This window comes from Manacus vitellinus, unplaced genomic scaffold, assembly GCF_001715985.3.
Source record: "Manacus vitellinus isolate BGI_N305 unplaced genomic scaffold, ASM171598v3 scaffold_1_pilon, whole genome shotgun sequence".
NCBI lineage: Eukaryota > Metazoa > Chordata > Aves > Passeriformes > Pipridae > Manacus > Manacus vitellinus.
Genome location: NW_021939396.1, coordinates 27717376 through 27789264, shown reverse-complemented (window position 1 = coordinate 27789264; position 71889 = coordinate 27717376). Strand labels below are relative to the sequence as shown.

General features: G+C 40.3%; 2 protein-coding genes and 2 long non-coding RNA genes across 5 annotated transcripts; 2 read left to right on the top strand and 2 right to left on the bottom strand.

Moving 5' to 3' along the window:
- Positions 1 to 38853: 38853 nt before the first annotated feature.
- LOC103755256 (myelin P2 protein) lies at positions 38854 to 41174 on the bottom strand. Its single transcript, XM_018074748.1, has 3 exons — positions 41016 to 41174; positions 39336 to 39508; positions 38854 to 39066 (listed from the first exon to the last, which is right to left on the bottom strand). The coding sequence occupies exons 1-3, from the start codon at positions 41086 to 41088 to the stop codon at positions 38854 to 38856; spliced, it is 459 nt and encodes a 152-aa protein (XP_017930237.1). The 5' UTR covers positions 41089 to 41174.
- A 5256-nt stretch (positions 41175 to 46430) lies between these two features.
- On the bottom strand, positions 46431 to 49815 carry LOC103755257 (fatty acid-binding protein, adipocyte). Its single transcript, XM_008921178.2, has 4 exons — positions 49675 to 49815; positions 48277 to 48449; positions 47956 to 48057; positions 46431 to 46663 (listed from the first exon to the last, which is right to left on the bottom strand). Exons 1-4 carry the CDS (start codon positions 49745 to 49747, stop codon positions 46613 to 46615), a joined length of 399 nt encoding a protein of 132 aa, XP_008919426.1. The 5' UTR covers positions 49748 to 49815; the 3' UTR covers positions 46431 to 46612.
- Positions 49019 to 51678, top strand: LOC108640802. Of its 2 annotated transcripts, none has more exons than XR_001921495.2 (3): positions 49019 to 49040; positions 50124 to 50294; positions 51215 to 51678. It is a non-coding gene; the product is annotated as an uncharacterized LOC108640802 (long non-coding RNA). The 2 variants fall into 2 exon arrangements; XR_001921497.1 differs by lacking the exon at positions 49019 to 49040 and adding an exon at positions 49965 to 50071 and having other exon boundaries at positions 50217 to 50294.
- A 1062-nt stretch (positions 51679 to 52740) lies between these two features.
- LOC115307402 lies at positions 52741 to 56307 on the top strand. Its single transcript, XR_003915726.1, has 3 exons — positions 52741 to 52813; positions 53192 to 53313; positions 55688 to 56307. It is a non-coding gene; the product is annotated as an uncharacterized LOC115307402 (long non-coding RNA).
- Positions 56308 to 71889: the final 15582 nt, after the last annotated feature.

The following is a 71889-nucleotide window of genomic DNA, read 5'->3' as shown; positions in this document are numbered from 1 at the left end:
TGCTGGAGATGAGCTTCAGCCCTGAGTCAGCACAGTGTGGCGTGATACTGGCTGTGCTGGAAGACGTGCAAAGCCTCCCTGCCTCACCAGGAGCCTTGTGAAAGGTTTTGGCTGAGAAAGCTCTCCTAACACCTACTCCCTCTGAGCTGATTCCACATTTCCACAACAGATGCAGCTGTCTCCCTTTTGGGGAAATCTTCTCTAGGGTGCCCTGAGAATGATAGACATGTGGTTTTGCCCAGCATTTACAGGGATTATGCCAAACCAACATGGGAAGACAGGAGGAAGATAGATGTGGGTATGTCCTTGTTCCAAACACATGTATTAAGGCACCTAGTGTGACAAATGAATGTTCTGGAAACACTAAAGACTATAAATACTGTATTCATCAAGGACTGTTGTGTGGCCTAACTTTTGTATTTTGTGAAGTAGTTTTCTCTGAATTGCTTAGCACATCTGCTTGGTGGATTATAGGATAAGTAGGCAAGGCAGAAGCAGCATAATTTTTACTGATGAGACCACAAGGGATTGAAACCAGCTACTCTTACAGTGGTGTGAACAAAGCTGTAATCTTCAGTTCCTTGCCCTTTACTGCCCTGAATGGGAGTATCTACGTCAGTATGGTTGATCCTTTCACAGCAGTGAAAGTGTATCCTGTGTAAGAGAGCAAAATTCTCCATCTAGCAAACCTGGTACAGTATTTGCTGATGGAAAGAGGACAGCTGCTGTCTGCTCATTGCTCCAAGGGGAATGTAATCTATGAAGGAAGAATATGCATCTGGGGATCTCAGCATTTCAAAAGACTTCAAAGTCAGGAGCTCTGAATGGTACCCTCTTAGGAAAGACATAATACTTCCTCATAGCACCTCTTTTTTCATCCTCTTCTTCTATCCCATAACACAGGGACAAGCCTATTTAGTATGACATATAAATAAACGTATGTGAAAATTCAACTCTTTTAGAAATTTCTTTTCTTCAGAAACCCAAGCAGCTGTTCAGACTAGTAATGAGTTATTGAACACTTCTTCCTTTTGTTCAGCATTTTACTGATTTTACTAAATGTGCTGCAACACCCCAGGCCTCTGACTATGTGAGATAGAAAAACGGGGTGATGATGATGGATTGGAAATGGAGTCCAGCCATAATGTCACCAGCCTACAGAATACAGTTTTCCATAGGAGCATGAAAGATGCTTTGTGAATGAATAGAAAAGCTGAGAAGGACTGGATGGGCACAAAAGCTGACTCTAAATATATATTCCAGTGCTGCCTACATGGCGAGATGTCATCACACAACATTATGGTCTTAAATGATTCCTCAAAACAACAAAGCCTGAAACTATTCATTTTCTGCATATTTCTCCCACATCAGTGGAAAATTTATATTGAGGCAGACAAATACCATTTAAACTAAAAATGTTAATACAAATATCTTTTATTTTTAGCTGCTTGAATGGTTAGGACACGCTTTAAGTGGTTACATCCACCCTATTTTTATGTGCTTAGACTCCTTTGTCTCCTCTCAGCATTCAAAGACCCACAATTTTTCTGGTATTTGTTTGCATGTTAGTGGTATAATTTGTACCATTTCTGGACTAAGTGTTGAAATTGTTTCTTGTTACTCCTAATGGGTGCACTGTCTTTTAATTAAAAACAAATGCAATGCAAACCACAATAATAAAATAAATTATAGACTAAGTTTCTAGCACCTGATCTTCATACAGCAGGCTGCACAAGCACACAGTCATTCACCTCATCTCCTCCTGTTGTTGCAACGTCCTACAGACTTTATGCAATACAACTCTTAAAACATCTTGTTTTGGCTGGCATTTTGACTGCCTCTGGGAAAATCCTAGGAAATGAGCCAGCTGCCATTTTCAGAGCAATGAGTTCAGTCCACTCCCAGATGTGACCCTATGATGGGAGGGACCATGGGTCCTTGTGGTGGAAGGCTGGTGGCAAAGGCTGGCTGGTTCTGCCAGACCAGTTTGTTTGGCACTACGGAGCAGTCCCCTTGTATAACTGTGGGAGTTTTAGGCAAGAGAGCAGGAAGAGCTGGTCCAGATTAACCAGTTTGTCAAACCAGATCTAGTTGATTGGTTTGAGATTTGACAACTCTGTAATAAGTAAATTAGTATTATACCCATTTTAGGCCACATTTAGGACCTTAATGATCTCAGGAACATTATAGATGGAGATGTTTCATGCTACTCTAGTGTTTAACCTATGCATATTTTATACTTTATGGTACATTTTAAGTACAAAAAAATTTAACCCAATCCCTATACTGCCTTTGTGAGACTTATTGCAATCAATCCCACTAAAACTGTCCTCATTTTTTACAACTCTCAGTCTGCAAGAAAAAATTCTAGCCATGCTACATATTTGGAAGTCCCGATATTTTTCTGCAAGTAATCTATATCACTCTGTAGTAATACTTAGCTGTTGTTTTGAGTAGTTCTTCTTTCAGTCCTTAGTGACATATTAAATTTTCATCATGGTCACTCTTTTATAGGTGGGGAAGTGGTTTTGGGAATATTAGTTACAGTGACATTCCCAGAAAGCTGGTTACAGTGCAATAACAGAAGGTAAGTTTTTATAGAGTTCTTAATTCACTAGTACCACTACTCCAGTTACAGCAGAACTTATGGGCTTGATGTTGAAGTTACAGGAGGAGTGACAGATACTATATGTTGTGCAAGTTAGATCAGAAATTATCTACTTTTTGGCTTGAGAAAATTAGAGTTTAAGAAAACCGCTATTGCAAACCCTGGGAAAAAGTATTTTTTGACAGAACTTGCGAAAGGTTCTTATTGCCTCTTGCAACAAAGCTGATAGTGCTCAAGAAGATGCAGCTTGTGTGTCTAAGCCCCTGCATCTAAACAGAAGTTGTAGGTGTAGGCCTGCAAGGAGGACAGCCCTGATGCAAAAAAAGACTGTCATCCAGGGCCGCAGGGTATAAAGACAAGAAGAAAGTCTTGTCTTGGAAATGATTGGTGAATTATTTTGCTTTACTGCTGATTGATCGACAGGGTTTTTGAGATTACTTAGGATTTTGAAACCTTAGCAGTAGTTCCCCAGAGATGGTTTAATGGACAGAACAGGAACATGGCATTATGCAGATGCCACCCTCTATTTTTAGAGAAGAAAAAGTTTCTTCTCTTCTCTACAATGTATTTAGAAGAATGTCACTTGAATGCGATCCTGCAGATCAGGAGAAATCCATTAATACATCTGATTGTCTGCAGTATAGTGGATTCTGTAAGAAATTCAAAACATCAGGCAAGTGCATGCCTACCATAGAGAAGAATATACAAGAAGTGTGCAAAATAGTTCTTCCAGTGTTTTTTGAGAACAGGTCAGCATAATATGAAAATGTAATTCTGAAAAACTATTATTTTGTCCACATTACAGGGTTGTGTTTATTACACTATTCATTTTTGTGCTGATCCTGTTAAAAAGCATGTAGGAAAAAAAAGCACTTTGTAATTTCCAGTGAGACAGCTGATGCAAAGCAGCAGATCCTGAGCTTTCCTGGTCTGAGAGCGATGGAGGCTAACAGCTGTCCTTGCTGTGTTGCCTGATATCTAAAATCTCTTCCAAAGTCACTTCATCTTGTGGATCACATGGAAGTTAGACCAACACAAAGCAAAATTTAAAAAATAGAACATAATCCTAGTGAATTAGAGAGGAGAGGGAAAGAATCGGCAGATGAATCCTGGAGTGATTTCTACCTAGATGTTTATAAAATCTCACCTTAATCCTAAAAGTTTAGGCTGAGAAACACTGAGAACATAGTTTTGTTCGGGTGAACTGATGTTTCCAGAGGTTTTGGTGATGAGTTTTACAGGTTTCATTTAATTACCCTCTGTCTGGGAAAGCAGCCATTGATTCGTGACTGATTGGAAATCCAGATGTAAAGTTGAGCCAGTTTTGCAGCTGGGCTCCAGTGAACGTAGTGAACAGTTTAGGGAAAGTACAAAGCGTTCCTGAGGGAACATTCTGAGAGGGAGGAGTGTAGACTGTCTCCCTTTTGACAAGAAAAAATATCACTAGCAGTTAAAAAAAAGTTAAATACAAGGAAATGTAGAATTGTTTCTGAAGGAGATTCGCCATGTTCTTTTTTTATAAAAAAAAGGCAAAAAGTTGTTTTTGTCTCAGGAAAGGAATGATTGAACACTCACTATAATGTTATTAGTTTACTTGCTTCTTCAAAGAGCTATAATCCATCCAGAAGGAGATATCCTTTTAGACATCCTGTGTGTAGAACTACTGTTACAACCTTGTCTGCTGAACGGCCAGCATGGCACTGAAGCAAAGAAAGAGCAAAAGGTGGCAGCCTGCTTCCTCTGCTGTTAACAGGCCAGGTCTGCCTCCTCAATACTCTTTTATAGCTATGTATACTTTTAATGTATATGAACAAAATACTCTCAAGTAACAGATAATGAAGATATTATAATAGTAGCCTTTTTAAATGTAAAAACCATTTTACTGCTTATTTTGGAGGATATCAATTTAGACTGATGTAATATTTTCTTGTCAATTTGTATCTTCTACTTCTAGAGGTTCTTCTTCAGTGATCGATTTCTTTAACCTTCATAGAAAATTGGGCCACACCTTTTGCTGAGCCTTTAATAAATTGCCAGAGACACACCCTGGGAGCTCCACTCTGTTCATATGGATTAGTTTAAAGATTGTGGGCTATGGTAATCTTATGCAAGAAACAGTCTAAAGCATTCTTTGCTGTGACCACAAACCTAACTTGGCACTCCTGGCTGTGCTGAGAGCAATGCAGAGGCTTGACTCTGCCTGTGTGGCTGAGGAGCCTCAGCTTGGGACAGTGTCCCACCACTCCTGATGGGACAGCAGAGGGCAACTATCTCCAAGCACTTCTGTTGCTTCATGGAGTGTGTGGAGCTGCTATAGGTGTGCACTGTCTATAGTGGCACTCGTGAAATAGTTTGGAACCATTGAGCCATCAGTACCAAAGCAAAAAATTAAGTTCTGTGGAGATGCAGATATGAACTGTATGATCTCCTTATCAAGCTATCATGCAAGTAAGTAACCCCAGTTTGTACTAGAAGCATTAAACATTTTATTTTGCCTGTCACACGAAGCTCTGTAATCAGAACAGCTATCGCCTCCTTTGGTATCCCTCCGGAGTAGAGATTGTTGCCCAAATACTGACCAGGCAAAACTTTCTCTCCTATGAGGCAACAAACAAGGTACAACCCAGAAGTTAATTGTGCTTATGAAAAATAGTTCCATCTATCTTAAGTTCCTCCTGCTTTTGTTTTGACCTATTAGCTAGCAAATCCTCACAGACTTGCACCGAAGGCAAATTTCTTCACCAACTACATCAACATGAGTCAAAGGGTGGACGGATGTCTCTGAACGGCTGACATCAAGGAGGAGGTCCCTAAGGTCCCTACTAAAACATAATAATTATGATAATTAGATGTCAGGGCTACTTTGCAAAATGCTGTTAAAATAAGGCAAGGTTTTATTGCAAGAAAAGGGATGAAGAGCCAGGAATAGTTGCTGTATTTTGTTAACAAAAAAGTCTTCCTTTCTGAGTTTAGCATTGTTGTATTTGGTAAGAAATCTAAAAATAATAATTACAATGGTAATAGAATTTAATTTATAATTACATATTGTTACTGTAGTAGCAGAGAAAATATTATGAATTGAGATTCACTACCAGTAAGAGCTGTCATAGGCATTAACCTTTGTAATTGATTTTAGTCATCTTTGACCTGGTTGTGAAAATCCTAGTCTTTTGCAATGCACTTGGAAATAGTAGGCTGGGCATGAGAATGCTGCTATAAGTTGATGATTATATTTTATCCTATCTCTTGTGACCCTTACCCTATTTAAAGCAAATATCAGATGACGTTTTCTGTTTTGTTTCATCAGCAGACTGGATGTTTTAATAAGACTTTAATAAGCAGCTTCATGTACCAGCTGCGATGCAGGAGGGTGGATCAAAATTATGTTGAAGGTGGAAATGTATTTCAAGTAGCTGCAGACACAGAAGTAGCCTCAGTGTGAGTCCAGCACAGCCACCGAGGATTCCTCTATGGGCAATAGACAAGGATCCCACTGAACCTAAGCAACCGTGTGCAAAAGAGATCAGTTGTCCCTTAGTGATTTTTGTTTGTCAGTTTTAGAAAGTGTACAAATGACTAGAGTATTTCTAGACAACTTCCACCAAGACTAAGAAAGTTAGGGTAAATTAATTCACTAGGTAAAGAATAAAGGTAAGCTGAGCTCTAAGGATGCTACCTCTGTATGGAGTATTTAAGTAGCAGTGCTACTTAAATGGCCTGTCAAAATGTCTCACAGATGAAAAGTAGTCTAAATCAAACCAAAGATTCAAATCAAGGAGAAACTGAGGAGAAGCCAAGAACTTGAAGCAGGCATAGCTCAGTCTTGGACAAGCCTTTGACAGGAGGCACATACTCCAAAAGAAGGTAACTAAATCATGCTACTTGTTAGTAACCAGAGTTTGATGACACTTGAATCAACGCGGTAAATGGGTATAAGGCCTAGTATGTTTGTGATATATATGTTCTTGTTACTTTTTTTCTTTGGTAAATGTACATCAGTCTTCACCTGTCTGATAAGGAGATAGCCTGGCTTTCATTTTTCGTGTGTTTTTTGTTTGTTTTTGTTTATTTTTTTTTATTTGGTTGTTCTTTTTTTTTCCCCATGGTTTTTTTTTGGTTTTTTTTTTTTTTTTTTTTTTTAAGATAACATGCTTCATGGATTAACACCGGTCTTCAGGAACTAAAAAGTGATTAATTTATCATGTATTTCCCTGGCATGCCCACGCAGTCCTGATTCCTGTGCTAGGACACCTATTAAGTTTCTTACCACTCTCTTACTTCAAATCAGGAGCATTTAATCCTTGGTGATGCTCTCATTCTGAGGAGCATTGTGTCTCTCCACATTTCATACCACCACACCCACTAGGCTTTCACTGAAGTCTTCTCAGGGTGATAATCCCTGTAGCACAGTACTGCTACAGCACTGGAGTTGCCTAATGGAGAATAGGGGGAAATCATTACGATTACACCACAGCTCCAAGCTATCTGGATCGTGCAAATCTGGAAAGCAAATGTTGAACTCAGGAAAACCTTCATGCCACCCATTGTTAAACGAAAGCCTGGGAGAAAAATGAACAAATGCATTGCATGTTTTTCTAAATATTGAACTGCTCAGAATAAATATTCTAAAAATGCTCTCATGGAACAGTGAATATAATAGATACATTTTTGTTGGGACACATTTATTAGGATGAGGAACTATCTGTTTCCTGATTACTTCCTCTCTTACCAGTACATATTAAATCTTTCCAAGCATGTGCCTTGTTGCTATTTGATCTGTTCATTGATGAGAAGTGATTTATATTTCATGTTTGCAGTGCTTGTGTAAAGGCTTACATTAATGAATCATGGAGAAGGAAATACCCCAGTTTGCTGGCAGAAGTGTCAGCTGAATGGAATAGTTTTGGGGCCCTTGGCAACACCTTGCTGAAGGCATTCCTGGTGTTGGACACAAACAAGGCAGATGAATCTTTGTTCAGAAGGAAATTATATAATACACCACGGTGGCCAGAATGCGTCATTCCTTGTCTTCATAATAAATTAAAATACAGAACTATTAATTTCCTAGGTAATGACAGACATACTGTTTTTTAAGTTTGCTCTTGATCTTGTAAATACATCAAAAGAAACCATTTGTCTTCTATATTTGATGTCTAGAATTTTTTCCTTGCACAGAAGTTTTTCTTTGAAGATTTCAGTAAGAACTGAGGACCCTGACATTTTCATCAACAAGGGATTTTTTGGGTGCTTTTGCTCTCAGCTAAAAGAATCTGGCCCCATGCTTCCTGCTGGGCACAGCACATCAAGCTGTATCTTCTGCAACTTTCCTGCTGACCATTGCTCCTACTTTTCAGTTGTGGTGCCTGTGAATCAGCACTTCAGGCATGTCACACTCAGCTCTCCCATCATTACCAAGATAAAAAAGTTCCACAGACTCCTTCAAGCTCACCTCAGCTACTCAGTAGTTCTTCCACTTCCTACCTCGTGTCCTGGTTTGCTCTTTACCTTCCACTCACAAGTTTTACCCTTCTTTTATGCCTCTTTGGAGGATGTTTCCATTTGTTCTACTCTGTGGCTGGAGGATCAGAAGCAAACAGCTAAAATGAGCTCCACGAGTCTCCTCTCTGTCCCTCTTAACTATTTTATACATTGTCCTATCTCTGTGATATTTTAGCTTGGTCTGACATGTTCTTCCTTGCCCTTTAGGTTCATAGCATGGCACGGAGGTATCTCTGTTCTATGCCAAAGTCTTTCTGACTTTTTCTCAATTTTTTCCTTAAAAGAAGATCCTAATCCATATCCTAGATTGGCTTCTGGCCTCTTCTCTTTTTTTCTATCCAGGGTGCTCTCTTAAACTGCAGGTATTTATGTTTTCCGCACTAGCTGATCATTTTCTCTAGTGAACAGAAATTCAATATATTCCAACATTCAATATGCATTAACATTTTCAATAACATTTTACCTCCCTCCAGGAATCACAAAGTGTCCGTGAAATGCAACTGTCTTGTACTGCACTGATGAGGTGCTGATCTGTAGATAGTGTGGGGGTGTTGCAATGAATAGCTCAAAAAATTTTTATTAAAAATTAGTTTGAAAGACAGTATTGTGAAAAGAAAATTTTCTTTTTGAGAGCTGCATTTGCTTTCAGGTAAAATTGCTTCATCTTTTTGCTTTGTTGCTTTTCTTGATCATGATTTTTTTTCCAAGTCCTATCATCCATCAAGTGTAACTGAGCTGATTCCAAAGATGAATTTCTTTTGTTCTACATTTCAGGATGAGGTTATAATTCTAAAATGTTGTTGCCAATAATTTTTCATGATAAATATTTTCTCTTCCAGATATAAAATTGGGTGATCCTGTTTATTCTCACTGAGATGGAAATTTGGAGGTATGGGCACTTTCTCTGCAGAGATCTTTAAGAACAAAACATGGAAGGTTTCAGAGGAAGAGATGGGCTAAGTGTTTGTTACTATTCCTGCTTGCCTACAATATCATTGTAAACTAAGAGTGAAAGTGGTTTCAGTCAACAAAGAAATTCAAAGAATTCAGAGCAGGCTGTTACCAGAGTAACTGATGACACCTCTGTCACCCTGAATCGAGACTACTTGGTGCATAAAATGTGCATCATCAGGCCCTTGCTCAATTTTTTCCTTTAGACTGCTGAGTGCTTTGAAGGTGCTCCAAAAAAACCACCAGGGGATGTAAGTGTCTACAGTGCAAATCCTTGTGCATAAATTGACCCTTACGCTTGTTCCAGCATTCCTGCTTTGATATCCGTTTGTCCTTACCTGCAGGGATGCTGCACCACTGCTGTTAAATTCAAATATACTAATCTCACTGTGCATCAGTGTTACTCAGAACTTCCTTCTGTCCTGAGAAAACATCCCAGCTGCCTTCAGAGTGCTTGCTGTAACTTTGAAGTTACAGTCGGTGAGAAGAGCCTTTTGGCAGGGAAATCCAACTATTTCTTTCCCCCCTACATCATGCACCTTCTGCAAATCAGCACAAGGCTGCTGAGGGCAGAGAAATGGTCTGTTCAAATCCAGGTAAATTCTTGTTCCTGAGGGCAACTAGAAATAGAGAAAGACATCTGAGCTTGTGTTTTATCTATCTATCTATATCTGTACTTCCTCAATCCCTCCCTACTATAAATACAGAAAATTAACTTATTAACATTTAAAAAAATACTTGATCATCTTCTCTTTCCCTGATTCCTGACTTTTCAGACAGCTTAAATTTTTCTAAAATTTAAAATCAAATCAGGCAGCTTCAGCTACCATAATGAATAGAAAATGTTTATAATGACTACTGGTCCCTGTTTAAAACTTTTGGTTTTAAAGACCCACTAGATGGTGAGAATTTTTCTATAACTATCATGATGTATAGATATAAGGAAGCAGGATTTGCGGGGAAAGCTTTATTCTTCATTAAACTAGCTGATATATGTGGAAAAATCAGGTAATATTTCATGCTTAGAATCCCCTGTTTAGTTCAGCTAAGATCATGTTCCACCTATACAGATACATAGATATGATTTTTTGTTGTTTGTTTCAGCCTTCTCACTGATGTACAAGGCTGTATGAGCCTGAATTCTAGAAGGAAACAGAAAATCACTCGTGTTGATTATTCAAGCTGACAGCTTCGACCACTCACTTCTGGAAAGGACTGTAATTGACTTTGCATAAAAGAGCCTTTCAGTTTGTACCTCCTTTAGGGATTTCAGGTTCACCCAGAAAAGTTGTTTGAGACAAATGCATTTCCAAACCTGAGCACTGAGATACATGTGACACAGTCAAGTCTCCCAAGACTGTTTTTTGAAGGAATCCATACGCCTGTCACTGACAACACTTCACTTAATAACTGTAAAGTTGCACTGATTTTCTCAGTACTGTAATGTCCTAGTCACATTAGGCAAGAGCGGCCTGTACAAGTCTGTTACTACATACTCAGCAAGTATTACCAGACAAGAAAGAAGCACAACTCTTCAAGTACTGGGAGAAAGGTTGTCCTAGTTCTTTGGAAATCTTTCTTCTTTCTTCTTTGACCTAGCAGAGACCTAAAACTGCCCAGTGGTTTCTTCAAGATTTTGCAACCACAAGGCAGAACCTGGCAGATTCTCAAGTGCAGAGTAAGTAAGGGAAACTTTCTGAATTAATTTGATAAAAATGTTTAGAAATAAGGTATCAAAAGAGGTGAATCAATGCTAGCTATATTCAATCCTGGTAAATAAAGAGTCAGGGCTGTGGTCCTCAGTGGGAAGCTAAGCATAGAGAACTGCTCTGTGAGGCAGGGGTGAGGTGATGGGGCAGACCGAGGCACATCTGGAGTTTCAAGCAGAGAAGAAAATGTACAACAAAGGGCAGACCATTGTTATGATATTACTGGCTCCTCCTTTTCACAGCACATGATGCACAATGGCATAAAGAAAGTGCTGCACCTCTGGTACTGAATGTCTTCTCCCACATGTGGAGCTAGTAAGTGATCTCTTGGTTGTCCATGTACAAAATTGTGCCTTTTCTTTACTTTTTTCATATAAAGACTTCTCTGTCATCAATCCACAGTGGACCCAGTCCTGTCAGGTGAAGAGACTATCTGGTACTGATACACTGAAATCTCGAACGGAGGGATTTTTTTGAAAAGGTTTGGGAGGGGAATATCCTGTACTCCATTCTTCTTCTCTACAGCTCCTTTGACCCCCTCCTCCCACTTCCACACCCAAGCTCAAGTTTGTAAACCTTTTGAACTATTTTAAAAAATGTACAGCTTGTCCTCTAAGACATAGGAAATTACATTTGATGGTCTATTGTATAAGAATTTCCATATTTAGACAAAAATCAACAGATACAATCTCTGATTTCCTTTTCCCTATACTCCTCATATTTGCCTCTTCTTGCATTGCTTGATTTTGCTGCTGCCATGTTGTAGCAGAAGCAGATGTCATCAATTAGAAGGTAGATTTATAACTAGTGAGAGATATGTTCAAGAGCCTACCCACTCATCCTGCTACCATGTACTCACTCTGGCCTGGGTTGTCTGCCTCAGCTCACATCTGGTGTTTTTGATGCTTTTGAAAGTACTTCAGAAATAAGATTCTACTCTGTCTGTGCTAAAAATATGTCACATATAAGAAAATTTTGGCTCCCTAATCTACAGGTTCTGAAGCAGTCTTTCTAGGGCTTAGAAAACTAGAGGTCAGTGATATTAGGCTGGATTAATTATGTAGCTAAACTCTAAAAAGGATTTCTAAACATAAGATTTGGGTTTCTTGCAGTTAACTATTTGGTATAATCATGGTGTAATTTTTCTCAATGACAGTAAACCCAGCAACAATACTGATTAAGGAAGGAACTCACTAACAGGAGCTCAATGACTTTGTAGTAGTTAAACCAATTTGTAAAAAGGCTGGGGAGGAACACTACCAAGCAAAAGAAAATCAGAACAATATGTTTAAAAATCAATACAGTAAAAAGTAAGCTTTCTGAATTAAAATGAAATCCCTCAATATCTTTTAAAGTATGATTCTGGCTAATTTTAAAGGCAAGAAAATGACTGGTGAATTTAGCAAATAAGTTAAAAAACCCCTAGAAAACAAAATCAAACCAAAATCCCCCCAAAAAGCAACAACAACACACACACATACACAAAAAAACCCCCAAACCCTCTGAAATTAAGAAAACAACTACAATTTGTCTTTTATACTTGACACAGGACTTTAGCCTTTGTCAATTTAGATAAGAAGTGTCATTCTTATACTCATTTTCCAAACTGTGGGATGGACTTCCTTTGAACAAAGATGCTTGCTAAGATCCAACTTCTACTCCAACAACAGCACAGACATTAACCTTGCCTTTCCCAAAACAAACACACATTTCTGTATCTATTGCAAATGTAAATTTGTTCCTTGGGTGGCACTTGTGAGAAAATAAAATACATCTTGTGCAGCAGATGCTGGTCACATCTTAAAGTACAAATTAAAGGCTCCAGCACTTTGATACCCAAAGTGATCCAGGTGCCCATCTCAGACTGGTAGGAATTCCAGTGTGGTTAAAACCAGTCTTTCCTGAAATGTTATTTAAGAAATCTGAGGACTTGAGTCCACAGGAAACAAATTGTTTGTTTTGTTGCACTGGATTTTTATTGCAAAAAGAATGAAAAAGTTAATGCTTTTTACTTTTCACTTTCCTACCTGTCTTAGTATTTAGGACAGCCTTCACTGTTTAGAAAGCACACATAAGGCTTTCAAACTGGCTAATTTTTGAGTAGTATATCAATTTACAACATATAAGTTCAGCTAACAATCATATTTTCCATTGTCAGCTTTCTGGCTCTTTTTTGCTAATCTACAAAGAATGTTTTGCACTGTGAAATACCCATGTAACTACAATGTTTGTATTCACATGGAGAAAATTATAAGCACATGTAAGTAAAGCACATTCCTCATGATCTTTATGCTGCTTGAAGATTAAGAATACAATAGATTAAAAGAATCCAGGAATAGGTTGGTCTGTGGGGAGCAGTCACAGTATTTGTGTAAATCTATGCTGCTCTAACAAAGCCTTAATACAAACGTGTGAAATATTTTTGAAACAGAATAGTTATATGACCTCATTCCCCCTTTGGTTTTTGCATTTCAGAAGTAGAACTGATCAGAAGAGTATGTGCCATGCATTTTTTAAAAAATCAGAGTCCAACTTCTGCACAGGAGGCTCTGTAGTTTTACAAAACATCTCAAGACTCTAATAAATACTTGGAGCTAGATCAAGTAAGTTCAGTGTAGTTATATTGATTGGCAGGATCTGAAAAGCTGGACCCTTAACTGCTTCCATCAAGAAATCACAACCACCTTGTGACATGAAACATGTTATCAGAAGATTATTAAATTTAAAATAAAATATTAAATTAAAATTTTCAATCTTGTTAAAATACAGTGACCAACGCTAGATATTAAAAATTCATCTGGTAGGTGCCAGCTAAAAAGCATTAGAAGTGTCACTACCACAACATCACAGGTGACACACTTCAGACAGAATTCCTAATTTATGAACATTTTGCTATGATGCCAGCTTGAAAACAGTCTTTATTCTTTTGGCATTAAATAATATTTCAGAAATAAATAAGTGAAAATAGGCATCTGTTTATTTTTGATGTGTCATAGAATCATAGAATCGACCAGTTTGGAAAAGACCTCCGAGATCAGCAAGTCTGACCCTTGATCCAACACCACCGTGATTACTAGACCGTGGCACTGAGTGCCACATCCAGTCTCATCTTAAAAACCTCCAGGGACGACGAATCCACCACCTCACTGGGCAGCCCATTCCAATGTCCAATCACTCTCTCTGTAAAAAATTTCTTCCTAATATCCAGCTTAAACTTCCCCTGTCAGAGCTTAAGATTGTGCCCTCTTGTACTACTGCTGATAGTTGCCTGGGAGAAGAGACCAACCCCCCACCTGGCTACAACCTCCTTTCAGGTAGTTGTAGAGTGATGAGGTCTCCCCTGAGCCTCCTCTTCTCCAGGCTGAACAACCCCAGCTCCCTCAGCCTCTCCTCACCAGCCTTGTTGCTCTTCTCTGGACCTGCTTCAGCACCTCAATATCCTTTCTGAACTGAGGGGCCCAGAACTGGACACTACTCAAGGTGTGGCCTCACCAGCGCTGAGTACAGGGGAAGAATCACTTCCCTGGTCCTGCTACCACACTGTTCCTGATCCAGGCCAGGATGCCATTGGCCTTCTTGGCCACCTGGGGCACACTGCTGGCTCATGTTCAGCTTCCTGTCAATCCAAACTCCCAGGTCTCTTTCTACCTGGCTGCTCTCCAGCCACTGTCTCCAGCCTGGGGGACAGTGCTGCATTGGGTTGTTGTGGCCAAAGTGCAGGACTCGGCACTTGGCCTTGTTGAACCTCATCCTGATGGAATCAGACCATCTCTCCAGCTTGTCCAGGTCCCTCTGAAGAGCCCTCCTGCCTTCCAGAAGATCAACACCCCCCCCAACTTGGTGTCATCTGCAAATTTGGTAATGGTACACTCAATCTCCTCATCCAGATCATCAGTAAAGATATTTAACAGAACTGGGCCCAACACTGATCCCTGGAGGACACCACCAGTGACCGGCCGCCAACTGGATGCAGCACCGCTCACCACCACTCTCTGGGCCTGGCCCTCCAGCCAGTTCCTAACCCAGCACAGAGTGCCCCTGTCCAAGCTGTGGCCTGCCAGCTTTTCCAGGAGTATGCTGTGAGAGATGGTGTCAAAGGCTTTGCTGAAGTCCAGGTAGACCACATCCACAGCCTTCCCCTCATCCACCAGGCAGGTCACCTGGTCATAAAAGAAGATCAGGCTGGTCGGACAGGACCTGCCCTTCCTATTTGCTCTGACTGTATATCTCTATTCTTACTCAGTTTCAACAGCAACAATGTAAGTTCAAGGTGTATGTGGCAAATACTACCAACTTTCCAGTTATCAGTAAGAAGCCAAGTGCTCAGGGCTAAATGTAAATCTGTATCGAGAAGAATCTGACTCTCAAGTGTGCACTGCTGTAGCTGCTGTCTGTAAAGTTAGATTATTTGGAATGACACAAACATACCTTTAAGAATATCTCGCTATGTGTGACTGAAAGCCATAAAATAATTTCCATGATATTGGGAGTAAAAAAATTATCTGAGGTAATCAAGTGTGAAGAAAATATTTACCCTGAAAGAAAGTTCCATTTTTTTCATGCCTATTTGGCCCTGTCAGAGTATTATGAGGTTATGTGTTTCCTTCTCTCTTTTTGAAACCTTTTGGATGATTCTAAGACATCCGCTTTTAGAACCCAGGCAATGTCAAGTGACCTAAGGTCCAAATGTTATTCCCTATGAAAGTTCATAAATCAATTAGTTCATCTGACCACAGGATTGGACACAGAACTCTCCATGGACACAATAGTGGTGCCTTCAACCTGACCCAAAAGCCCATCAGTGTCCTTTGAATCAGAATCTGCCTTTTGAATGCTCATGCATAAATTCAGTTTTTGGTCAGTGCTGATTTGATGATTTCTGCATCAAGTTCCACTTTGTGGTGTAGGCATCCCTGTGTTAGCTAACACAAAGAGAGCTTGCAAAATAGCCGCTGTGAATGAAGACAGTGTTATGATCAGATGTTGTTAGCAATAAAGGCCTAATTAGACTCTAGTCCCATGCGTGGTGTCAACCCCAAATAGACTCTTATGCATGCACTTTTATTGTGTGGCATTTTTAACTGAATTCTTCAAAGAAACCTGGGATTGGCATCCCAGTGATTATAACCCCAACCTCTTTAAGAGTGAAATCCTCAAATACTGTGGCCAGGAGGAAACTTCAAAGCAGAACTGCTGGCAACTGTGCATGCTCCAGGAGCAGCAGGTCTGCCATGCCCCAGTGGGATGTTGCTGGGGAGCAACCTCAACATGTCAGGGTGCATGGTGTGTACATCTTGGCAAATGCCTCTTTCCATGCAGCCATAGACAGTCCTGCAGGATCCTCATACTCCTGGCAAATATTACCCCTGGGAGAGCAGTGATGCTGCTGTGAGCAAGCAGAAAAGATGTGCATGGCACTGTTACACTTCTCACAGCATTCAATATGTGCCTACTTTATCTTCTTGCATTAAAGGATAAAGATTCAGGTCTTGGACTGGTGCTTTTCTTCCAGTATCCTTGAGGAAATGCTAAAGGCAAAGCAATATATTATATGGGAAATGAGACTTCTGCAAGAGAATTACTCAGAAGATTTTCTTTTTACAAGGTAAGAACATAGAGACCCATATTTAATGCCTAAATAAACATTTAAAGTGATATGCCAAAATATAAATCTGAGGAGCAAATAAATTAGGTAGAATTAGTCCCAAATTTTACAAAGGAATTTGAAATAAGGCAGAGGTCCTGAAATGGCTGCCTTCAGACCTGAGCATGCCCATGATTGCTGTGACCTGAACTGTTTCTCGGGCATCTTGACCTCAGCAGGGAAAGTGTAAGCAGGTTTGATGGTCCTGTCTTCCGGCAGAAGTCAAGTACCTCCCTACTGCTTTGGGCAGGGACTTCCTTTGTTGCTGGATATGTTTCAGCATTGAATAGGTAATCATGTCATTTTCTAATAATTACAGCCAGCTTGCATTTCACTGAAGTTAAGGGGCAGGGCCATTTGGTGCATTTTTATGAGTTTAAATAAATGTAACAACCAATCATATTAGATACAAGTTAATTGAAAGATGACAGCAAGATATGTTTTAATTTTTTTTTTAAGAGACTTTTGCCCTTTTCATTAAAGAGCAAATAATTTTGTTTCACATCTCCCTGTTCTAGAGAGAGAGAAGCGGAAGTTTCTTTTGGACAACCTGGCTAGGCCATCTGGTAGCATATTAGAGAAGGTGCTTGTGTGGAAGCAGAATTTCAGAAGTGAAAATAGTTTTCCTAAAGTCTACAGGGAATTTTAAAGATGATGTTCAAAAAGCTGCACCCACCCCTCTCTTCTGAAGATGGTTTTCCCATTAAGATTCATAAAATGTCCTGGGAATTTAACTAGGAATTTTGCCTCTGATTCAAGAAGACAGTGACCACATTTCCAGGAATCAACTCACTAAGCTCAGCAGAGGCCATTCTCGTTCCTTTATTGCACATGGCTGGTATGTCTACATCTAACACAGGCATTTCTGACCTTTTGTGCTTTCTGTTTTGCAGATATACAAGTTGAAAAAAGTTAATGAGTGATCTTTGTGAAGCTTTTCCCACCACTTTAATGAACAGCAAAATATGAGCTCTTTCTTCAGCCAGGTGTTTATTTCTCCCTGATGTATTTATGAAGTTTGTTGCACGATTACTGAGTTTACACTGGCATTTGCTGTACAACACTGCTGTATTCAGTGCAACTGAGGATCCTGTACTCTCCATTAACAGCAATGTCAGGAAGTTTACTAAAATATCAGGAAGACCTTGAACCATGCTGTTAGGTGAGCTTTCCTGGACACTAGGGTGGAGGGGAAAATAAAATGTTAGAAATGCACCTAACATCTGAAACCCCATTCTACAAATGGATACAATGAGGTATAGAAAGATTGACTAATCGTTTGATCTTTCAAGCTGCAGTCCATCATTAGCTTTTGAAAAATAATCAAGGTCAGATGTGACACAGACTTACAAAGTCATCTGTAGTCTGGGAAAGATAAAGTGAGAATGGTTGTTTTCCTCTCTTCACCTTTTGCAGAATTCAAGGACTTTAGACAAGTAACAGTCAAGCAGTGAAAAAGAAGCAAATTTTTCATGTGGGCACTCAAATTTGCTATGTGGTGGAACTTGAGATCGCAGAATGGTGGGGAGCTCCAATGTATAAAGCAATTCAAAAAAGAAGCTAGATAATTTGAGGAGGGAAGCATCGAGGCTCTTCAACGTAAGAATGTGCATGTGAGGTCCAGCAGTGCCTCATCTGAGGATATCTGAAGGCTGGGAGGGTGTATGAGGGGGAAGAAACATTTGGTACATGCCCTGTTTACTTTTGTGTCCTTTTCTCTGCATCCACTGCTGGAGATCAGGTCCTAAATGCACTTTCAAACTGATCCAGTACAGCAATTCCCATCTTTTTGTCTGTAGGTAAGCAGTGCTTACACACAGATTTATTTTAATGCATCTTTATCTCAAAAGAGCTGTCAAGCAATTTCTAAGTGATTTGAATAATTCTTTTTCACATCTCTAATAAGTGATGCCAGGGAGCATTTGCTGTTCAGCATTTGTGAAAGTGCTGATCTATAATCAGATAGTAATCTGTTCCTTTTCTGTCTGGAAAGAAAAAAATTGCCATAAATTCATAGCTCTGTCATGAGGGCTGCAAAGATCAAATGCTTTTTGTTTCCCCTTTTCACCCACAATAGCCCCCTTCACAAAGTAGCTGCAGTAAGCAGTGGCAGAGCAAGTGAAATTCAAATCACTCTGGCTTTGTTTGACCTAGAAGTCAATATCTGACAGGGACACAACTGCATTATAGTTTCCTTCCCACAGCACAGCATTGTTTGGAAGCTGCCCAAAGAATATTACACCACTGACTACATTCTTAGCCCAGTGGGTATCAGTAGCCCAGAAAATTGGTTCCCTCCTTTGTTAGAGAACTTCCCATTTTTAGCCAGACCCTTAAGCTCTGTTCTCTGTTCAGTACCATCAGAGTCAGTAACAACAGAGATACTCTTATAAACAGTCAAATTTTATGTCAGAGGATAAAAATGTTCTCAATAGGAATTTTATTATATTTTTACTGACTGTTAATGAAATGGCAGAAAATTATTTAAATATTGTTTGCTTATTTAATGTTCTCTTCCTCCTTCCTTTCTCTGCAACCATTTTTGTCCTCAAATTTAATATATTTAGTCTTGCTACCTTTCAAGCAGTAAGACCAATATGAGTACATGGACACTAAAAGTGAGGCATCTACCATGAGTTTGCATGTTAGTGACAGGTTATATGTTCTAATTAATATATCAGTGAAAACCATTGCTCAGAGTGGCAAGATCATTATAAACCCTTCCTGTTCTCTAAAAAAGGACAGAAAGTTCAGGGTACATTAATTGCATTTTCAAAGTTAGGCACATGCTTCACTGTTTCAGAGCTTAAGACTGTAAAACATAATCTTTAATCTTAGCTATCAGGGAAGATAATTTGGGATAATTAATGAAAATTTAACTGTGTAATTAATCTGGCTACTACACAGATTAGGTATTATAGTCCTGACGTAAACCTCTCCTTATCTAAGGCCAAACAGCTCTTGGGCCTGATCCACAGCACACTGAGGACAGCAGAAGTCTTCCGACTGACTTCAGTGGGTTTCCAACCAGGTTGTTTGCTGTTATTATTTAAAAGTAATTTTTCTTGGATTTTCTTGCATTTTACAATATCTGAGCAGCTGCTAATTAACCACATGGGGATATAATGGAGAACATTTACCAAAAGAGTGCAATGCCGCTGGTGTGGCTCGGGGCAGAAAGCCCATGCATGGTGCTGACAGCAGCTTCCTTGGGGACAGGCGCCAGTCTCACTCCAGCAGGTCCAAATCCCTGTGAAAAGAGGGAGGACTGAGGCCCTGCCCTGCTAGGACAGGCTGTCAAACCACTCAGGAAATGGCTTTCAGTCCTGGCCCCATTTACCGAGAGTTTCTATGAGAATGTTCAGTTTTAATGTCCAGCCCACAGAACAGTTGTGAGAAAGCGGGAGTCGGGCTCACTGGCTTCCTTTGCTTCCCAGAGCTGCTGCTTGCAACCCACCCTGTGCAAAATATAGCCTGGAAAGGGAAAGTGGACTCATTAATATCCCAGCATCCTTGCTTTAGGTTTCCTTGCCTTTCCCTGTCCAGGGTGCCATACCAATTGGTGGTGCTCTGGGTTTGAGCTGGACATGGGCACTTGCAATACCGTGTGGAATAGGTCTGGGTCAGCTGTGATCTCTGGAACACCACAGCCATCAGGCCAGACACAGGGAGCACGGGCTGGTGCTGGTCCCAGGGGCACTGCAGCAGCTGTGAGCAAGGACCAGCAGGCAGCCTGTGACAGGACGGGGTAAAATGCAACGTGACATACCCCTGTGCGAAGTGCTTCCAAGTGGTGTGTGGAGAGATGCGGAGACATAGAGGGGCTCCCTATGCTCTGAAATGTAAAATTGTTTCACAACACTCCAGATGAGGTTAAGACGGGAGATGAAATACACCTTTTACAAACTGAAATATCACTTGAGCTTAATTAAAAACCTGTGATTATGAGAGTTTCTTAGCAAAGACATGGCATCTTTGATGACTGAAGCAATTGTTTTGCAATTCAAAAGTGACAACATGAGTCTGTACAAGTACACTGCCACAAGCATCAGATTTGGAGAGTTGTTTTTATTTCTCTTGACTAGTCTTTATGGAAGACCATAAAAGTGTGTCACAAAGAGATTAATTTCTGTTCATGAATACTTATTCATCCAGTTTGAAAAAAAATTGGAGATTTAATAGCCAATGCCATAGACATGAAACATTACTGGGTATTTCCTACATATATGCACGGTGATTTCACTGCCTCACTTTAGAATGGAGTACCAGATTTACAGATCTCTTGGGAAGATGGGTTGGGTGCTTGCATTTACCCAACGTCCCACTGACTGCTAACTTTAGTGGTGTTCGTTGTCCCTGGGAAAGCACAGCTTCCGTATCTGACCTTTTTGGGATCATCTGAGCACGCAGCAGCACAGAATTTCCTAGGGACTAGAGAAAAGGCGAGACTGTGACCTTGTGGATTGTTGAATGAAACATAAAGTGATGGTTCAGGGTTTTCTAACTTTAAAAGGAGATGTCCTGCCTGCCAGTAAGGTGGTAACTATGACGAAGGAAAACAGGTGTGTCACTTTTCCCCTGTTGTCACTATTTGCCTGTTTTAGCTGGGGACTTCAAATCTGAAGAGGAATTGTACTGAAAGGATGAGTGTATGCATGAACTTCAGACTTCTTAGTATCACATAAGTCAAATGTGTTACATTTTGAAAGAGTTAATATCTGAGAGAAAGGGTGAAAACTATCTTCTTTTGAAAGGTACTGCTTGACCTCAGGCAAATGTCTCCCGCAGGAAAGCAGGTGGTCTAACCAGCTTGATATTACAGTTTTGAGGATGTTCCTTGCAGTTTTTTCCGATGATGGTCTCATGCCCTGATGCAGGCAGGCCAAGAAAATAGCTTTTCAATGTCTGTCTGGTGAGACCTGGCTCTAGAGCACCCGTCCTCCCAAATTCAGCCACAGAAATATTGAGAGGCTGTGCTATGCTTGTGGACGTAGCTCTCTGCCTGTGGTGGTAGTTATAATCAGCAGATCACAGTGCTGCCTTACAGCTCAAAGGTCTCACTGCCCCAGACCACTTTCCTTACAATTGGAAAGAGATATTCTGAGGGTTTGACTTGGCAGCTAGTACCATTCTTTTTAACATTTAAAAACACTCTATGGATAACCTATACACTCTATGGATAACCTATACATTTCTCTCCTATGAAGCCAAGATGACTCCAGGCACAGAAAGTAAGCTGTAGACTTTCCAGTTCTAGCCTTACAGCTGGAATCCAATTCACGATTTGTTCTCATCAGCAGGTCTTGGAAGGTCTCTGCAGAAGCAGAGTGAGCTGAGGACCATCTTCTGCTTCCCATATGACTTACTCCAGTGCCAGGTTTTGCATTATCTTCTATGTCTTTCCAGGAGTGGTAACAGGGATTAGATGTCTCATTAGGCATATGTATCCTAATAATAGGCCAGGGATGAGTTATGCTTGAAGAAAAATATGTATAGGGAAATTTGTCCCACTCTGCACTGTATTCACTCTGACTAGGTCAGGCTGTTGCACGGATGACTAAGAATAGCAGTGGCATGCAGTCAGTGAGAGTGATGACTCAGAAAGTGGTTTTTAAGCTCAAAAAAATTCCTCAGAGTTGTCACTGAGGATTATAGATGCATGAGGAACATAACACTGAAATTAGGCCTTGTGGTTGTTCTTCTAATTAGTCAACTTGCACATTTCTTCATGCTCATCTACCATGCGATTATTTTTAGAAGCAAATTCTTGCCCTTGACAATCATTCAACATCAAAAGACATGAAGGAAGAAAATAAAACTATGCATTAGTATTTTTATAGACCACCCATGTAGTTTCAAACTTTCAAGAATATATAAACAAAATACTACCACTTCCTCTCCCATCAAACTACCTTTTTCACATTACGGGTATTTTGTTTGCCCCTATTGCAACTGGCAGGGTGAAAAGCGGATAGTACATCTCAAGTTCCAGGTACCTTTGGAGTGGAGTCTGAAAAGCAAATGTTTTAGATGTCATTTGATGGTCAGTGTCTTGAAGTGTCCGTCTCTGATTACAGGTAGTAACTGGGGATGCTGAGCTATAAACTTCCTTAGAATATTAAAATTTCTTCCGTTTCTCAGCAGCATACCGAGTTTTCTGCATTGTAATGAGTCACGTCATTAGTGTTGGAAAGTACTAGTTCTTAATGAATATAAGTTTCTCTAATCAGCCACCAACAAATTCAATAGAAAATCACCAAAACAAATTCAATAGAAATCTGCTGTAATACATTTTATTTACTTCAAAGGCTTTGTAAGTCATGCTCAGTTAACTGCATCTTCCCTAAACCAGCTTTAAAATAAAAGAATAAGTATGATCAACAGAGGTCCCTGGCTTAGGATACATGTGATTTTTTACCATAAACCTTAATCCTGGGTACTGAAGCATTCACATGATTATTTAATACATATTTAAAATACCAAGAAATACCAAGAAAAGTACATGACTTTTTAATCACTGATTTACTGTTTTCCTCTCATGTACAAATGGAAAAACAGCACTTTATACATGCAGTTCTTTTGCTTGATCTTCTGGGACATTATTCTCTGCTGGATAGGAAATGAATTGTATAATTTGAGATTTATTTTCTGCCAAAAGGGTTTTTTCTGATTTCCCCCAATACCTCTCCTTCAAGCATACATTAAACTGGAGAGTGCTAATTAGCTCAGAGCTTTCCTAGAGAACCACCTATAAAATAATAAATATATGGAGACACAATATTTAACATACTGGTCTGCACTAGCACATGAATCACTCTGAGGATTTTTAATATGCTTCATGATGTGCTTCTGTTCACAGACCCAGGTACTTGAGGGGATAGTGAAGAAGATGAAGGGAGGTGCCAATGGCTTCCAAACAATGAAAGGGCAGTGACACTATACAACCAGGAGAACTGGGCACCTGGAGAAAGAGAATTGCACACAAACAAATCATGTGTAAATGCAGGAGTCACCTTGCAATACAGACCAAATTCCTATGCTGACAGAAAAGGTTAATGTAACCTCTAAAGACTGTTTTTAGGGTCAGTGTGTCTATGTCACTTCTCACCTGGGTCTGCACTGAAGAGATCTTTATCCCAGGCAGGTATGATAAGGAATAGTGACATAGGCATGTCTATTGGACACCTGACTTTGCAAATTCTTGTCTTTTCATGGCAAACACCTCAGTGTTGTTCAGTCTTGTTGCCCCAAAAGAGTTTGGAAACAAGCACTATGTGTGGAGTATGTTCAAAAAACATGTAGGTTGACCTTGCTCATGGCTTATTAGATGTTCTTCTGCAACCAAAAGCTATTATTTATTTCTGTGATTTAATCTAATTCTTTCACTTCCTTTCCCAACTGTTTTGTTTCAGTGAGACTTTGTGAATCTAAATCACATATTGCTGGACCTTTCAAATACATTCTCAGTGCACATTGTTTCAAAATGCACAAAAACACACAGTAAATAGAAACAGAGAAACAGAGAAAGGAGAATTCCCCTAGATTTGTCATACTGGTATGCACAGTTGGTCTTTCAATAGCACTGTGGGGCCTGGGAAAGACTTGGCTAGAAATAACAGACAAAATATTAACTTTCATGGTTCTTTTTTTAATAGACCTTCCAGTTCAGTGAGACTGATACGGTCCATCAGTGCTGCCACATAACCCTGTACTTATATATATGCAAAAGTAACTTTTATCTAGTTTTTGTGTTTGTGGAGTGAATCAGCATTCTTTGCACCTATTTTTTAAATTCAATTTAACCATGTTTATTATTTTGTTCCTCTATTTTGAAAAATGCTTCTCCCAGTGTAATGTTAGTATCTGAGAGCCTCATTTCATAAAAAAACCCCAAATCAACCTCAAAATAACCAGTAATCTATTAGAAAAGAAAGCTTGAAAATGTTATTGCTGGCCAGAAGTTCTAATGAAAGGGCTGTGAAGTACTGTGGTTTTTGAACAATAAGAGGGCTTGTTTGGTGCTGATGACAATGAAACCATAAGGCCTAGTTAAGCACTTCTGAGAGTTGAGATTTCTGTGCTAGATTTGCACTTTAGGAAATCTGTCTTCCGCTAAGGTGGCATCACGTCTGTAGTTAACCTCTTCTGCCTCTATACTACATAAAAGGCAGCTAGCTGTGTTAAAACATCCGGCTGGAGAACAATATTCCAGTTTCCTCCAACAACATGTCATCTCAGAACTCTTTAAAAATAGTTTATAAAACTTTCAATAGACAAAACAAAACAATAAGTTGATAATTTAAGAAAATCATCAAAAGCAAACTAGGAAATGAAGTTTTTAGAAAAGGTTGGGGTATGAATGCAGACTGACTGTGCATTTTTTCATGTAAAGAGGATGAAAATATTCCGTAGTTGGATAAGGTGGAGCTATGCAGGGACTCTGTCAAGTTATCACCGTCATTGCCTGCTTTTAGTAATAGCAAGTGGCAACTCCATGTCCACCAATTGGTGTGTCATACACATTGTCTTTTTTTCCTTTACAAGTGATAGCAAATGCTTGTCACAAGTTCACGGATGATTAAATTCTGATACAACAGTATTTTACCCTCACCACATCCTTAATACAGTTTAATGGTCTTTGTCTATTGATAATTTTGTACAAACTATTCCCCTTGCTCCTGTACTGACATGGCAGCATTCAGAGACATTTTAACAGCAGGTAGCCATGTTCAAGAGACCACTAAATAACACATGTGGGACATCTTATCCGAGATTCATTGCAGCACAGTCTGGATTTTACACTGGATAGGCTAGAAGAAAGGGATACAATCCAGAGGGACCTGGACAGGCTTCAGGAGTGAGTTCATATGAAACTCATGAGGTTCAACAAAGCCAAATGCAAAGGATTGAATGTGGGTTAGGGCAACTCCTGGTATCAATAGGCTGGGGGATGAACAGATCAAGAACAACCCTGCTGAGAGGGACTTGGTGGATGAGAGGCTGGACACGAGCCAGCAAGGTGTGCTTCCAGCCCAGAAAGCCAATTGTATCCTGGGCTGCATCAAAAGCAGGGTGGGCAGCAGGTCGAGGTAGGAGATTCTTCCCCTCTGCTCTGCTCTGGTGAGACCCCACCTGGAGTGCTGCATCCACCTCTGGGGTGGTAATGAGCATGTTGAGACACTGGAACAGGTTGCCCAGAGATGTTGTGGATGCCCATCCCTGGAGTGTTCAAGGCCAGGTTGGATGGGGCTCTGTGCAACCTGGTCTAGTGGAAGGTGTTCCTGACCAAAGCAGGGTAGTGAAATCAGGTGATCTTTGAAGGCTCCTTCCAACGCAGACCATTCTGTGATTCTATGATTCTAAATCTCCTCCTAGACTTTGAAAGAGAAAACACAGTTTTAAGAAAAAATTTAAAGTCTCTAACACAGAAATCTAATATTACTTTTTTAGCTCTGTTATTAACTGTTCTGCCTCCCATAATTACCCATACACATTAAAATATGTACTCCTGCAGTGGCTTCTGCTATCAGTAGACTTACATGAGTGTTGTGGAACAGAAAATGGATTTTTTACAAGTGTTGTTTTTATTTTCATCAAAGCATTTTGACCTTTTCAGTTATTAGTAGTGTAAGTTTCTTTCATTCTTCCACTGAAATTTATCTTCAAGTCTGCTACCATCAGGAGTTTGTGGCCTCTCCAATTTTATTCAAAGCTGCTTTCTTCCAGGAAAATATGGTAATAAGGAATCACCTTATTTGCTCTATTACCTCCCAAACTCACAGGACTTTGTTATATATCCATGTGTTTAAGCTACCCCATTAGAAAACTCACACTCTCAAAGAGCCCTGCACGAAAATGAAGGTGAGTCTATATACAGAGGAAGCAATCCCATCTGTTGGATCATATTTTTAACTGCTACCCGAGAGCTATGTGGGGAAAATTCACAAAAAGTTACAGTGTAAATTACCAAGTACTATCCAAGTGAAATCCCTGAAATCCTTAGCCCAAGGATTTCCTTAGCACAAGATGCCCAAACTTGCCACCTGCAGAAACCTGAGACAAGGAATAACCTGTAGTCAGTAAGGCAGTGCAAAAGTAAGTAAAAGGGCTTGGTTACATTACTAGAACAGAGGAGAGACTTTGGCATGAAACTTTAAGGTGAGGTATGTTGGAAAGTGTAAAACCAGTGCTGAACATAAGTGGGATCTTTGTAAGAATTCTCTTCTGTCTTTAGTTGTTCAGTAGGAAAATTTTTAAATGACTGATTAATGATTTTTTCCTCTGAGTGTTTTCAGTCTAAACAGCAATACTTTCAAACAAATGTGATTATATTTTTCATTATTATTTTTCTTTTTCTGACTGGAGAACATTCACAGGATAGAAACAGTATGATGTATTTCACCAGCTTTTATAAAGAAACTTTTAATGTTGAACAAAAAAAATAAGAGTTTTTATTTATCATTTATAAACAGCTTTTATTTCCTGGCTATAAACATTGCAAGGAGTTACTCTTCCATCGTTCATCCATCTTGGGTTTCATGCTTAATATGGAAATAAATGATACATGTGTTGGATTTCATATGTCAGAGCTTTCCGTTGCCCAAGGGCTGGATTTCCTGCTATTGTTTGCCACAGGTAACTATATATACTCCATGACCACACTGAAGACCTGTGATTTCTGAGGTGCTTTTTGGCTCACTACCTACAGAGCCAGACTCCAGAGCACATCCTTTTGTTTGGGTTAATAATGGAAAACCAGAAAATACTCTTTTGTTTTCATAGAAAGACTTTTCTTCCTTCCCTTTGAAATCAATGTCAACATTTTTATGTGATTAGGAGAGAATTCCTTAAGCGTCTTGAGAGACATTGTCATGCTGACTGAATGTCATGCTAAAAGGAAAGCTGTGAGGTTTTTGTGTGTTCAAACTACAAACAAGTCAGTGCAAGGTACTCTGGTCCTGGGTTCTTTAAAAATGACGTACAAAACAATTTTCCCCTCTACATTGTGACACGCGGTCCTTTTCACCTGTCTGCCAAAGCTACTTGTGGTGACCAAAAATTGTCCTGTCCTAGTTTCCAGCTGTACAAATGTGACTAGACTGTCCTAAGTAAATCTTTGGTTGTGAAAATGACACAGTGAAAAGTGGTTTGCCTTGCTGTGAGTGCATGAAATCAGATCAGATTTGCTCGAGAAGATGACAGAACAGCAAATGTCGTGCTGATGGTGGGGGAGAGGACAGGTTGTCTTCCAAATCTACTCTGCTTTTTTTCAAAATGAACATCGCTTCCCAGGTGCTGTGATTAGCAGCTGCCAGGGCTTGCTTGTTACTTCTTTGGATATTCACTCAGATGATGTAGTTTGTTTGTGCCAGCCAAGGGGTGGACATAAACCCCAGTGGAATAAGTTCTGATAATATGAAAGAACTAATTTTGCAAAGACAAGTGTGCAAGCTGATCTTTGTGAATATTCTCCAGCCCATGAAAATTGATTCAAAAAGGAGCAACTTTTTGTCCATTACTATTTGGCTGCCACACAGCAGTAAATCTGCCTTCTTAGAGACATGTGTGACCTCCTTGTACCATAAGTTCCTTGGAACAGAAACTGTTTTCTGTGTCAGTACAGGATAGCACAAAGGGCGCTAGTCCTGGCTTCATTGTATTGTTGCAGTTGGATTACAAATATAGTTCACTTCTAGACAGAAGATCCGATAACAAATGGTTCTGCTTTCATATTGCTAGCAAACAAGATAACTCTGTCAGATAAAGCATCCTTTTCAGGAAAGTTTGTTTAAATTATCATCCTGTGTTTATTTTTTTTATAGAAGTTGTAGATGAAGTTCTTGAAGGGATGAAGAATGGTTTTACACTTTGTGGACTGATATCAAAAGGAAAACAAAATTTAAAAAGGAAGTTTTTTTCAATTAAAATTGTAGGTTATAAAAATTAACAATATATGCTGTTGAGGCTTTTTCAAAACTCTTACTGAGTTTACATTTATGAGACTTTATAGGCTTTCTGTAAGGCCAGCGACTAGGTGGATGTCATACAGAAGCACCAGAAGGAAAGTCTAAAAATGTGTAACTATATAGCCTTGCTATGCCTTCAGGGTCACCTCTTCCCCATCAATCATTTCACAGGAAGTCAATCACACTAATTACTGCATTTTAAGCTGATGGTTTTCTTAGGTTAACTGAGGAAAACAAATGGATTGCTTGGGTTAACTAAGGAAAGCAAACTTGTGCTCTCTTCCTACCTTACATTTAGATGACAAAGAGATACCTCAGGTTTTCTCTCTTTTGACCATGTCCTCTTTTCCTCCCAGTTTGAGAGACTTCTCATAAATTTGCAAGATTAAAAAACATTATAGCCTATGAATGGATTCATAAGCAGTAGGAGCACATCAACTGCAGGAGTGTGTTTATGTGTTATGAAAAGGATGTGTGTGGAAAGGCATGCAAATTACAAAGGATAGTGTCATCGTTTATAAGTTATTTCCTTTAATGAGTACTTCTATTCAAATCCAGATGGTGCTTGGAGAATTTTCTGCTACTGAAAAAAACATTCCCTTCCTCTTGGCTGTGGTACATCCTTGCACCACACCTGGGAGTGATGCTGGTCACATTCCCATTGCCTGGCTTTGGATCTGAATGTTCCACGATGTGATCATAACAGGGATGTTCAACTCAAGTCCCTGAAGTCCCCCTTTCCTCTGGGACATAAACATCATGCTGTTGTTCAACTCTAACATAATTTCTGGATTTCACCCTTTCCCCATCAGCTGAAAGTAGTCTCCACAGACTTACCAAGTGAAGGAGAATTCAATATGAAGACTGTTTGGGGGAGTCCTGAATAACTTCCTGATGAAAGACCTGAAATGAAGCTTGAGAATCTCATTTCTATTTTGTGTTGCTATTTTTGCAAGTAGAAAAACTGCAGTATTTTTAGAAACAAACAAGGAACAAAGATTCAAAGTTAGTTTTGCTTCCAGTATTTTGAGTGTTTGTCAGATTCATGACAGTCTCCTGGGAGCCCGAGCTAGGTTATGACAATACAACAGCATATTGTTTCGTATAGACAAGAAGGACCTTTTTGTTCCCCAGATTCCTACACATTTTCCAAACACTACAAAATTAAGCTACTTTTGAGTTAGGATAGGGAAACCACCTGGAAAACAGAGTGTTTCACCATCAGAGGTGAAGTTCTGCAGTGCACTGAGAAGGATCTCGCACAGAGAAAGCAAACAGTCTGTGACTGCTACCTGGTGCAGTGCACATCATGATCGGGGGTATCAAGCCACTCAGCCCTGCTTCAGCACTGCAGGGTTTTTTTCAGAGTGTCATATTTGACTGGGCTAATTGCCACCTTCTATGCAGGGTGTTTTTCAGGAGTGATGTATTCTCCCAGTGGGTGGGGATAGTCCCCCATCAGTCTGTTCAGATGAACTCTGCCTTCATCAGGTTCCCAGTAGATATCCAGCAGTGTTTGACAACAGCATAGGTAATTTAATTTTTCTAAGGAGGAAGAACTAATCTTGGCCATTTTCCTGCTCACTTTAACTATTTTTTAAGATATTAGTTTTGATAACACAGCCTTGCATAAAAAATATAAATCATATTGATGTCCTTATGCTGACCACTAGTAACTATCGGGGGGGTTCCAAGCTGGTTTCAGATGGAAGAGCTGTTGTTAACATGGAGCTTGAGAATATCTTTAGTCTGACATATGTCTTCTACCTCAAAGTGCTCAGAGGTATCATGCAGGCAATTTCTGCTTTCAGTTTTCAGGGAAGAACTTGATTGAGTACAGTTATATTAAATCAAAAGGTACATTCTTCAACTGTTTTCACAGGCCCCTATGAATACTCTGAAACTTGTATCAAAGAACAATACAGCAATTCTTCACTGATCCTAGAAAAGCTTTGATAAAATGACGCTTAATCAACATATGATCCTTAAAAGTGACAGCATGACACACATAGCTTTTTCAGGAGGTAGGGTGTCTTCTACTTTGCAAGCATCTCAACATTTTTAAAACAATGAGAGATTTAAGTTTTTTTTTACTCATTTCAGATTTTCTATCTCTCTCTGTGTCATCTCCTTTTTTTTTCTCTCAAACTATTTAACATCCATATGTTTATATACCTTGGACAAAGGAGTATCTTATGCCAATATATTTCAGGTACAAGCAACTTTAATCTCCTATTTTATATGCTTAATCTGTTAGAAAATGTAAGTAGTAGAAGAAAATCAGGAGTGTTGTTTGGGCTCTGAGTAATCTGTAGCGCTTGTTCAAATTGGCTCTTTGTGTCCTGAGCTGTTGCCCCAGGAGAGCGTGTACTTGTGAAGCTGAGGAGGGACAAACTAAGAAGTGACTCTCACAGCAGGTACTGAAGAGGTGAATACTAATGCTCTGCAGCATCGGCTCCATAACAGTTTCAGTGGTGGAGAGCAGGAGCCTGGTCCTGTGTCACTGGATGTGACTAAAGCCATGTGTATGAATAGATAGTTCTGTGTGTGTGTGCATGTCTGTGTGTGTGCAGATTTATATATATTTCACATCTTACCTATCCAAGGAATTTGATGTGTCAGCACAAGTCTTCTGTGCCCTTGACCAGTCTCCCTTCCCTGAATCCCTTCACCCCAGTAATTTCACACTTCCATTTAGGGCATGTGTTTCAGGCCTCATTGCTTTTCTCTGAACTCTCTCCATTGATACATTTATTTTGCACTGCATTATTCAGGACAGAGAATGAATCCTGGGGGCTTTGCTAGTGACAAGCAGAGCATGTGGGTGACCACAGCTTGCTGACTATCCTCCAGACTGTGCATCCTAATAGGAGGTTTGCCTTTTTTCAGTAAGGCCATGTTTGCCACTTCAACTCAGTCTGTGATCCACTATGAAGTCCCAGTGTTTGCACTAGTTTTTGCTTGTTCTCCATCTGATATTTGTGCTCCTCCTAGTATTGTCTAGTTCATTTTTTCCCTCTTAAATGTCCCCTGGCTGCTTCAAACTATTTCCTGGGTTTGTTGAGATCATTTGAATTTGAACCCTGCCCTCTGGTATGCTTGCATTTCCTCTCATCTCTGTACACTCTATAAATAACAATGTGGTTATTACTGAGGACATTGAACAGGACTGGACCAGCATAAGTCCATGTGATACATCCTTCCACTTTGAACCATTGACTGGAGAAGTATGGTTTTTTCATTAGTTTGTACCCCTTCTCTGTAGCAGCAGCTTAATCTAGCCTAAATGTATGGCATGTTTATGAACATAGAATCATAGAATGGTTTGGTTTTTAAAGGACCCTGAAGATCATTTAGTTGCAACCACCCTGCCATGGGCAGGGACACCTTCCACTTTTTCCAAAGTCATTAACTTAGTCCATAGTGATTGCCTCTGTATTTCACAATATGCTCTCTGCCCAACTGGAAATAGAGCCAGAATAAACTGTTATGATGCTTCTTGATTGCAGCAAAATCCCCAGAAAGAGGAAGAATCAGGGAGAGCCTTAATCTTGGTTCCTGTGTTCCTTGCCAGAGGGCTCAGATCCTATCTGGAAAGCACAGATCATTAGGCACCTAACCTTTCATAATCTGACTACTCTATCTCTTGTTAAGTTAAATGAAAACATTTGTGTTGACTAGGTAATTAGGGACCTTGAGTGTTATGTCTTATAGTGTCAAATTGCTTTGTAGTCTTTTTTTCCCCACTGTTCAGAAGTAGAGGAGGTTTGTGAAGGGATTAATATTTCTTTTAAGTGGATTTACCTATACAAATCTGTAGGAGTCAGTAGGCTATAAAACTCTGAACACTATATGGCATAAATACAAGAAGGTGGCATGATGCCCTACAAAGCTGTGAACCTCTGCTGGGAGATTATGTACAGGGACTGAGAGCTCCACCTTCACTGTCTTGCAGATTTTTTTCATATCAGATGTGCAGAGCTTCCAAGTAAAACATGCATATGTATTTTAGATTTCAACTCTGAAAATTCATACTAGGATCTGAGAGATAAATGAGATTATTATTGGCATGTGTAAGTACTGTACCATAGCTAGAGACACTGAATATCTCCCCTTTCTGATAATTATATCTACAGATTTCCCAAAGCAACCCCAAGCTCTGTCAAACTTGAAACAGGCTGTACATTATCTGGCATGTCCCACAGCTCCAGTACAGGTGTCTCCTGATGTCATTTTAACTGTGACATTGTGTGTACAATCTTGAAAGACAAGATGAATTCTTGCAGTGTTTTTGATCCATTATTGCCAGAGGTGCCTCTTCTAAGGAAGTCTTATCCACCAGGGAGTGTGCCAGGGAGTGTGTTTTGGAATTCAATAGAAAATCCTTTTCCCTCTGTTACACTTCTCACAAATAATATGATTGATTGGTACTGGTGATCATATTATAGCAAATACAAAATAGTCTTAATTACTTTCAATTAATACTCCATTGAGAACTTGAAAATAGATTCAGCTGTAATCCATTCACCCTACCCTTCCTAATCCTTGAATGATTGCATTCCTTCTGACTTTAGTTTTAAAACTTTTTAGTAACATTTGAGGAAAGTATGTTTAAATATTGGTTTGCTGCTGGAAAGATAAAAAGGACTGTATGAATGCTGTCTAACACAGCTTTCCCTCTCTGTAGTGTCTAAGCACTGCATTATTCCCAATGCTGTTGTGCCCTTTAGTCCAAATAACATCATTTTATTGTGTTTCCCATCTGCAGCACGATGGCCAACCACAATGTTTTGCATTGAAATGGTGAGGATATGCTCTAATTGCCTCACTAACAAAGACCTTGATTACATCTAAATTCCAGGATTTCTGAAGGCGATTTTTTCATGGCATCAGCCTATTTGTTTCTGACTGATTACCCCTTCAGCACTAACCTTTCACTCCTTTGTATCCCGGACAACAACAGAACTTCTTTAATCCAAAATGAAAATGAGGGAAGGTAGCAATGTCTTAAAAGGCACAGTTGAGCAATTTCTAAACCACACACTGTTTATCAGCATAATTAGTTGCCTCTTGGAAAAAGTGTGATAAGTGGTGAGGACGTTTTATGAAGCACAATTGTTTTAATAACACAGCCTAATCCCCGCCCCAAATCTTTGCCATTTCAAGAACTGCTCAGCCACGTGTTTTCTGTCTAGTCAAACTGTCCCAACAGGTTACTGTGTAAAAAAACCAGCAAATCTGTATGCTGGACACCTGGATGTGTGCGAATTCACTTCACAGGAATACCGTTGCCCCCTAAATTAACTCTGGGCAAATGGACAAGGGAAGTTCAAAGTTCAAAGAGAGACAGTGGTGTTGCCTTTACTTTCAGCTCCTTTCCACGTGGAAAAGACTAGGGTATGGCGTATGATATCCCAAGTTTAGCTATACATTACCAGGAGATGTTTTGCCATACTTTACCCAGTCCAAGGAAATGACTTTGGTACATGGAGTCCAGATGCAGCTTTTATTTGATGTCAGTGCTCCTCAAGGGAGCACTGGGGCTGAGACAGACTCTTGCCAAGGCAGCTTGTTTCTCCTTCCCTGGGAGATGTCAGAGAGGGCAGAGGCAGGTAATGATGTCTGGACTGCAGCAACTGAAGGAGGAATACCCCTGCAGGCATTTCCCACCGCCTTGGGAGATGTAGGTGAAATGAGGTGTGACAGAGCCTTACAGCACTTGCAGAAAGAGTGGCTGATGGGAGAGGAGTGTGACTGGGGTACTCTGAAATCAGCTGGGATTTCACTGCTTGGGATGGGTGCTAGATCAAGTTGATTGCCTTAAATAATGCTGTTTATACATCAGCATCAGGTTACTGATATTTCTAGGTTAAGTGCATACTCAGGTCAGGGAAATGGCAAACGGACTTGTTTGTCGATTTGAAAGCACAGTTTGAGACACAGACATTGTACCTCAACCTAGATATTCATTCCAGAAGTATCTAACCCACGTAAAAAGTTTGGGAAAGAAGAAAAAATCATTTACAATAAGACATAAAAAAGACCTTGAGACTGCAAAATTTGTATTCCCCCCAAATTCTCCCGGAGATCCCTAATATTGCTTTACAGACAGCAGTACCCCAAAGCTCTCCATTTCTGTGCTGATTTGTACCACCTGCCTTATTGTTTTTGCCTTCAACACTATCAGTTCTGTTGCACTTTTCCTGTTTTGGAAAGTCTCCAGCTCTCATGACATTTTTAAGTGACCTTTGTATAGAGTGAAAGTGCCAAATACTAGGCTCCTAAACAGCGTATCTGCATTTATTTAGGAACTTAAAAACCCAAAGCTATCGTTATTTTAATGCCAAATCTCTGGAAAAATAAATGCAACTAAAATTTTCTTAAGAAAAAGAAGAGGGAGGTGGGTTATGTCACAGGAAAGGAAATGACAGTAACTAAATAAATGAAGGCTAGGTGAGCAGTCCTTTTCTTTTATTCTGTTGCTGTTTCCAGATCTGGAAAAACTACAGTTTGTACTGAAATGAATATTTATTTCCTCTGCTCAAGGAACTAAAAAGCTGAAAACTAATATTTTATTGGAGAGGAAAATTTTCATTTAAGCTCAAAGAAGCATTTGCAGGTTACATCAGCAAAAGCAAAGGAAATACAGATCTTGTTTGCAGAACTATATCTTCTCCTTTGCTTATGACTCGGGAGTGGGAGACAAGCTCTGCTCAAAAGGTTCTGGACAAGTTCCACCCTCCCAGAGCCAGGCTGGGGCAAGCAGCTCCAGCAGCCTCTCTGGGACCTTGTTGCACTTCAAGGGGAGGGAACGAAGGAGGTGCAGAGCAAAAATCCAGATTCACAAGTCGGTTTCAGGCAGATTCTGAGCTGTAAGAAATGTGTCTTTGATTCTCTGTTAAAAGACTAGGAGGATAATCTGGAGGGTCACATGTAAAAAGAGTTCACACTATATGTTGTTATGAGAGCCTGGTGGATGATCTTCACTTAAAATACATTATTAAATCTGTTTGCAAAAGATGATACAAGGAGTATCATTCTGCCTCCATTCCTTGTTACAATTACTGAGGACTCAGAGTCACTGAAACTCCAACATTCACAGAGGTGAGTTTTAATGGTAAGGCTCAATATGGGGGATTTATCCCTCCATGTTAGAGACCAGGATAAACTCTTCCTTAAAACTACTGTCGAGAAATCTCACAGCCTTCTCTCATAGCTCATTTTTCTAGGATTCATCCATTTGCCTTCTGGCAGCTGCCTGCAGTTAGTTTGCACCTAAATAAAAATGTATCCAAAGCTGGGCCCAGGCTCTAGCTTTTCCAGTAGTGGGTAGAGAAGAAAGGTGACCTTTATATCTCACATTCACATATGATATCCATCTCTTCACTCTCTGCTTGGCCAAACCAATTTAGATTCTGACGTTCAGGATCTGTCTTGACTTTGAGAATTTGTGTTTTTGCCTGTAAACCCAGTAGGCAAAGGTTCATATCAGATCTGCAGCTCCTAATGAGCCAAAATAAACACACACACCTCTCACAGTTGCTTTAACCTCACAGAGGAGGCAGGGACAGCCCTGTGTGATGGCATGGAGGCAATGACAGGGAATGAAATACTCTGCGTGGTTAACGTGAGTGTTGTGGTGAACACTGGCTAATGGAGGCAAAAATTAATAAGCTCCTACAGTGCTTTTTTTGTTAAATAGATTTCCAGAAGCCTAGCTTTGTTTTTTATTGTCTTTTCCTTAGATAAAGGCAGAGTAAGTGCAATGGGAGGAATGAACAGCTTAGCTACTCAGCAGGCTTGATAGCAACCTCTACCCAATGCAACAGTTGTGTGTGCTTAATATTAAGCATACACTTAAGTGATGTATTGAAAATAGCCTGGTTTGCTGAACACTTTTCAAAATGAAGCCCTCTAGCCTTAATGGAATCCATTCACACCTGCTCCACACCATTTCACAGGTTTATTTGCCCTTTTGGCCGACAAACAAGGAATATATTCCAATTTTTTTTTCCTCCAGTAGCTGTTTTCTTCCAAATAAATATCAGTATACAAAAAATGGTACTGAAAGAAGTATAAACTTTTTGGGATGAGTATGAAACAATGATATGCTAAAATCATAAGGCTAAAACAATAAATCATACAAAATGTCAAAAATTGTGCTGGTGAAGATAATTTCCCTATTCAGCAATAAAATCTTTTGCAGGAAAGGAATATTGAGACCATGAGATGATATTTTTTACACATATCAAGGAAGCAGTGTTAGCTCTCTCTCAGTTATGGATTACTTGTGTTTCATTATTTTACTCAGAAATCATCTGACCATTTACACAGAAAGGATCAACAGAAAAGACAGTGCCATTCAAGAAAGACAACTTAAATCACTCATCTGGAGCCAAACACTCTATTTTCTGTGTTGAGAAGCTTTTATTGGATCACCACAATATTTTGGATTAGTTTCACTATGGCTCTGAAATATCAAATTATAGTGTAGACATTTTCCCAATACAAGGAAATAAGGAAGTAAGAAAATAAAGAAACACAGTGCATGAGGTTTCGGTCACCGAACTAAGCTGAATTTTAAGAGCCAGTCCCAGTCCAATGCAGAGAAAGAACTTCTTCACACTCTTTCATAGACTCTAGTGCAGACAACTCCTTTCATGGTACATTCCTAAGGTACAAAGGAAGAGATTAATATAAGGCTTTTGCTGACACCAGGTGTGTCTGGTGCAGTAACATCTGAAGTCAGTGAAAATCCAGATGCCACATTTTACATCTTTACATATTTACAGAATTTTCAGAGCAAACAGCAAAGCTATATTGCAAATGGAGTTGCTTCTATTTTAACAGCTTTAGACTTCATTAAGCACCATATAATGACAAAAAGATTGCAAAATTAGGGTCATCTTCCACAAACAAATTTATCTTCTTTGGTATTATTGCTGGCTTGACAGAAATATTAGCCCCACCTGATGATTATAGCATGGCCCACAAACGCTTTCAAATTTACAAAGTTGGGGGTTCTTTTGTGTGTGGAAGCAGAAGTAGCCTGGGTATTTCAGAGGTCAGGCTTCTGGCCTAAAAAACTTTGCCCTTCTGAGTCACAAAATATTTCTCTTGACCCTCTCACCCCATGGCCTTCAGTGGCTGCTGGTGACTCACAGCCACAGGATGCCTGTGACAAAGGCAACGGGATGTTGAAAAAATACCTCATTGGTCTGCAAATGATGAAGCCTCCTCCACAAACCTGATGAGGCAAGGGGTAGACAGCAGGACACTGACAGAAGAGGAACCCTATCTCTCTGCTCTATGAAGATGGTTTAATGATTAGAAAAAACTTGCACAGAAATGCAGCCATGAAGAGATGCAAAAGCATCTCCCTAAAGGGAGGCTACAAGAGAGGTAGAGACGGACTTTTTATAGGGTCATTAGTGACAGGACAAGGGGGAATGGCCCTAAAATGGAAGAGGGTAGGATTGGATTGAATATAAGGAAGAAATTCTTTTTTGGGAGGATGATGAGGCACTGGAACAGGTTGCTCAGAGAAGTTCTGGATACCCCATCTCTGGAAGTGTTCAAGGCCAGGTTGGACAGGAGTTTGAGCAACCTGATCTAGTGGAAGGTATCCCTGTTCATGGCAGTGGGTTGGAACTAGAGGATCTCTAAAGTTCCTTCCAACTCAAACCATTATATAAGAGAGCTTATGAAAAAACAGTCAGAACAAGCTAATATGTAAAGGTGTAACGCTGCTGACTTCAGGCAGATCTCGAAAATAAGTTCGACTCCACTCTTTAAAAACTTTAATGAACAAAGTACTTTATTTCATTCAAAAATGAAATATTAATTTTACTAGTGACCCTGACACCTAGGGTCCCTAAAATGTTTTATCACCCTGGCTTGGCCAATCCATGGCTTCCACATGGCTGCTAGAGAAAGGAGCATCTAATGCAGGATGAGAAACAGCCAGCATTACCCTTCCCCGGGGAAAGACACAGTTCCCTCACAGCAGTTGGTATTTCAGAGTGGCTACCGAGATCTGCCAATCCCTGCTGCAGGAACACAGAGCTGATGGCTTTCACACACTACACCTCAAGAACCTGCTTAGTTCACTCGGCATGCTCATGTTCAACAGCAAGCAAAAGTGTGTGAATTGATGGGCTTTAGTGGAAATAGATGTGTGAAAAGGTGCAAAAACAGTTTTCTAAGGTTGGACAGGCTGTATTCCAATTATAGGGAAAAGAGCCATTCCAGGGACAGCAGTACCTGGAAGAGCCAATCCAGGGACAGCTTGTAAACTGTTTTTCATATTTCACAAGTTTCTGCTATTTCAAAACCTCATTAGTTTTAAGAATAATAATATTGAGAGCAGTAAGAATGCTGTCAATTTATGTCAACTCTGCAACTATAGTCACTTTAAAAATAACTTGCTGTATGGAACAATATTTATTTCCTTCCAGCTTGTTTTCTAAGCTTGGCTCACTCTTTCTGCTTCCTTGATAAGCCTAAATTGATACTCTTTTTAGACAGAAACAACCTGAAGGCTGCATCCTTCTGATCTTTATCAGCATACAGGGAACATGAACTTACCACTACCATTTTCCCATCAACCAGTCTTCTCTTTATCGTGGTCTCTTTGCCATTCCATTTCTGCACTTGCACCAATGAACCTTTCTCCAAGTTTATGACACTCTGCAAAGGCCAAGAGAAGAGTTTCAAACTGTAGTCTGAGCTCTGCAGGTTAGAGTAGCAATTCACTTCAGATTTGACAAGATACACGCTCTTGGTAATGACTAATGACACACTTAGTAACATTAGATTCAGCACCATACTGCTTCTTCTTTCAGTGCTTTCTGTGAATAGTTTGGAAAACTTATAGTGCACTAAGGGGGTAGGAAAAGTTCCTCTTGATGTTCTTCTAGGAGATGTCCAGACCACTCAGAGATTGTCAGCCCCCTTACCTTGACTTTCCGGTCATCTGCTGTTGTTTCATCAAACTGCTGGCCCAGTTTGAAAGAGATTGTTGTATTTTTAAATGTGCTTTCAGTTCTGATGGTTATTATGTCTCCTTTCATACTGATGATCACATCAGGCCTTGCCAGGCCGCCTAGTTTCCGGGTAGCTAAGCCCACTCCTAGAAATCAGAAACAAAACTATTACAGTCTAGAAAGCAAGAAATTCAGTATCCTCTCATGAATCTTCAGTGGAAGAATAAGAAACAATTTCTTCTTGAATACTTTAATGCCTGATTTAGATGAGACGCTAATTCTTCAGGTGTGGAAGTAGGAATGGGAACCTCAGTGCTCAGAGGTTGAGGCAGCCCCAGCTGATAGAGTGCACCTTCAGCAAGAAGTCAAGATTTATGTGGTTATACACCTGGGCACATTTAACTAAGAAGAAACATAGTTGTTTACAAATCTGTGTGAATTTGTGTAAAGAGAGAATAGACAGAAAAATTCAGAGGAATGGTCTGTTTCTCAATTGGTCTGTTTCTCATCAAATCTTGTGAGAATCCTTTTAAAAAATTTTTTTGGTAAACCTAAGAATTTGCGCTTTTGTTGACAGCTGCATGGAAGAAACTGGATACTGAACTGTCAATACGCTGGTGCTCGTTCAGTAAAACATACTGAAGACTGGGCAATTCCTAGGTTGCTATTAACACCCCTTAAGGATCCTTACATCTAAACCTCAATGAGAAGTACAAGTATGAAATATAAAAAAAGTCAAGGTTTAAGAGTGAAGAGCTGCTAAGAGCTTCAGGGAAATCCTATGTCAGAAGCCATTTGTCAGAAGCCTAGTGCTTTCCAGTCCAGTTCATTCTCTACATGTTGTGAAGTCTAGGGCAAGTAGGAATGAAGGTCACTGGCAGTGTATCACTGTTTTATAAAAGCAGAAAGGGGATAGCTGTAGTTAGTGCCTTTGTTAGTGCTATGCTGTGTTCAGAAAAAAAAATCTGTATAAAAGGGTATAAAGTTATCCTCAAAGTGTAACACTGTTTGCAGTAATTATTCTATACTAAACAATTCCATTGAAACGTTCAGAAAAAATATCTGTAGCTAGACTTTCATCCCACATTCACTCTGGTTAACTAATTAACTGCAATTCTTTTGTTATTCAATCTAACATTTCAAATAAAGGGAATCAGTGTCTCAGTGAATCATTTATATAGTAATAGCAATGCAATAGCTAGCTGTCTGTGTACTTGCTATATAGGAATGAAGGCAGCATTAAAATGAAAAACAATGCCTAATTTGTTGCATTCCTGGCGTTCTTCAGTAACAGATAGATTCATTCATAGGATTTAGATGTCTGAAACTGAAGTGTCATGAGATATCAGCTCCATTATATGTTGTAAATTATCACAAAGCGTGAGTTTAACAGTGCAATCAAGAGGAACATAAAAAATCTGCATCTCATGACAGAAAAACAAATTATATCAGTTCAGTTCAGTTAGATAGAAGTCAATTTATTACAGTAATTCATCACCTACCTTTTCCATTTTAGATGCTAAAGGAAAAATTAAATTATACTAGAAAAGTAATTAAAGTGTTTTTGTGGCCAGGAAGAAGGGACATCTATGGGCAAAGCACTCCCAAAGGAAACCTACTGAGAAAAAAAAAAAAAGAAAGAAAATTTCTTACCCAATTCTTTCATATAGTCATCAAAATTCTCACTGGAAACAAGTTTCCAGGTTCCCACAAATCGGTTACACATCGTACAGCCTTTGTGAGGTGTTGGTCCTGCAGAGAGAGGCAGTGGCGTGGCCACAACAGCTCTTGGTGGGAGTCAGAAAGATTGTGTGCCCAACTCAGATCTCGCTGGCCCGCTTTTAAAGAGATCCAGTCCCTGTGGAAGTCAGGAGGGGCCAATAGGAGAGGCAGTGCCCGGGCAAGACAATGTGCACCTTGTCCACGGCAGTCGTGCCAGTACCAAGGCTCCGGGTGATGTCTGCCTCTGTTTCCTCCACTGAATACATCAGGACACTGAAGGCACGTGGGGATGGGGACGGGACGTTACCACTGCACCCACAGAGCAGTCGGGGGACACTGCAGTAGGGGTGCCAGCAGCAAGTGCAAGTACAGGAGCACTGCGTCCTTATGACATCCAGCTCTGACTGTCCTCCCAGTATTATTGCCATGCTATCACCATATAGAAATCTGTAGGATAGAAATCTGCAGTGATCATCTCATCCAACTGCCCAACCAATCAACGGTTGACCAAAAGTTAAAGCGTTTTGTTAAGGGTATTGTCCAAATGCCTCTTACACACAGACAGGCCTGGAGTTTGACCACCTCTCTAGAAAGTCTGTTCAGTGTTTGACTACTCTCTCACTAAAGAAATGCTTCCTAATGACAAATCTGAACCACAGTTGACACAGGTTTGAACTATTCCCATTCATCCTATCACTGGATATCAGGGAGAAGAGATCAGCACCTCACGTTTCACTTCCCCTCCTCAGGAAGCTGTAGAGAGTGTTACCACTGTTGTCACTTCTGCGCTAGTAAGATAAATCAAAGCCATGTGGATTTTGGGAAGGAAATGTTAAGAAGTTGATGTAAAAAGTGGTTTGTGGGGTTCCTTGACTTTCATGATCCATCCTGGAAAGGGTCTGTGGGTTTTACCATTTAAAGGCAGAACTAAATTATACTGCTTTTCTTCATCAGATAAATGATCTGAAGCTGTGGGTTCTTCCCTCCACATATCCCAGGCAGCATCACAAGAAGAAGAGGCAGCCAATCTTCACTGGCTCCCTTCTTCTGCAACTGGGCATATCCAGAAGATCAGTGTATCAGTGGAGATCAGCTCTTGTACTTCACAGATGGATGATATGAAAAAGGGCTAGGTCTTTAAAGTGCTTATTCCTAGTTCAAAGGTCCTTTGGTGAGAGGCAAGCAGATTTGCTGACCTGGGAGGAGGGAATATACTGCTCTCTTTTTGTCTTTATGCACATGGATAGTTGGTCTGTCACAGAGTTAAGGGAAGATTTAAATCAGCACAGTCATATAAGGCATTGCATTCAAGTGTGTCCTACTATTGTCAGATTTCCTCAATGTTCCCTGCTGTCATGAAGAGACTCCACAGGCTCCTTGGGTCCATGTCTTCCTCATACTGGGGAGCCCTGAACCGGACCCAGCATTCCAGCTGTGGCCTAATCAGTGCTGAGTAGAGGGGAAGGATTATCTCCCTCAACCTGCAACACTCCTAATGCAGCCCAGGATATTGCTCACTGTCATTGCTGCCAGGGCTTGTTCCTGTTTCATATTCAGCTTGGTCCACTAGGACCCCCAGAACCTTTTCTGCCAAGCCAAAATTGAAAGATTGAATAATTTGAGTTTTGAGCATTGAAAACCTCTTTTTTTTTTTTTTTAATCCACATTTAGAACTATTGTCTTGTGGTTAGTAAAAATCAAACACAAAGAACAAATCCATAAAACATATGTATATTTGACAGTCAGGAATTTTAAAGCATTGTAATCCAAGACACCTCAAACTATCTGAAACTACTTAGTGCAAGACCACATCAGGTGTAATTCTGTCCTTCCTCTTCCTAAACCATCTTCCTGGAGAAAATTGTTACTTGGTACATGTAAAGATTAGAGACTTTTTTCTGACTTGGGTAAACAATAGTTACCTGTTTTTGTATGATTACTCTTTCTGGATTATGGCCACTCTTCAGCTCTACGTTGTAAGGATGGAGAGACACTGGGATTATAGGTTGCGGGACCAAATTTCTTGTATTTAGGGTTGAAAGAGTGAGATGGAGCTACTGGTGGGCCAAGGAGGGTGAGGTCTGGGTCTTGTCTTGAAAGCCGTCATAAGCAAGAAAGGGAACACACTGAAACAGATAAATAATGCAGTCTGAGAAATGAAACTATTGTAGTCTTTGGATTATATTGTGGTTGTGGGGAAATAAGAAGGTCTTAAGCCACAAATTTTGGTTGTATATGCAAAATGGTTTTATCCCATCAATAGTGTAAGCTGAGCAAAACTTCGCATTGCTGCACAGGGCTAATGAAACTGCAGTGCAGTGAGGGAATGTTTAGATGTAATACATAAATAAATGTAATATGTAAATTTGAAGGTGTTGTCCATACAGACCTGTTCTAAAACAGAGTTGCATTATATCACATTTTGTGTACAGAATAGCTAGCTCTTTTATCCAGTCTCTGGAAATGAGAAAACTCCTCCTATGTGAAACTATCTATTATTTCTAAAGAAACAATATGAAAATATTCTACCATTGCTCCTCAGGCATTCTTTGTTCTTTCATTTAATTGCTTTATCCACATAAAGACACTTTACAAGACAAGGCTGATGCCTTTGGGAAATAAAAGATGATTGGGATGTTGTAAAATCAGGCCCAAAGAAATTCAATAACAGCAAATTAGTCAGAATAGAACAGCTACACTGCAGTACCAGTAATCTTAAGAACAAAAGTGACAGAGAATTATTTATGCAGACAAAACCTCAGTCTTAAGCAGTCTCAAACAATGTTGACATTGCTACCATCTATCTCTGTCACTAAGAAAAATCAGTGCTTTCATTTAAAGGACTTGCAGTTTGGAAAGAACAAGAGCAGGGAATTCTAACTCAGTAGAAACAGTTGTGGAAACCAACCTTTTCTTCAAGTTTAAAGGGAAAAAAGTGTCAAAAATTGTAAGTACATATGATAAGGTGGAACTTTGATTCCATTTTTTGCTTACAGCTGGAGTAAAACAGGATTTTAAATAATTGAACTTGGAGATTATGAAGCAGCACTAGAGATGAAGGTAAAGCTTGACAAACATAGTGAACTAAAAATTCAGAGATTATTTAGAAATAAAGGTACTATTTAAAGAAATATAGAAAGTAAATTTATCTCAGTTTCTTTAAAGGAAATATGATCTGGGCAAAGTCAGTGCCAAAATTAGTCTAAATTAAATTCCCAGGACAGCAATGAAGAAAACAGAAATAAGACGGGAGAACAGAGGTCAAAGGACTTGCTGTGAGGGTACCAAGGATGTTTTAACACTGACTCTATGGAGCTGAAGGATCAACTCCGAACATGGTGCCAGCAGCCTGCCTCTTCCCAAAAGCTGCATTGGAGAGTGCAAATAGTTTCTTGTTTTCTTAGCTGGAGCATCCTACAAGACCAGGACATCTGGGGCCAAGGGAATGAGTCCAGACTGCACTGTGCATATGGTGCTTCACTGGCCAGGATGCAAAAGTCCTTCAAGTTCTTTCTAGTAGAAACAAAGAGTTAAAAGAAAAACATAAAAGTGACAGAAAGGTCAATAATCAGAATAAGCCTTGCTTCCTCTTTCTCATGAGCTGCTAAAAATCTGTGGGTGTGAGTCCCCTTTCCCTCTTATCATCTCAGTAACCTGAAGTAGTGATTGAATATACTAAGGGACAAAGATCTTCTCCTCTGTTCCTGTTAAAATTTATAAACAGAATGTCACTTTATTGAAATTTCCAAGAATTGAAGTTTTAAGTGGCTTGATTCATTCACAAAGTTTGAATTCACTCACCAGGTACAAAAATAAATGGTGATACTTTCAGAAGAGATTACCTGCCTCTGAAATATTAAGCTGTGAATGTTCAACTTGTAACTGTTGGCTGTATTGAGAATGTAAGATTTCTAGAAAATAAAGGCTGCTATATGAATACTGGAAATTTGACCTCTGAAATACAGTATTTCCAAATCTGTGGACAATGGGATTTATTTAGTTATGGGCTGTTATTTAATGTCTATATGTAACCTATTTAAGTCAATGTTTCTGATTCTTACAATCATCTCTCCCATGCAGATTTTCTACCACTAATCTACAACTGCTGTTCTTTAAGTTGGTGAGGCTTTACAAGCAATGAAACCACAGTTAAAACAGAGAAGCTGTTTGTTCATGGCTCTTTCAACATTTCCTTCAGGATTTACTGATAGCCTTTTGGAACTGCTCTTAAACTACTCCTCAGCACATGCAGAGTATAGAAGTCCTTTTTCCCTCTTTAGTTGTATAAGCAGTTCAAAAACTCGGGAACAGTCTGAGTCATGCAGAGGAAAGTTCAAGTGTATGTGAAGTCTCTGCTTCATGGTCGCCTCTGAGAGCTGACCTCAGGAATGTCAAGAATATGAGGAATTTAGTTCACAGATCCTAATCACAAAGCTTGAGATACGGTCATTTCCCCATTTAGTGGTTAATGCACATATTTTGAGATTTATTGTTCAGGTTTTCCCTAGAACTCTCATTTTTTTTGTTCTCAGTTTGAGTCCTCCCAGGTGTAGAAATCATAGCTTCTGTGGATGCAAAGTTTTGAAATAGGAGACCAGGCCTATGAGCATTAGAAGAAGGTAGTTTGAAAATAAGCAGAGTTGAAAACATGGTGTCCAAAGGGCTTTACATCTAGAGAGGCTCATGTTCCCAAAACTGATCAAACCTAATCAGCTAGTAGAAAATGCATGTAGGTAATAAAGAAGGTTGTAGCACTAGCAAACTTGTACAGGTTTTTAGTAAACCTGGGAGTACTTTTAAAGCTATGATTCTTAATTCAAGGCTTTTTGTCTAATACAGGACAAAATAAGATGTTAAAGAAAAGCACATTAAAAAAATAATCACAGATGAAATCAACAGCAGCTATAATTTCACTCTTGAGGGGGGAAAAGACAAGATCAAGCCACTTCAGATTGTCCCCAGATTTAAAATTTTCTGCATTTCTACACAGAGGAAGCCAGCACTGGTCATCCACAGCATCCACAAGCATCCATAGGTCGTCCTTCTCCCTGCCCCAGGAACAACAACTTTTGCTGGAAACCAAGAGCAGCCGCTTTATTCCCCTGGCTGTGCACAGGCTCCTTGCAGTGGGTAGCCTACATGCAGCACTCACCAGATGATGTTTCTGTGTCCAGGTCTACATCTGTCACTATCACACAAGTGCCACTCACTCCTCTTTCTGTGGTGAGATGGGTCACATTTACTGTGTGGTACTGCCTTTCACACGATTCTTTCCTGCACAGTACCCTTTCCCACATTACATGCCCCCCAAAGCCCCTTTCTAACAAATGCCAGCACAAGCACGGGTTGTAGAAAGCAGAATCTTTTATTGAATAGGCACAACAAATTAGACCAGCTGCATGTAACTGTTTTGGGATATATCTGAAAAAAGTACAGTTCTCTTTAAAACAGATTTATGGAGTTTTTCTCCTTTGGTTAAGTTGTTTTTCTCCAGCTTCAAGCATTAATCCTGTGTGAAGGTGACTTCTTCATGCTTTTTCATAAACTCTTTTGCAGGAAACATTATTCATGGTGCATTCCTGGAAAGAAAGGTAAATTCAATCAGCTTTTAATTCTCGCTAAATATTTGTTAGTCAGAAGGTAGAGAAGTACTTGTCATTGGGAATCAGTGTAAGAAAAATTTGCATTTCTCCTCCTCTAATACCAATTGTCAAAACAGTGAAACTCAATTTTGAGATCTTCAGAAACAGAAGTCTAAATACAAGCACAAGACTGAAAGAACATTAAAGGACTACTTCAGCGACCTCCAGGAGAGTTCTAGTCTTTTAAAAATCTCTAAAAAAGGCTCCTAGGATTTCTATGGAGGGTGACTGGACTCTGGACCTGGGAATTAGCCTTTTGTCCTTTCATCTTTTGCAGCTGTGGCTTGTCTTCTTCATACGTGTGTATAATGCATGCACACACACAGAGCTTTCAGACTTGCAGCTGTTGGTGTCAGCCTCTGCATGTTAGGCTCTGTCTTCATTTGTTTTTCTGTTAGATCAAACTCTGTTTTTTTCAATCTTTCTTAATAATGTTGTTATTAAAAACTATTTCTGTTTTTTCTCCTCTGGTCTCTATCCAAAGAAATTTAAATATTAAATTTATGAACATATTATTTTTCCCTAGGGGAGGGCAGAACTCTTTGGGAATTTCATGTATGTGTATCATTTTGCAGCATGTAGGAATCTCAGCTGCCAAAAATGAACACAGTTTTAGTCCTCTCCCAGATTCTTCAAAGTGTATTTCCTAAAACTGGAGAGCTGTGCTGGGAAGCCCTGGAGTGTAGGTGGGCCTTATTGGCACCAAGTCAAGCACAACAGTCTCTGACCAGATAAAACCAACCAACAGAGCTTGGACACAGGTTTCCTTTTTAGCTCAAACATCATATTATTGACACAGTTGTTGATGATGCATGAGATGGTTCCCACAGATTGCTGTTCAGCCTCTGCTGAAGATGAATTGGAGAGTTCTTACAGTGGATGCACTTAACATGGATGTTGCTAATGCTTCCTCTGTACTGTCCAGGACTTAGAGATTCTGATATATGAAAATAAAAATTTCCCTCATAGGGATGTTGTTTTTTTTTCTCCCTACACTTTCCTAACTATGTCTTGCTATGAATGGAGATGGGCACCTCCATACCATTCCATAAGTTTAACAGCATTTCAGTTCTAACCCACACTCCAGACTCATTCAGAGAGACTTCTTACCAAGTGCACAGAGCCCTTTATGGTTCTTTTCCCTTTCCTTTTGAATCCAAACTCATATATCAGCCAAACATGAATTCTGCATGCTGAAATCAGTGATTAGGTAACAAAAATGAACGCACCACCACCAGGTTTCCATCCACCACTTTTCTCTTTATGATGGTCTCTTTTCCATCCCACTTCTGCACCTGGTTCAGTACGCCGTTGTCTAGGGTTATGACATTCTGCCAAAGGAAAAAACAAAGTGTGGCTGTTTCATCAGGCTGCTCTGGGCTGAAGAGAAGACTATCTCCATGTCCCAATGGCACTGAGCACAAGCATTCGTAACAGTCTTACCTATGAAGGCAGCATTTCTACACTGGATATCAAAATCACAGCTCTACCCTCCTGCACCCACATCCCATTTCAGAGATGTATTTGCAAAGTGGCATTTTTGAACTCACCTTTGTTTTTCTGTCATCTGCTGTGGTCTCATCAAACTCTTCACCCAGCCTGAAAGAGACCTCTGTATTTTTGAAAGTACTTTCTGTTTTGATGGTTATCACATCACCACTGATGCTGATAGTTACATTGGGCTTGGCCACACCAGCCATCTTCCTGGTAGCAAACCCCACACCTATAAATAAGACAGAAATTTTTATCTCTGCTCAATGTTTTTCTCTTATGTGTTGCAAAAAAAAAAAAAATCAAAACCCTTCAGTGCTGTTTCCCCTTATTGCTTTCTGAATTTTAATAATTCTGTGTTGCAGATGTTCCTTTGTAACATCTCAATAGCTTGGAACTGCAATAGACCAAGTTGGGTGGGTTGATGTAAGGAGATTCTCTACTCTATGTAGAGAGTTGATGTAAGGAATTTCTACGTTGTGAAAATAATGTGAACACTGACACAAGATTTAAATGTTGGATTTTTGCACATGGACTTGTTCAGAACAACTGAGATAGCTTGTACTCTAACTTGTACGCTAAACGTATCTAAACATAAATAAGCAGAAATATACTACAGTTTCTAAGCCTTGAAAGCAATGAAACAAACAAACAAGGGGGAAAAAAAGCAAGCACTGTTTAGATTTATCAGTGGCTAGGCTGAATATAAGGAAATGATTAAGAAATAGCTGGCAATGGTTACGTCCTGAGTAAAATCTGGAGTAAAGATTAAGAGTGCAAGAGTCTCACTCTCTGAAAGCTTCTGGGTGCTGCATAAATCACAGTGAGTATTTTACCCCTAATCTGCAAAAAACTCCCAGCTTTTTACCATGTACTAATTGAATCAGTGCAGGTTACCCCATGCTTCTTCCACACTAACAGAATGTCGAAGACTTTTAAAGCCCAATTTTAAATTTAAGCAAGAAGCTTACGCCTTTAAAGAAAGTGTTAGACATCAAATCTTTGCAAGTATCTACATGAATCCATGCAATTTTCTTTGTTAATATTCACTGGAGGCAGCTGCAGAGTTTCATTCACTATAATAGCCATGGCAATTAATTGCTGCCTCAGTCCGGTAACAATGTAAAGTTGTTTGGGTGTGTTGCTTTTAGACATAGAGAAGCTTGCTGCTTTCCAGCATCACACCAATTTGCATGTCCAAGGATAAAAGCTAATTCATGCATGCATAGACTTGGTTTACCTGAAATTATTCCTCTCAATCAAGATTTTTCTACTTTATAGTAATTTAATACCACTAATTCAACAGCTGAGTTCTCCAGTTAAAGACCATCTGATCAAAATAGTCCGACTAAAGCTCCCTTGGCAAACAGTATAGCCAGAAAAAGCAAATAAAGAATAAAGTTCAAAATTGATATTCTTTCCCTGTCCCAGATACAACTCAAAATAACAATTCTCACCCAGTTCTTTCATATAGTCCTCAAAGTTTTCACTAGAAACGAACTTCCAGGTGCCCACAAACTGGTCGCACATCTTGTCAGGCTAGAAAGATGTCTTCCACAGGTTCAAACAGAAATGCAGGACAGGAGGATATTATGAGCTCCAGGAGATGAGGACTTATGTTTAAAAAGGAGCCGTGGCCACATGATGCTCTGGGATGACCAATGAAGAGGGAGTCCCAGTACCCAGTGTTTTTCTTCCTCCCCTACCCCTCCTTTGCCAGTAGGTCATAGTGTTATTATTCATATGCCCTTACTAGCACAAAGATCACTGTCTTGTTTTTATTTAATTATTTTTGTCATTTAAGAACACTTCACTGTAAGGGCAAATAATTAAACAGGCTTTCAGAATAGAAAGGTAGGCACAACCCACAGAGGGTTCTCTCCCATACTCTTTTCTTTCATTTCAGTCTACTATATCAAATGGACACAGCTCAATTCCTAGACTGTAAGATCCAAAAGGCTCGTTGGGATAATTTATTTTGCTTTCTGCACACCTGCAGTCAGAAATTTTCTCCAGAGAAGCACAGAATTACAGGAAGAAGTGGATTTGGAGCAGAGAGTGCTTGTGGCTGTAGAAGGTAAGGCAATAAAATTGCTTCTTTGATTAGGATATCCTTGTCATTGCACCACCTGAATCAATTGAACAATAGGTCTTTAGTCTGTGTTTATGTGATGGAGAGAGGATATGGGGCTCTGTGAGAAGTAACAACACAGAGGATTTCTCTCCCTTTCGCTCCCGTGCTTTCTGAAGACCTATGTCCCAATGACTAGCATTATGAGTAGTTATGGCATAAAGATAGACTCCAGTATTGACCTACAAAAGGTCCCGGGACACTTCATTTGTTTTCTGTTTGTGCTGATCAGGTAAAAATCTATTTGAGGCAAAGTGTGTACAGGCCTGACATAATGAGGTTCATCTTGACTAATCCTCAAAGCCCTGTTGCATCTGTATCAGAAAGCAGTCAAACAATTTCTTAGACTTTCCTTTGGCTGTAATGTGCTATTCCAATGGCAAAAAGCATCTAATAAGTGCAGAGTCCAACCCCTGCAATTCTCTTTATGTGGATTTCCTGGAATTGCTCTGCTGGTTGCTAGGCATCAAATATTGCGGTCCACGTATTTGTGTACTTGGTGTCTTTGTAAGTAATAATGTTATAGAAAAATTATTTATAAAGGATTGCAAGATCATAGGCATATTTGGAGGGGAAGGAAGGTCAGGAGGACTCCAGTGCACCCTCCTGCTCAGGTACAGTCACCTCTGAGCTCACACCAGGCTGCTCAGGGCTGTGCCCTTTTGAGGCTTGGAAAACTCCAAGGATGGAGACACTACAACTTCCCTGGGCAACCTGCACCCCTGCCCATCTGTCCTCAGGGTGAGATGATATCCTTATCTTCTCTCTGAAACCCCCTGCTTTCAGCTTTTGTTCATAGTTTCTCATCCTCCCACCATTCATTGCTGTGAAAAGCCTCACTCAGCTCCTTGGTCTCTTTCCCACAGCTGTTAAGAGCTGTTGTAAGCACTCCCAAAGGTTAACCAGGATGAACCACCTCAGTGTCACGGTTTCTCTTCAAAGGACAAGCATCCTGCAGACCCTCTGCTGAACTCACACCAAAATTGATGCAGTACCCTGGATACGATTCATTGAGTACTGAGAGGACAGGAATAATCATGTCTGTCAACCTACTGGCTGTACTTCTGTTCATACAGCCTAGGATGTTTTTGGCCCTTCTGCTGGCAGGGCTCAGCTAACTGACCATCAGGACCCTGAGAACCTTTTCTGCAGGGCTTCTCCCTAGTCAGTGTCCACCCAGCCTGGATTGCTGTGAGAGCTGAGTATGTTTGTACATAATTAGTTATCCTCTTGTGCCTTTAGGATGGCAGTCTATGGCAAACCTTATGCTTTTTTACCTTTTTTATTTTTTTTTCCTAGAATAGCTAATCTTAGATTTGGCCTATTTGTTTTTGATTTTTTTTTTACATATTCACCGACTTTGGGCTTATCTCAAAATAAATAAAACAATATTCTAATTATTGAAGCCACTGATGCCTTTTCTGGTTGTTTTTCTCAGAGTATCACATGCTCAGGTCCTCTTTAAAAGGAAACTCTGAGGAGCCTTCAAGTTTGTGTCATTATCTTGAGATATTTTTACTTCGGACTATTGGCTTGGGAAACACTGCACTGTGTGTGAGCAGTTTGTAGGAACATGAAAACTCAAATCCAGCAATTAAATAATGAGAACTGAAAGTACTCAGTGAGGATTGCTGCAATGCCCTGGATGGAAAGGATGTGATCTGGAAGAACTCAGTTCCTGTTCGTACTTTTCTTGCCTTTTGGGAGCTGTTGTGTGTGTGGCTTACTGCAATTAACATTCATTTCTTTGGAGGGAAAATAGGACTTTTATGTTCAAAACTACAGCCTGGCAGGGGGAATTGGCCTTCCTTTGGTGTTAACCGCTCTCTGTAATGCTTGTGCTGCTGGAAGACTTTTTTGGGAAGGCTGAAGCACCTTTCCATGCAAATCAGTTTGGAGCAGACAAGTGCACCCTCTGTATGCAGTCAATTACTTACACATATTTAAGGTGAATCTGAGCTAATTGTATATATCTTGCAAATGTGATAACCAAAAAATGCAAGAAGAAAGCCAGCTTGTGGGTTGACTTGCTTGTTTACTTCAAAGCAAGCAGCTATCTGGGAGCAGGCTTATGACTCTCACTTGGAAAGTATCTTACCAGCAGTCTCTTTTCCTTCAGGAAAGACTTCCAATGACAAGAGATAAACTTGTGGCAATGATGTCATCTAATAAAATCATACTCTTTGTTCTCTGGGGCAAAGGCCCCAGATCAGCCCTGCTGATAAAGACTGAAGTTTTTAATGGTTATGAAGAAATTAGTATGACTTCTGGGCCTGGAAGTTTAAGCAAACCTGTGATTCATGTCACTTGCAGAAGTGTCTTACCAGCAAGAGCTGGGCAATCTGGCTAAACAGCCCTGTGGTCATCAGCACTGATGAGATCTAATACCACCAAAAGAAAGGGCATCCTCAAAAGAGTAGAAACTTCCTTCAAATTAAGCAGAAATTTTGGAGAAACCACAGCAGGTAAGAGGTAAACCAGGAAAAGGAAGCTGGTGAGGGTCCAGCACAGCGAGGAAATGCTGTAAAGGAAATTTGTCTCTTAATCCAGATACAAACTGATGCAGCTCAAGTATACAAACAACGATACACTGTCTGCAATGTGGTTTCAAGGTGCTGTGACCTTTCAAGATAGTTCCTGATGCAGGAAATGTAGAAGTGACCACAGATCACAGAATTCTGTGATTCTGTGAAGTGGAATAGCAAAGGAGCAGCTTTGCAGGGGAAACCATGGGTTAATTCTTATCTGTGAGTCAGACCATGGCGGAGATCTACTTGAGATAAACTCCTTTTTACAAAAATAAGCACAATAGTAACCTCCCTTTGGCTCTTTCGGGCTTGCAGGAGGAATGACGCTGCTTCCACTACAGTATATGAGAAAGAAGATGTTTATTCCTGTAGTGAAGATATATCACTTAGGACAGCTTTTAACTGAGGACTGTGCCAAAGCTTCCCTGGTACTTTATGTAAGTATGGAATTATCAAAGGAAAAATACAGCTTACTCTGCAGTGTGAAAACATAAATTAACAATTATCACTATTAGCAACGCTGTTTAAAAGAAGAGTTCTTTCTTCAGTTCCTTCTTGTTCCAGAAGGGCAACAATGTACAACTCCTTTGATTGCTGTGAGTATTGAACTGGTGGCTACCAATGAGAAGCAGTGTATTGGCCTTACACACTTGTCTCCATAGTTCTGCTACTCTTTGAATCAAAGACAGAGATGAAAATGCATCCGTGCTCAGTTCCACACCAGATGCCATAGCAGACTATCAGCCTGTTAAGAATGACTTCTGTTGAAAACTTCCTTAAAAGAAATGTAGCCTCTATGTGGGGTTATTAGTGGCACCCATGGCAATATTCATAGTAAGAAAAAATACATATTCTTGCCAAAGCTATTAAAAATGGGGATTTTTCTTTAAGCAGGGAAGGAACTGCAGCTTTGATGCAAGCTTCCTTGATGCAGTAATACCTATTATTTGATGCAGTAATACCTATCACAGCAGGTCTCATGTCAGGAGGGAGGGATCCTGTCAGAATATCTGGTACTGCCGCAACTTAGACCAAAGCAAAAAGTTTTCTTAATACTTGTCTGGTTGGATACCTGAGTGGGAGTCTCTTCTAAGGCCCCAGGGTAACATCAAGAAAGGGAATCTAATGCTGAAGAGCAGAGAGGAGCAGGTTAAATAATGCCCATCTCTGCTCACCCACTTGCTACTTTCATTTCTGATTAATGTTTGAGACAGGTGAATTGCCTTAGACTTCTGCTTAGCCAGGAAAAGGTATAACTAAAGCTTCAGTACTCATGATGTGAGGCACTGACTTTACAAAGTACTGACTTCAGTTGGTTTGAAAATTCAAAAGGCCAATTGATTTTCAGTTGTATTTCAGTGGTGGGGAAGGAGGTGAGCAGGAAAAACAGCAGGTCCTTTTTCCTGTGCTCAGTCCCCAGCACCACACTGATGCTCCCCCACTCATGATTGTGGCTTCAGACCTCAGTCAGGACTGAGGGTACTATTGCAGATGGTCACTTTGTTGAAGGAGTCAGATTTGCCAGCAACAACAAACCACTTGTTAACCCATTATACTGCTCAGCTGTGACATTTGTACACCTTAGGCTGGTGCGCCCCAGCACTTGAGTTTTTACTTTTAGTGATTCTACATTCTTGTATTACCTCCTGAACTTTAGCCCAACCAGTGAGTCTCCATGTGCTTAAATATATTTCCAATATCTGAAAGTAGGACTATGAAAATTGAAACATATAAAAGGTGTTTCTTAAACACTAAGCTAAGTTTGTGATAATGCTAAGAACAGAAATGAAATCTCGTAACTCTGAGGCATAGTAAGATCAAGCCCAAAACAAAACCTGCTGGTTGACACCATCATCTTGTAATTAAAATATGCATAATTACATTTTCTGAACTTGCTTTAAAGAGGAAGAAGAAATGCAGATATGCCTGGAGGGAATGGTAAGCCTCTGGACCCTTGCCTTCACATGAGAGTAGTGTTGACAGCTGAAATTCTGACTTTTCTCAGCAGACGGCATGGCAAAAATATATGCTCTCAAACATCTGTGGCTCATGCCAGGGGACTGCTATTCCTGAGGAAAACCCCGAATTCTGGAGCAAGGCCATTGGCAGTGTGAATGCCATCAAGCAATGCTATGAATTGCACAGAGTGACTTCAAAGGAATATCAGAAAAGTAAGAAAGGAAGAGTATTTGCATATTGGGTTTGTTGGTTTTTTACACTCCAATGAGAAGAAATGCAGGTACACTAGCTCCTACAGGCATGCAGGTGATAGGCTTCCAGAATATAACGTGGGCATTTCTGTATAAGAATATTCAAAATATCGTAACTCCACCTCATAAATACTGTATTCAGGAACTGTCACAGGGAGATCAGTGATAAATCTAACTTCATGACTTATAAAGGTTTGTATGAGAGAAGTTCTTGGTTTGATGGCTATAAAGTAGTTACTGCAGATGTTTAATGTTTCTAACTACCTACTGATTTCCTTTGCCTAAAGAACAAGTTTAAGGTTGTTGTCTGAAGTTTCTGATGCTCAAATCTGTCCAACTCTTTTTTAAGTATGGTACAAGTCTTGCATCTAGCATCAGAGTTTTTCCTCTTAAGACTACAGAATGAAAGTTGGCCTTTTTTCTGAGTCCCACTTTATCTTGTCCTTGGGTTTCATTTCCCTGGACTTGCCTCAGAGTACATAAATACTGCTTTTCTTCCTTCCCCACATTTTCCTGCTCTTCCCCCCTCCCAAAAAGAAAAGGTGCTTTTCTTTTCTTATTTCTTTCTTTCTTAACTTTTTTCTAAATTTAATTATTGCAGCAGACTTGCAAATGAAGAAAGCAATCCATTTCTCAAAGCACTTTTGGATTTCTTCTAGCAATTTGAAGACTTGCTTATAATGTTCTGAAAACTCCTTTGTAGTCCTTCTCCAGATGCTCTTCTGAATTATTCCGGATCATTATGCTGAAACCATCTCTTGAAGCACCCATCTGAACAAAGCATTAAGACTGTTGGTTACATCTGCTTTGGGACTGCCCAAGAGGACTTCATCCTGACTCTACCTTGTTACTGCAGCTCATATGATACTGCCTGTCCTATTTCCATGTGGTTCTGCATCTAGAATTCTTCCACTGTTTGTTTCTTGCTAAACATTTTTTAGCAAGCTGAGGATAAAATCTTCAAATAAAAATGACAGACTAGTGCACTTTGGTAACATGCAACGTTTTGTAAATTTAAACTATTCCTATCAGTAGTTGTCCTTCTCTTAACAGTTGCCCTCTTGTGAAGCAAAAACATTTCCAGAATTTCACTTGTGTCTAAGACAGCAAAAGAAAGAAGAAAGTGTAAGAACAATATTTCAACAGGACTAAAAGAATCCTATACAAAGCATTTAAGGTCTGCTGAACCTGCACTCTGAGTAAATATACATGTTTTTTGCAGCCTTGTTTCTGCATGTCTTCATTCTTCATTGTGCAGTTTATAGCTAGCTATGCTTTTAATCTGACAGCTTGCTCTGAAATTTTTCAGAGATCTTGTATTTGCCAGAAAGCTATCTCTTATTACAGGTGCATTTGGACCACAATCAAAGACCAAGTGCTCTAGGTAGAGGAAAGTAAAAAAATCCAAGTATGAAATGCCCTGAGTTCAGACTGGAAGCCTAACCAAAACAACCCTCTCCCTCTATCCATGGCTGAGGAGCTGGTGGGTGTAAAGGCTGGCAGCTCTCTGGCTCTCTGCAGTGCTCTGCAGCTGACTGCTGCCCCTGGGCGCTGCCAGCTGGAGGGAGGGAGAAGGAGCCAGCAGCTGCTGCCCAGCCACTCACCTTGCCTGGTCGAGTGGCTTCTTACAGCTGCCTCCACTGCAGCCTTGCCACTGAATTCCACTGTCACTGCCAATCTCATTTCACCTCATCTTATACCAGATAAAGTAGGTTGGGAATCAAAAGGATCTCTGAGGAAAGAAATGCAAAGGGTTTTCTAAAGCAGTCCGTTACTCCTGCCCTTCCTGCTCTGGACAGTTGTCTTGCCAGGAACATTGCTTATGTTTGGCATGTAAAAACTCACATCACATCTCCAATGAGGGAGTGCCTATAAAATGTGCTACTTAATGTCAGGTAGTAAACCAGATCCCACTCAGGATGCTCTGGAGAGACTGAAAGCACAGGGCAGCTTGCACAGGGAAGATGGAGTTTGGCACCATATGTGCTGCATCCCTCCCAGCAGGCATATTCAACAGATGTAGGCAGCGTATATCCCTACGGCTCTTGGTGACCAAATCCCTAACCATAGCCAAACCTTAGTTTTGGCATACACAAGGTCTCTAAAGCTGATAGTGACAATAACAGCATCCAGCTGAATCCTAAAATGGACATGCAGCCCAAAAATTGCTTTAAAATGCTCTATGCCCTTTACTTTCCCCTCTGGAGGATCTCATCACATCTGGCAGGCACGGGAAGTTGTCGATCTCTATTGGAGATGCGTGGCATGAGGCTAGACACATGCTCTTTTTTGTAACAGACAATTTCTTCCTCCACCCCTGCAGGTATGGCTTCCTTGTTCTCTGATATCATTCTAGTCTTATTGTCAAATTACTTCAGATGAACATAACTTAATTGTTTTTATGATCTGATATGGTTTTAGGTTGTACGTATCATTGTTCTAACACTACTTTCTGCATTAGTTTTGTTAATGTGAACTTCTAGTAAGCCAATACTAACTTGCTGAAATTGTATAGAGGTATTTTAAAATCTCTTCTGTCATTTTTAATTTACGGACTGGCTTATTGCTCCCTCAAACTGCTTATTACATTTAAGACATGACTGTGACACCTTGGGCACAGCCACCAAGTCTTGAAGAAATCCCCTGCAGCTATAGCACCTCAGGTTCTTCCCCTGCCTGTATAACAGAGAACAGAATCATTTAGGTTGGAAAAGACATCTAAGTTCAGCCTTTGACCGAACACCACCTAGACCATAGCACTAAGTGCCACGTCCAGTCATTTCTTGAACACTTCCAGGGATGATGATTCTACCACCTCTCTGGGTGGTCCATTCCAATGTTTAACAACTTTTTCCATGAAGAAATTCTTCCTGATGTCCAACCTGAACCTCCCCTGGTGCAGCTTGAGGCCATTTCCTCTTGTCCTGCCACTTGCTGCCTGGAAGAAGAGGCCAACACCCACCCCACCCCCCATCCCCCGGGCTACAACCTCCTTTCAGGTAGTTGTAGAGAATGGTAAGATTTCCCCTGAGTCTCATTTTCATCAGGCTAAACAACCCAAGTTCCCTCAGCTGCTTCTCATATGACTTGTGTTCCAGTCTCTTCACCAGCTTCATTGACCTTCTCCACACGCATTCCAGTCTCTCAGTGCCCAGAAATGGACACAGCACTTGAGGTGTGGCTTCACCAGTGCCGAGTACAGTGGAAGAATCATTGCCCTGGTCCTGCTGGCCCCTCTATTCCTGATACAAGCCAGGATGCCATTGTCCTTCTTGCCCACCTGGGTACACTGCTGCCTCATGTTCAGCCAACTCTCAAACAGCACCCTCAAGTCCTTTTCTGCTGGACCACTTTCCAACCACTCTTTCCCAAGCCTGTAGCACTGCATGGGGTTCTTTTCTCCCAAGTGCAGGCGCCAGCACTTCAACTTGTTGAACCTCAAAGCTTTGGCCTTGGCCCATCGATCCAACCTGTCCAGATCCCTTTGCAGAGCCTTCCAACCCTCCAGCAGATCAACACTCCCATCCAACTTAGTGTCATCAGTGAACCTACTGAGGGTGCACTTGATCCCCCTGTCCAGATCATTAATAAAGATATTAAACAGGACTAGGCCCAATACTGAACCGAGGGGAACACCACTACTGATTTTCCACTGGATCACCACCACTCTCTGGACCTGCCATCTAGCCGGTTCTTAGCACAGTGATGAGTGCACCTGTCCAAACTGTGGGCTGCCAACTTTTCCAGGAGAGTGCCAGGGAGACAGTATCAAAAGTTTTGCCGAAATCCAGGTAGACAGCATCCACAGGCTTTCCCTCTTCCACTAGGTGGGTCACTTGGTCATAAAAGAAGATCAGATTGGTCATGCAGGACCTACCTTTTCTAAACCTATGCTGGCCGGACATGATCCCCTGGTTATCCTGTATGTGCTGTATGATCGCACTCAAGATGACCTGTGACATGAACGTAAGTGGCATGAGCACAATAATCAGCATCAAGAGCAGAAGAACTGAGTGGGAGAAGTGCTGCTTTCGACTGTTGAGGACGAATCCCTGGGCCACAGAGCCTGAGCCAAGGATATTGGTTGGTTCATGAACATCTGGCACAGGTCTGTTTTACAGAAATGGGCTTGGTAGAAGGAAAATTTACTATTTGTGTTGCACTGTTGTTCATCCAGTTTCCAGTTATTGCCTATGACAAACCACATCCCTTTTTCCTGGAATTAGCCAGTTATATATTCAGCTTTTCTCCAGGGCTGGTAGGCCTCCTCTTCAATGGGAGGAGTAAAGTGCCTCCTCTGCAGGAAAGTTGATACTTTTGAGTGTGCTAGTGGGAGGTGGAGTATGGCAGGCCTAAATTCCCTCAGGCTGAAGTGGCTGCTGTAGCTACCTCTCCTGATACTCAGAGAGTGGGAGATAGGGAAGTTTCATTCAGCTGTTTTGGTCACATTTTATTAATAAGACAGTTGTCTGCATCTGCATGGATCAAAGGTATGTTCACAGCTGGTAAAGCTCCATGGAGGTTCCCACATATGGCAAGGGCTTCAGAGAATGCTCCTTCTTTTCCTTCACTGAGCTGGCGTGGGTATTTCTTCCCATAGCATGGTCAGTAGTAGAGATCCTTCTCTTTAGGACCTACACTTCTTCATATTTTGAATATGAAGAGTTTCCCATTTACCTTGGTATTGGCAATTCTTCCTCTCAGACTTCAGTTTAAGTATTAAGCATCTGTTGGTTGGTTTTGGGTTTTTTTTTATCTATCATTTACTGTTCCAGCTAACACCTTATTACACAGTGCAACAGCATAAATCTGTATTCTTCTGGTACTATGTCTCAATCTCATTTGTTGACATCCCTGTCATAGATTGACATTTATGAGCAGGGAGTACTTGATTGGAGAAAAGATGATGAATTGATACATACATGAAGTCTTCAAAGTTAGTTCAAAACAAGCCACCTTTAGGGCGATATTCAAGGTGGTCATTGAGTGAAAAATACCAGCCTATTCACATTCCTTCCTATGGGAAGATGGGCTTGTGAAAGACACTGGGTAGTTGAAAGCCTCTGAATCCACCTTCATTAACTAGCAAGGTAGTTAATACCAAGACAAAAAGGAGTGGTAATTAGTTCTGGTTCAAATCTCCAACTGCTGTTACCTGGGTTCTCTCATGTAATGAGTGGAGGGAAGGGCTCAAATGATCACTGTGATCACCTTAATACCTGCTCAGGTAGATTTCGAGAGTTACAGATCATCAAGATATTTTTGGACTCTGTCATGGGAAAGTACAAAATCTTGGCCACACTGAGCAAGGCATCTGTGAGAACTCACCATCTAAAGAGAAAGTGGCACTTGGTTATCATTTGATGCCACAATGGACCACTGAGCATTGAAAGAGCTGCTTGCATCTCTGGGCAGATTCCACACAGGCAAATTCCACACGTTGCAGCAGTGAAAAATGCAGTATGAGTAACTGTGATGGCAGATGTAGATGTTGTGAAACTAAGCCTGTAGAAAGGAGTCTCACTGTGATGAATGTGGTGTGTTAAAGCCATTCCTGATCCCTGAAACAGTAATAGAATGTCATCAAATGTTGCTGAATTGCTATTAATAATTGCATGTGCTTTTAATATGATACACGATGCAGAAAAGGTTTTCAAGTCTCACTGTCAGTTCTTTTAAATCTACAGAACCACTAGATGAGCACAGAGCTCTAATCCAGTGGGCCAAATGTAATTGCTAACAAGGCCAAGATCCTTCCAGATCTTGTAAGCCATCAAGGAAAGCGCTTGGTAATTCAGTTCACACAGGCACAATTCTACGTGGATTTGCAGGAAAGAGTAGTCTTACTCACTTATCCTAAATCATGATAGTTTTTCATGAGTTTCACAATGTTCTTCTACATCCCATTAAAAATATAGTATAAAATTATCTACATGAGCACTGATGAGAAATTCCTCCATGTAACATGAGAACTTACATGTGAACTGTTTTGATTATAGTTGAGATGTGCAATCAGAAATTTATAAAAGCAATAATAAAAAGTCTTACAATTGTCCTGGTTCCTGCAAGGACAGGGTTAATTTTTGTAGTAACCAGGAAGGGGTATGCCTAGGACCCAGAGGTTATTCTATACCACCTTATGTTATTTTCCAGGAATGGGGAAAAGGGTCCCTTCCAGGTCCGGGAAGTGTGGTGGTGGTTTGTGTATTGCCAATTTCTGCTTGGTGAGCATTTCTTGTGTGAATCGCTGGCCTTTCTTGTACATCCTTTTATTAATATTGTTGTTGTTACCATTTGTTTTCTTATTTCACTGCTGTTTCCAGTAAATTGTTCTTGTCTCAACCCACGATCTTTACCTTTTGTGCCTCTGATTCTCTCCATCCCATTGCAGGGGGAAGGAGGGGAGGGGAGTGTTTCAGTGGGAACACTGAATTGGGGAACACCATTCCTAAACCACGACACAAGTGTATTGAAAGCATCCCTGCAACTAATCTGCCAGTTATGTTGCTAGTTAAAACTTACAAACATACAAAGAAATTAATTTGCTGAATTTGCTGCCAAAGGAACTAGTTTGAGCAATGCTGAAGTTGTTTCCTATAATGGTATAGAGGTAGTCTAAGACTGAATAGTCCAGGTCAACAAACTGGCTATCCTTGGGTGAGCAGGGCTTTCTATAACCAAACAACTCATGAAGTCTGTTGGCACTGCAAAACCACTATGTGCCTAATATGATCTAATCTAGCTACATAACATCTTCTGCTCTGTGAAGCAGAAAATGTTGGAGGCTGCTTTCTAACTGGTACAGCTAATTATCCATGTGTTTCCTGAACATTTGTTGGTACAGAACCTGAGTATGGTAAATGTTTTCAAAAAATCTTTCTGTCTGGCAGTCAGTTCTAGGATCAAAGCAGACAGGCTTAACCCACTATCGTCACTGGCACTTGAAAGTGCTGTTCACTGTTCTTTGGAAGTTGCACCTATCATGTTTCAAAGTTATTGGACTGAGGCTGAAAGATAAGTCTTATCTTTCATATACAATTGGGCTAGTGTGAAATCTAGATTAAAATTCCTACATTCACAATCAATCTGAATAAATTAGAAGAGAAGGATTCACATCTGCTTAAGATGAAATTTGGAAGATCCCTCACCTTCTGATGTACATGACAAAAAATGAGTGTGCTAAATATATCAATACTGTAGGTTAGCAGAATGTTATTTTAAAGTTAATTATTTAACACCATCTTGATTACTTTCTACTTAAGTGTTCAAAAACGTGGATGTGGCACTTGAGGATATGGTTTGGTGGTGAACATGGTGCTGAGTTAATGGTTGGACTTGATGATCCTACAGGTCTTTTCCAACCTTAACCATTCTATGATTCTATGATTTTACTTGTACCATATTTCTATTATGAAGATAAATGCAAAGTTATTAACATTCCATACTAAAAGAATAATTTATTTCTAAAAAGGTCAATTAACTTAATATTTTGGCAATAAATGAAGTTCAGGACTGCAAACACACACAACAGGATAATTCCCAGTTAAAGATCTGCTTTACATCTAAGAAGAGACAATGACTTTTAGTTACTTGAGTCTGCAGTGATGTCAGCCAGCTAAAGTCTCAAATTAGAATATTGCTAGAATGACCCAAATAATCTATGGAAACACCTTACTGAGTTCTCTTGTGCAATAACCGTCAAGAGCTGTTACCAACTACATAATTTAGTCTTCATACTGAAATGGCAACTTTCTTATTCATTCTGGGAGAGCATCAAGTGCAACTAGAATACTTTGATCTCAGATTTCTCTATTGTGCATTTCAGAAGTAAGCTGATCTACCTTCTGCCTCACCTTTCCTTTTATCTTCAAATTTGATCCTATTGTTAAAAGTAATAATTCTGAAAACAAAAAGATATTTTGCACAATGATAGAAATCATTAATTCTGAAGCTTGAACTAAATCTGTTTGTGTTATTTGGATTACTACTATTCAGAGTCACAGTGACAAATCTCTGTGGTTTTAGCTTAATGGCCAAATTCTCAATCTGTTTTTAGGCAAGAGAGTGGTCTGTGTTTGGGCAACTTGGGTTAAATTAATACCTAACACAGCTTCTGCAGAAAGCATGTCCCTCACACTTCGAAACTTGCCTAGTTTCTGCTGCATGTCAAGCTACACTACTAATGAGCCTCTTTGGAGAACAGAAAGTGCAGAACATTATCTCTCTTCTCCTTTTCTTGCTTCTTTTCCACAAAGCAGACAGACAAAACCTTTCTCTTTAGAAAAAAAAGAGCATTCATGAGCTTGAGATACAACTGTCTGTGTTCTTCTGTGACCTGTTTTATGATGTGAACAAGGGAGCCAGTGCTGTCAAGAATACTGTTGCTCAGAGAGGAAAATGTTTCTCTTAAATTAGGGCTTGTTAATGCCATTAAGATGACTGGAAAGGCAGGCACTGACTCCAGACAATGAAGCTGATGAAAACTGAGCTAAATCTTCTCTCATTCAAGCTTATGAAAAGGCAAAGGCAAAACAGAAGACAATCGTTGCTCTATTTATTCATCTCTGTGTATATTAGTAACTTTAAATGCTGTAAAGTAGCTTATAGTTCTTAAAGTTGCTTACACTTCCCTCTCTCCAAACTCAAGCCCTTGCATTTTGAGAGCCTTTGTCTTTGCTGCCTCTCCTCAGGCCCAAGTACCGGTGTATTCTCATCTCCTTTTCAAGTACTGGTGTATTTTTTTCTCCCTCTGTGTGCCCATCAAATGGGGAATCTACTTTGGTGAACACATAAAGGTGGAAAAGAGCAAGGCAAGGCTCATGAACATTTTTATTTTTTTCTTAACAGAATGGTGAAATTAAGCCTTTTATTAACTTGGTAAAACATATCCTTTAAAATCAAATAGCTTTATTCCTTTTTCTGACTCTGTAGAATTTTTTTAGCGTAAGTGAGGAAGCAGCAATTCCTTTCTCAGGAAAAACCTGAAAATCACATTCCTGGGGCCCAAGGAATGAAACAAGTATGTGATGGAAGGTAAGTGTTTCCAGGTATAGGAACCAAGCAAATTGATCACACATTTTTCCATTCCCCAGGAGAACTATTTCTAAAACACTTTACTCCTTACATTTTATAACTCTACAATTTTGGGGGATTAACTAGGGATTTACTTCAAAGCAGTGTTGCGTTTCTGGCATCTGGGAAAAGTGAGCTATTTGCTTGTGTCTAACATTCTTACTGGAAGCTCTGTGTTGTGATACTGCTGCAATAAAACAGCATGTACGAAAGATTCTCATTATCACAAATTAAACTCCAAGCTCAATCCCTAAGAGTGTTTGGACCTTTAAGTAATCCTTTCTCAAAACACTGAGATAGTCATTCAAAACACTGAAATAAAGTCACTGTAACTCATCTATTTCCACACGATCCAGTCTCAGAGTAGTAGCATGTACTTGAAAACCAGTTGTTGGTTTGCAAGAAGTTGGATCTACAGCCTCAGTTGTGACAACTAAAGGCAGATAACCTTAATTCAGTCATATGGTTGTAATTTGCTGAGCTGCAGTATGGGCAATTCACCAGCTGTTCTGTGGCCACCAAGCAAGCGATCTGTACTTGGACTATGTCCTTGTGTCCCCACCCTATGTCAAACACAGGGTTTTTTGTTGGTAAAGGCAAGCTAAATTATTTTATATTTTTTATGACTATTGTGGTTTGGCTGACACCCTGGATGAAACTGTCCTGAATAAATGTGGATGTGTAGAAAATGGGTATCTATATCAAAGCAAATCATCTTGGATTCCTCTTTATATTCGGCAGAGGTCCATTGGTGCATTACAGGGTACAAATGCACTCATTTTAAGGTCATTGCCTATGCTAGAAGAATACTTTTGTCAACTGTGTTAATATCTTGTAAAAATAAGCAAGAGTGCTCCAATGTGAAGCTCTGTATCTTCATGTCAAAACTGAAGATGAAGTACATTCTGCATGATGACAACTATGATGAGGGTAGGATGCACTCAAGGTTTTTATTCATTTACATTAACTGAACTTGAACAATTGAGGGATTATAAAACTATGATTGTCCCCATCTCCAGTAACTAGAGTTTTTCTCTTGAATTAGAATCTAGATGACCACCAAGCAGTGGTAGACCATCAATTGTAATTTTCCAATAATACCTTGAAACACTGGTCACTATTTAGTCTTCTATGTATAAAGCCATGAATCATTTCCTTGATCTTCAATGTCATCTCTTTGTCTTTGTAATTCTAATATTCAGATGACATCTTAACCCTGAGTAACCATTGCTTTGTTTCTGTGTAATTATTGGGAAGCTAATAAAGCACAGCGAATGAAATAATCTCAACAACGTAATATTTAGGTTAACAATTTGAATAATAACTATGTTGCAAAGACTGTAAATTCTGATTGTAACAATTTTATATAATTTTGGGAAAGAAGAAGTATTCCTACATAGAAGAATGTTTTTAAAACTCTCCTGCCTTTATTTTTTATTTCTCAACGAAAGCTGATAATGTGCTTCTACTGAGTTGAAAAATAGGCTTCAGATTGGCAACAAATATGCTTCAGCTTCCTTTGGTGAAAGTAGAAGTTTAATATGGCACATCATCTCCACAGTTTTGGGCAAGTGCTGCAATATTTAAGAAACTTAGTGTCTAATGACTGAACAGACAGCACCCCGGCCTTCAGCCACCCAGTCAGCTGTACAGGCAGTCAAAGAGGTGGAAAGCAGTCAGAACAACCACCCTGATTCTTCTAGATTTCCAGGCAGTGTCTGTTCCAAGAAACTCAATTACTCTCCTCCTACTGCAGACATTGATGGGATTGATACACTGCCTGTGGTTTCCTTTGAATTTTCTTCTCCCGGAAGGGAAGGATATTGAGGTGGGTTTCTGTGGCTGGGTTTTAATGGGGGGGGCTACAGGGGTGGCTTCTGTTAGAAGCTGCTAGAAGCTTCCCCTGTCCTGTGGAGTCAATGCCAGCTGGCTCCAGGACGGACTTCCTGCTGCTGGCCAAGGCTGAGCCAATCAGGAGTAATAGTAATGACTCTGGGATAACATATTTAAGAACAGAAAGGTATTGTGTGGGAAGAATTCCCGACAGGGAAGAGCGGAGTGAGAACATGGGAACAACAATGCAGGCACCAAGGTCGCTGCAGAAGGAGGGGCAAGAGGTGCTCCAGGCACTGGAGCTGAGGTTCCCCTGCAGCCCGTGGTGCAGCCCATGGTGGAGCAGCTGTGCCACTGCAGCCCATGGAGGACCATTGGGGTGCAGAGACCCGCCTGCAGCCCATGGAGGAGCCCATGCTGGAGCAGGTGGATACATGAAGGAGGCTGTGACCCTGTGGGAGGACCAAGATGGAGCAGGGTCCTGCTGGGGACATGCAGCCTGTGGAGGGAGGAGCCCTTGCTGGAGCGGGTTTTTCCCTGTAGGTGATCCACGCCGGTAAAGCTGATTCATGAAGGACTGCACCCCATGGAGAAGCGACCCATGGGACAGCAGTTTAGGAAGAGCTGTTGCCTGTGGGATGGACTGACACTGGAGAGGTCCATCAAGGCCTGTCTCCCATGGGACGGACCCCACAGGAGCAGGGGAAGGACTCCTCTCTCTGAGCAGTGGCAGAAACAACAACTGACTGTAACCTCCATTCCCCATCTCCTGCACTGCTGAGGGGGAGGAGGGAGAACATGGAAGGAAGGAGGGGTGGGGGAAAGTGTTTTCAAGATTATTTTACTTCTCACTCTTTTGCTCTGATCCTATTAGTAATAAATTTAAGTGCTATCCCCACCTTGAGTCTGTTTTGCCTGTGAAGGTAATCAGTAGGTGACCTCTCCCAGCTGTTATCTCAGCTCACAAATCCTTAGCTGTTTTTTTTCTCTCTCCTCTGTCCAGTTGCAGAGGGGAGTGAGAGAGCGGATGTAGCACTACAGATACGCAACAGCTCCAGTGAAGATTATTTCAGTTATTTTAAACTTGGCTATAGATCAGAAGCTGTTGTTCATAATGTACACCTAATTTTCATAGAGTCCATCATGTTAATTTACTTCAAACTTGCCCTTCAGTGGATCTTGTTCCCAGAGTGTGACCCGACTAAGCAGAGAATGTCAAGGCATACACTGAGCCACTCTCTCAGTGGACTGGAGACCGAGAATAGGCTTCTGACACCATTTCCCCCTCTGTTGTTTGTCTCTTGATTGTATACTCTGTGCTGTCCCGTTTCAGGACCTTGTTTGGTGACCTACTCTCCACAGCCAAAATGTTCTGAGGAAGCATGAAGATAACCACAAGCCTCCTGTCAATGCCACTTGAGATTAAAGTGATATTTCAGTTACAGAAGCATAGAACTTTGGGTTAATTTCACTTAATTTCAGCTATTCCACAATCAGTCAACTCAGCTAAATTAGTCCACTAAGCTCCAGCTACAGACAAGGTTCAGTGAGAGAGGCAGATCCAGGCCACATATTAATGGGGTATGTTTTATGGCAGGATGCATGTGGAATTAAATCTATCTTTCCATTCGCTACAGAGGGAACACAAATGAATATCTTAAAATTAAACCTCCTGCCTGCACAGATTTTGGTTTTGCAGAATCAAGGAGTGATTATCCAAAACTCAGAAAAGCCTATATGCTGTCCTGCGGTTTCATGCTGCAGATCATTCACCCAACTGGTTTTGTGTAAAACTGCTGGGCGCCAGTCAGTACTGGCTTGATCTAATACCTTTATTAAAGATGGAAATAGATACAAAATCCTCGCCAATAAACCCTGTGGAAGACACAAATACTGGAAGAATGATAAATTATGACAGATGAAGGGCTGGTAAAGCAACATGAGCTGGACTTGGTAACAAACAAAATGTGCTGCAGTATGCATGTAAAATGGGATACTGGAAAATCGTACATTTGTAAAGGATTTTGACCAGACCATCACATGTTAACATCACTCTAACAGTGTGACAAACAGGGTTAATGTGATTCTAGTGGATGTTAAGAAAAGTAGGATACTTTTATGATATTGAGACTGCTGGATTAATTGAGAAGGCTGCTCAAATTTTATGAGGGATAGAAAGTGTGTCTCTCAGTGAAGGGCATACATAGCTTGAGTTGCATAGAAACAAAGACTGAGAAAGAAGCTGAATGCAGTATAGTCATCTTGCGTTCTCTGCAAACACACAGCAAAAAGTTTCTGTTATGTTAATATAGCTCCTTATTCTAAGGCATAACAACAGCCTGTGTCTCAAAGCGGAAACTGGACAAACTAAAAATGGAATTTAGATACACTCCCTAAGAAATTGAGGTTAATAAAGGCTAACAGAATTTCTCTATATCTTGTTTACAAGTCAGTACCAGTCATTTTCATCATCATCATCATCATGATCATGTCTCCAGAAGATATTTTTTAGTCAAATTGAAGTTATCTGTTTCACTTGCAGTCTCTACTGTGTGAAGTTGAATGATTTAGGAAATACAAAAGTGTAGCCAGATTAATGTGTACCTTAACTTCTATGAATCACACCCCTCATGATTTTGTTAAAATCCTTGGTCACTTCTATTTCTGGGTATAGAATATTTATTTCCATTTCAGTATTTTTTTCCAAAAGCAGTTGGGTTTCACAACTGTTCTTGCTGATAATCTGCATGTCTTTTCTCACTCTACTGGAAATATAGGCAATCAGTTTTACAGTCATGTGATGTGTTTTGATTGAACTTCTCACCCAGTGTGAAGGAGATTGTGTTGCTTTAAAAGCACTTTTTGTTTTGATGGTGAACACACGTCTTTCAGCACTGATTGTCATGCTGGGCTTGGCTAGCCTGTCTGGTTTCCTTGAGGATAAAACCACTCAAAAAATAAAACAAAAAAAGAAAGAAAAAAATGAAACTTTATAATCTCTGACAGAAACCTGAATAAACTCTTCTGGAATTGAATGTCTTGTAAAGAGAAAAGTGGCACTGATGGGAAATGCAAACATTTCACAGCATGTGGTCTTGAAGAGCTCTTAGCATCTGCAGTATGTAATTTCCTGCTGAGGATAGGATGTGATTTATCATTTATTAAAGTCAGTGGCTCTTATTTGCAAAGCAGGAAAGACATTTTCCATCATTGTCTGCCACGGTCCGTGGGGGAGGGGAGTGGGACCGCGGCACTGCACAAAGGGTCTGATTCGAGGTTGGAGGTGCAATGGCAGTTTATCAAAAGTGTGCGGGAGTTTATATAAGCTCTGGTGTGGAAAGGGCCAGAAAACGGGGTGGAGCATGAGACAGACAACCAGAGAATGAATAGGAGCAGGGACTCAGGAGAAGAGGGAGAAACTGGGGAGGAACTGGGAGAGGAGAGGTCCAATGGTAGCTCTCTCCTCACTGCAGCTTTTTCAGGCAATCAGAGGGAGAAGCAGGGAAAGCAGGGAACAGACAACTCGAGGCAGGCCTGGACATGCCTGGGCAGTTACAACTGTAGGGGTAACATACAATGCACGTATTTGAAACCACATAAGAATTGTAAAGTCCATATAATAAAGTCCTTTTTCAATTGTTGTATATCTTTTTCCACGCCTGGAACCATTCCCACTCTGATTCCTGCTCCTCCACAATTGTCAGGTCACTGCAATCTTTTACAATTGCCTGAGAAATACTTTGTAGAATATTCTACATACATGTTGAACTGTGACACCAACCCTGCAGTTGTCATCCAAATGCACTTCATGAGGTGAGGGTGAAGGCCTACATTAAACCATCTTCATAGTGTTAATTATTGCTAATGGCAATAGTGCATTCCCCTTCCCAGCTTTCCTAGTGGTATAAAACATTGTTAATAACTGAGCACTAAATGGGGAGCTAACACCAATAAGGCTATGTGGTTTTGGCTCATGTACTGACTGTGAAGAAAACCAGGTGCATAGTAACACCTAGAGCTGTAGGGTTTCTGCCCACCAGCTCCATTTACTGCCAAAGTTGCTCGTGACCAGGGAAACTGAAATAGGAGATTCAAACATCCCACCAGCATCAGGCCTGAAAACAAACCAGAGAGAGACAGACTGACTCACTCCTATAGCAGTACTCTTCTAGAGTCTGGAGATAACTGAAGAATGAAGGTCATGTAACAGTCCAACTGCTTGAATCTTGTTATCTGAGATGCTGCCTACAAGAAAAGGTGAATCTTCAGAACATATTATTGCTGTATGGCATTCACTTGCAGCTTATAATCAACCCATCCCATTTCATAATGAAATGAGAAAGGATCACAAACATTCAGCATAATAATCAATCTTGTATCAGAGAAGGCAGAGTTTCACAGAGATTCAGTGCTCAGAATAAAAGGACAGTGGCTGTAGAATCTAAAACGTGCTGAGAAAGAGCAAAATGCAGTGCCCTGCTAATTCTTGGGAGTGATACCAGCTGAGTTATTGCCAGGTTGTCTGATGTTAAAAGAAATAGGAAATTTTACCCTGAACTTGCATCCCAGCTTCCTGAGTGGTTCAAAACTGAAAACAGCCAAAGTCATCACATGCACTGCAAGCTCTAGGCACAGACATGTGAATGATGAGGATGCTGTGTATGACAGCTCTGCTGCAGACTTGAGGGTGTTCACACCTGCAGAGATGTCCCTGCTGATCAGCACTACATTATGCAAAAAGCTGCAATACACACCTGTATCTACCTGGCCACGCACCTGGGCAATCAGAACTTCTCCCAAGCTGATTGAGGATGAACCACAAGCCTGAAGGAAAAATCCAGGATTTTCCAGAGCTGCTAAGTAGACTGAGCAAGCTGAAACAACACCACCTGATCAATCTCACCAGAAATATTTGCAATGTTCATATGTCTGTGTCCTTTGTGGAAAGCGGTTAGGAACCTACTCCAGAGGCTGGCCTACCACAGCTGCTTTGTAATAATTTCTGGGATTGGCTTTTCAAAAGTGGAAGACGAGCAATAATAAAATGTATAATTCCCACTATGGCAAGTGCCATTATGTCTGTTGTTTGATGAGGTCTTTCCCTGAGCATTGCTATCATAATCTGAATATCTGTCTGTCTCACTTGGTGTTGGATAAAGATGTTTTACAGAGAACAGTTCTGCAAGTATTTTTCATGCAAATATCAATGATTTTACAGTTCATAAAACCTGAGACAAAATGATCTCTGAACATCATGCCTTAAAAAGACAAGTCTGAAGGAGGGACCATCACAAGAAAATCTTACTAGCAGTCCCCTAAGAATGTTCTGTTACACCTCTAGGAGAACAAAATTTTTCATAAATGAAAAGCAGTTCTGCTCTTGAGATGGGTGAGCTCAGTATTCAAGGGACACCTGCCAGAAGCAGACGAATTTGGAAAATTGTTATTGAACAGGTGTGGGGATGTTTCCCAGGGATGCAAGGGGTGCATTCTGGGACTTGAAGTTCCTGGACAGCCCACTGAGGCACATGAGCGGTGTGTGCTGTGCTGTCATTGGTCAACTGGTCACATATCCTCCGGAGGGGTTATAAGGAGGCACCTTTCTTTGAAATAAACAGATTTGACTGCTTGCCACCTACCTGTCAGGTAGTGTCTTCTTTATTATATGCAACAAACAGGTATATCTCAGGGTGGAAAAGATGGCTGAAATTAGCTGTAAATGTCTCAATATTGTATTGCAGGAACATCCCAAAAAATAAAACAATAACAAACAAACAAATACCTCCCTGCCAAGTAATTTACTTATTTCTCGCAAATGAAGAACAAGTGTCTCTGCTCTTGTCTTCTTTGTCTTCCAAATGTTGGCTCTTTTGAAAGTGTTCTTGGTATTTAAACGCA

Coding starts and splice junctions, on each gene's coding strand:
- LOC103755257 (XM_008921178.2), bottom strand. CDS start 49,747: ATGTGCGACCAGTTTGTGGGCACCTGGAAGTTCGTTTCTAGTGAAAAC. Junction 48,450..49,674: donor GGACTATATGAAAGAACTGG/GTGAGAATTGTT, acceptor TCTTATTTATAG/GTGTGGGGTTTGCTACCAGG. Junction 46,664..47,955: donor TGGATGGAAACCTGGTGGTG/GTGCGTTCATTT, acceptor CTTTCTTTCCAG/GAATGCACCATGAATAATGT.
- LOC103755256 (XM_018074748.1), bottom strand. CDS start 41,088: ATGTGTAACCGATTTGTGGGAACCTGGAAACTTGTTTCCAGTGAGAAT. Junction 39,509..41,015: donor TGACTATATGAAAGAATTGG/GTAAGAAATTTT, acceptor TCTGATTTCTAG/GAGTGGGCTTAGCTACCCGG. Junction 39,067..39,335: donor CAGATGACCGGAAAGTCAAG/GTAAGGGGGCTG, acceptor TGGCCTTTGCAG/AGTGTCATAAACTTGGAGAA.